The 68714-nt window shown below is 46.0% G+C and overlaps 5 protein-coding genes across 8 annotated transcripts; 3 read left to right on the top strand and 2 right to left on the bottom strand.

The window, feature by feature from the left end:
* Nucleotides 1-1270: 1270 nt before the first annotated feature.
* Nucleotides 1271-4277, bottom strand: gpd1c (glycerol-3-phosphate dehydrogenase 1c). The gene is made up of 8 exons (XM_080519599.1): nucleotides 4168-4277; nucleotides 3329-3506; nucleotides 2997-3137; nucleotides 2767-2905; nucleotides 2564-2676; nucleotides 2244-2477; nucleotides 1980-2086; nucleotides 1271-1757 (listed from the first exon to the last, which is right to left on the bottom strand). The coding sequence occupies exons 1-8, from the start codon at nucleotides 4206-4208 to the stop codon at nucleotides 1661-1663; spliced, it is 1050 nt and encodes a 349-aa protein (XP_080375725.1). The 5' UTR covers nucleotides 4209-4277; the 3' UTR covers nucleotides 1271-1660.
* Nucleotides 4278-5633: 1356 nt separating this feature from the next.
* Nucleotides 5634-11392, top strand: LOC308147828 (SLAIN motif-containing protein 1-like; the record flags this gene model as incomplete). The annotated part of the gene is given in 12 exon segments (XM_080520161.1): nucleotides 5634-5931; nucleotides 5962-6055; nucleotides 6958-7094; nucleotides 8096-8233; nucleotides 8330-8449; nucleotides 9098-9247; nucleotides 9442-9484; nucleotides 9604-9688; nucleotides 9690-9963; nucleotides 10355-10504; nucleotides 10874-11192; nucleotides 11302-11392. Coding segments are annotated over 12 exon segments (1884 nt in total). The 3' UTR covers nucleotides 11378-11392.
* A 3158-nt stretch (nucleotides 11393-14550) lies between these two features.
* On the top strand, nucleotides 14551-21258 carry fam171b (family with sequence similarity 171 member B). Its single transcript, XM_080520162.1, has 8 exons — nucleotides 14551-14794; nucleotides 15896-16132; nucleotides 16537-16629; nucleotides 16706-16864; nucleotides 17288-17458; nucleotides 17649-17783; nucleotides 17859-17982; nucleotides 18064-21258. The coding sequence occupies exons 1-8, from the start codon at nucleotides 14578-14580 to the stop codon at nucleotides 19367-19369; spliced, it is 2442 nt and encodes an 813-aa protein (XP_080376288.1). The 5' UTR covers nucleotides 14551-14577; the 3' UTR covers nucleotides 19370-21258.
* A 1272-nt stretch (nucleotides 21259-22530) lies between these two features.
* LOC308147728 (calcitonin gene-related peptide type 1 receptor-like) lies at nucleotides 22531-28138 on the top strand. Of its 3 annotated transcripts, XM_080520047.1 has the most exons (13): nucleotides 22531-22648; nucleotides 23561-23636; nucleotides 23958-24108; nucleotides 24431-24538; nucleotides 24610-24722; nucleotides 24813-24907; nucleotides 24986-25112; nucleotides 25187-25340; nucleotides 25433-25493; nucleotides 25577-25643; nucleotides 25789-26007; nucleotides 26152-26193; nucleotides 26306-28138. In XM_080520047.1, exons 2-13 carry the CDS (start codon nucleotides 23586-23588, stop codon nucleotides 26510-26512), a joined length of 1395 nt encoding a protein of 464 aa, XP_080376173.1. In that variant the 5' UTR covers nucleotides 22531-22648; nucleotides 23561-23585; the 3' UTR covers nucleotides 26513-28138. The 3 variants fall into 3 exon arrangements, with proteins under 3 accessions (XP_080376173.1, XP_080376171.1, XP_080376172.1); XM_080520045.1 differs by having other exon boundaries at nucleotides 24610-24907; XM_080520046.1 differs by lacking the exon at nucleotides 22531-22648 and having other exon boundaries at nucleotides 23549-23636; nucleotides 24610-24907.
* A 6315-nt stretch (nucleotides 28139-34453) lies between these two features.
* LOC308147568 (uncharacterized protein) lies at nucleotides 34454-51264 on the bottom strand. Of its 2 annotated transcripts, none has more exons than XM_080519796.1 (55): nucleotides 51069-51264; nucleotides 47248-47370; nucleotides 46844-47065; nucleotides 46735-46751; nucleotides 46611-46643; nucleotides 45650-45682; nucleotides 45518-45571; nucleotides 45331-45423; nucleotides 44946-45020; nucleotides 44821-44865; nucleotides 44688-44741; nucleotides 44557-44610; nucleotides 44333-44386; nucleotides 44177-44230; nucleotides 44045-44098; nucleotides 43916-43960; nucleotides 43784-43837; nucleotides 43648-43692; nucleotides 43511-43564; nucleotides 43337-43435; nucleotides 42819-42863; nucleotides 42609-42707; nucleotides 42479-42532; nucleotides 42169-42276; nucleotides 41685-41738; nucleotides 41484-41582; nucleotides 41315-41368; nucleotides 41141-41239; nucleotides 41016-41069; nucleotides 40892-40945; nucleotides 40756-40809; nucleotides 40621-40674; nucleotides 40492-40536; nucleotides 40306-40404; nucleotides 40113-40220; nucleotides 39972-40025; nucleotides 39829-39882; nucleotides 39688-39741; nucleotides 39546-39599; nucleotides 39362-39469; nucleotides 39213-39266; nucleotides 39083-39136; nucleotides 38813-38974; nucleotides 38626-38733; nucleotides 38435-38542; nucleotides 37886-37939; nucleotides 37696-37803; nucleotides 37545-37598; nucleotides 37345-37452; nucleotides 37197-37250; nucleotides 36657-36764; nucleotides 35979-36336; nucleotides 35703-35893; nucleotides 35275-35517; nucleotides 34454-35093 (listed from the first exon to the last, which is right to left on the bottom strand). In XM_080519796.1, the coding sequence occupies exons 1-55, from the start codon at nucleotides 51160-51162 to the stop codon at nucleotides 34947-34949; spliced, it is 4671 nt and encodes a 1556-aa protein (XP_080375922.1). In that variant the 5' UTR covers nucleotides 51163-51264; the 3' UTR covers nucleotides 34454-34946. The 2 variants fall into 2 exon arrangements, with proteins under 2 accessions (XP_080375922.1, XP_080375921.1); XM_080519795.1 differs by having other exon boundaries at nucleotides 47248-47373.
* Between the last annotated feature and the right edge of the window lie 17450 nt (nucleotides 51265-68714).

A 68714-nucleotide genomic window follows, 5' to 3' on the forward strand; every position in this document is an offset into this window, starting at 1 on the left:
TCTGGAGCACCAAGGCCTCAACAGAACAACTTTTTTTCAGGTCTGAAACACATAAACTGAATTTTTAATTACATGTTAGCTATTAGTCCAGGAGGGGAATGTATGTTATCGTCGTACGTATCCTCAAGCCACCTTCTACTAAAACTGTACAGCATAACTTTGATAATTGAAGGGAAATAGCCATGAAAATAATACAAGTTCATTAAAAATGTGAAGAAAGCTTACCAAAGAGTGCTGCTCTCGTCATTTTAGTCTTTATTTGGGATACGAAACGTGCAACTGAAAAAACGCTATCGTTTGCGTCCGCAGTCATTTCCGTGTTTCTGGAGCTCAACCAATCAGATTAAAGGGTCAATATCAATTTGCATTTTGATTGGATAACTTGGTAAAGAGGCGGTGATGAACGGTATAATAGAGAAATAGAGGTTTCTGATTAGTAATTAATTTTTTCCTCGAGAAATTGAGTTAGTTAATTTTTTTTAATTGATTTAATTATAACATACTTTATTAAATTCCCTTGGAGAAACTTTTTTTTATGGAACTGACCCATCGGTGTACAGCCACAGTATGGTGCTCGGGGAAGCTGGTGGGGGCCGAGTGTCTCGCTCCGACACAGAAATGCCCCAGCCAGTATTTAAACCACAAGGCATGCCACTGGACCACTACACGCCCATTTGAATGAACTTATTCCAAGCTAAATCCAGGCTGACATCAGGGGCGGGTCTTCATTCTTACCTGTTTTCCATGTGGATCCCTGATGGAACCACTTGTAATTTGGCTCCAGCCTCAACCACTTCTCACCCAAGAACCTGGCTGTTATTGTTTTCTCGTTAATCGTGTTAACCACAGTGTTTTTGAAGTGAGGAGAGGTGTGTTTGTTTGGAGTACTCGTTCATGGTGGACCGTAGTTCATTTGATGAGATGTTTCTTTGTACCGAGGCTCATTTTACATTTTATGGTTCACAGCTCAAAAAGTTCACAAACAATCCATCCTGTGCTGTTTCAAGGGCCCCTCAGTGTGTGTGTGTGTTACCCTGGTGATTAAGCTCCCCTTTCATATGAAGGTGGGTCCTCTCTTTGAATCAGGCAATCTCTGGGGCCGGACTGCTAAAAGGCCCCGATGACAGTGTGAGCTTGGAGAAGAGACCTGAGGGACGCTGCATTCTCATGGGAACCTGTGGCGGTCTCTCCGGACCACCCCCCCCTACCCGATGACACCGGGGCCTTTGTGTCCAGGGGTCCGCAGGGGGAGAAGCGATGTGAAGTAAACAATGTTTAAACTTTTTATTTTTCACCACACTTAAACATATATACAAACACGCACACATCATTTGCACCTCAATGAAGCCACTTTAATTATAAATCAAAACTCACAAAACAAAAAGAGGATTCTTGGTTTGAAGATCAACAGCATACAAGGACACTTTAGGTAAGAAGTGTTTTTAAACCGTTTTTAAACAACAGACAAAACGTAGTAAAATACTGAAAAATTGTGCAGCTTTGGGTTTGAAATGTCACGAATTAAAAACTGAGGAGTCAGAACTGCTCCTGACGGTTTCTCCGTCTCCCAGGACGAGGGGCTCTCTCTCCCCCTGCTGGTGGTGGACTGCGGGTGCAGCCCTGGTGCGTTCAGGTGCGGCCGTGTTGCGTTCACGTGCTTTCAAATGTGCTCCGGATGGTTCTGCAGACAGGTGATGAACTCCTCCACCGCTCTGCCCTCAAAACAGATCTGATACACGGCTACAAACAGAGGAAACCTGCACACACACACACACACACACACACACACACACACACACACACACACACACACACACACACACACACACACACACACACACACACACACACACACACACACACACACACACACACACACACACACACACACACACACACACACACACACACACACACACACACAGATATTGCAAACAGTGTGTCACACAGAATGTGTGTGTGTGATGTTGAAGACTCACTTGTCAATCATGTTCTTCTTCTTCAAGATCTTGAAGACTTCAGCTGATGTTTGTGGACCCTGCAGTTTCTGACCGTTCAACATCTCAGCCTCTAACTCCGAGATCGACTAAACACACACACAGATAACAAAAACAACCAACAGATCTGTATTTTTATAGAAATAAATGAGAAATAAGATGGAAACGGTGTCCCGGACTACATAAATGGAAGAGAGACGTAGATGCCTCTCCTAGTGTATATACATAATGTATATTTATCTGGACCTTGGCGGTCTTGACGAAGGCCTCGGCCACGCGGCGGTTCCTCCCCCCGTAGCAGGTGGTGATGAGGTCAGCCACGCCGCAGCTCTCCAGAAAGGTTCCCGAGCTGACGACGCCGCTGCAGAAGAGCCGGGCGAAGGCCACCATCTCCATCAGACCCAGACGGATCACCGCCGCCTTGGTGTTATCGCCGAAGCCCAGCCCGTCACAGAAGCCGGCGCCCACCGCCACGATGTTCTGGAAACGGACAGCGCCTCTCCTCCGTCAGGAGGTCACGCTCACAAACCATTGTTGAAAGATGAAGCCTCGGTGGAATGTTTTACCTTCAGGGCGCCGCACAGCTCCACCGTGTCGCTCTCTGGGACCACCGTGATCCGGAAGTTTGGCGTCTGAAGAAGCTCTTTGAAGATCTGCCCGTTTGCTTCGTTTTTAGCGCCTGCTCTTACACACACAAACACACACACAGGTATTGAACTGGCTCACGCACACACATATTTTATGACGGTCGGGGAATCGGGGGTCTGACCGATGGTGGTCTCGCAGAACTTCTCGTCGGCCACCTCGTTGGCGATGTTGGCGCCCATCAGGACGCTGACCTCCACCTCCAGTTTCTCCCTGATGATGTCGGAGATGAGCTTCAGTCCGTCCGGCCCCTCGTCCACGCCCTGAGCCACAAACAGGAAGTTCCCCCGTTAGACTTCCCCTCCGGGTCACGGGACTCCTCGTGATGTCTGAAGGAGCGTGGCGGGCTCGTACTTTGATGAGCGAGATGCCGATGGTTCCCTCCGTGATGTGAGGTTTCATCTGGTCGCACAGCTTGCCGATGAACTGGTGCGGCACGACGAAGATGAGGATGGTTGATCCCTTCACAGCTTCCGTGATGTCAGGAACAGCAACCTGTGGTTTTAAATCGACTCTGAGTCCTTTACAGTTTAAATTCACTGTTTGTTTTTTTTTTGTTTCCGTGTCTTTTAGCTCCGTTATTGAGATGCACCTTCACTGCAACATGTTTTGGCTTCCGACCTCAAGCTAAACTTTACAATTCAAATTAGCCGACTAAAACTGGCATTTCTGGATCAGTCTCTCACCACATTCTTGGGCAGCTTGTGTCCGGGCAGATATTTGACGTTTTCGTGCTCCGTGTTGATGATCTCTGTCAGCTTCCTGCCCTCGATCATCTCCTCGTACACCCACATGTTGACCATGGGGTTGAAGCGGTTCGAGCCCTTCACATTGTGCCCGATGATCTTGGCAATGGACGACCCCCTGCAGAGAGAAACCAGCCATCGTGGTCCGGATCAGAGAAACTGCAGGTTTGAGGATTTAAGAGGCTGTCTGAGGTCCAAAACAAATGTAAAAAGTCTGACTGCAGGGCATGTGAAAATAAACTGAACATCTCTTCGTCAGCAGGTTTCACTGATTTCCAACTGCTCTTAACCAAGAGTCAAGACGTGGCTTGACTGCTTCTATGCCTCATTGTCCATTGGTTTAACAAGATCATTTCCATCTATTGAGGATCCTTTAAAATGCAGTTGGACTGGTTTCAGATTGGCCTATAAGTTTTTTTCTTTCAGCTTTCGCACTGATCCGTATCCAAACAGAGGGCGTCACTGACATTTCTTTCCACAACGAAAACAACATCTGGAGTCTATTTCAGGACAATTCTTATTAAAGATGTAAGGTTGAAAATGTGAGAATCAGAGAATCCACGAGAGACACAGCGAGTCTGATTCAGACGCAGACCGAGAAAAGAAAGAGGGAGGAGAGAAATCTGTGTGCAAGTTGCTGCATGCAGCTTCAATCCTGTGAGAAGACGAGGAAAAGTCCTGCAGCAGCAGCAGCAGCAGCAAACATGCAGGAAAACCCACAGGCTGAAAGGCTGGAGGGTCAGCTTCAGGTTCACATCGCGGAAGAAAGTCACAGTTACCAGTTTCCAGACCCCACGATGCAGACCTTCTTGGCAGGCATGTTGACAGTGGAAAAGGCTGCTGAAACTGCTCCTGTTGTTCTCAGGACCACTTCCTTACACGCCCTGTACATCTCCTCCGCACCCTCTTCCTCCTCCTCCTCTTCCTCCGCCTCTTGCTCCTCCCGCTCCTGACACTATAAACGTGCAACAAAATATTTTAAGAATTCAGAGCTCGTTTATACATCAACGAAATATATCCAAACTATTAGCTTTTAAATTAAATAAAATAAAATAAAATTGTAATGATAGTTAAACTGCCCCGTTGGCGTTTGTTGCGTTGGAAGCGTTTTGACCCGCCCCTTCTCGCCTCTGATTGGCTACCACACACCAGCTTCATGACTTCCGTTCCTCGCGGGACGTAATGATTGGTTAACGTCAGAAGAGCGTTGAGCTGAGCCAATCAGATGTTGCGAAAAGCGGGATTTTCCGTCGCCATGGTAAATCCGCAACTTGACGAGAATAGAATAGAATAGAATAGAATAGAATAGAATAGAATAGAATAGAATAGAATAGAATAGAATAGAATAGAATGCGTCCATCAATCCGAGTACATATTTTAATTAAACTCTTAATTTAAAATACTGATGACACTGTGAAGAGGGATTAACAGAAAGATGAGCGTGAGTTGCTGTGATGTTTGAATTGTTTACAGCCAAATATGTAACTTTTTGTTGTATTACTTTTGGGGTTTTTAAAAAAATATATTTTTTGTTGTTGATCTTGTTTAAAAAATACATATCAGAATAACTGAAAAAAGTTCACGTCTGCTCATCCAAGAGTTTTCATATAATAACAATAATTATTATTATTATTATTATAACGTTTATTTCTGGTTTTTAATGTTTTATTCATTCTGCCTTCTATTTACCTGTTAAAATAATATTATTTTTCATATACATTTGGAATGTTATTAAATAACGAATTTTGTTTTTCCAATTACATTTTTAAAATTTTGTTTTGGTGTGTTTTTGTTGATTTTTAAATTTTTACATGTTTATGGTTGTTTCACCTGCTGCTTGCTGTGACCACATTTGACCACCAGGTGTCACCAGATGTGCGTCCATAACGAACAGGTGCGCGTCGCCGTTATTTAATTAACGCACCTTGATCTATTCACAATCACTAAATACGCTAATTATCATTGTGAAAAGGTTGAAAAAGCACCTGGATATATAGAAAAGAAAAGAGTATTTCCACGGGGATATAAACGGTGTGTGAAGTTTTGAGCGTTTCAAAGTGACAGTGTGGCATCTTTAAGAAACCACGTGTGTCGGGGTGGAGTCACGTGTTCTCCGGTGGGGTGGGTGAGCATCCACACGGTACCAGGCGGAGGAGGAGTAGCAGCAGAACCCGGACTGAGGGCACAGCGGTCGGCCGTGCACAGCTCGTCGTACCGCCTGGATCTGCTCGGGGGTGGCGGTGTGATGGAGGCGGCCGTGCTGCTCATGCCGGAGGTGGACTGTAAGAGCCTGAGCGCGGAGCTGGAGGTGAAGAAGCTGCAGGAACTGGTCCGGAGGCTGGAGCGGCAGAACGAGCAGCTGCGGAACCGGAGCTCCGGACCGGTGCTGGGCTCCGCCGCCGGCCTCTGCCTGCCCGGTCCTCTGCCCGGCTCGCTGCCCGCGCTGCTGTGCCAGGCGTCCCGGGGGTCATTTGCTCCTCCGGAGGAGCCCTTCGACTACTTCCAGCCGCACGGAATGACTGGGAACCAGGAGGAGGAGGAGGAGGAGGAGGGGGAGGAGGAGGAGGAGGAGGAGGAAGAGGACGGACCCGGGCCGTCGGTTCTGGACGAGCTGGAGCTCCTGGACCTGGACTGTGTGGACGGAGCGGCATCCTCGGATGAGACCTGGTGAGTTCAACCATTTGTTGCTGCTGAAGCCTGGATGCTGCTTGTTATCGGAGGGGGCTTTGTTTCTGGGGTTCCACAATCCTGCAGGGCCCCGGGAGGAGGAGGAGGAGGATGTGAAGAGGAGGAGGATGTGAAGATGATGAGGAGGAGGAGGAGGAGGATGTGAAGATGATGATGAGGAGGAGGAGGATGTGAAGATGATGAGGAGGAGGAGGAGGTTGTGAAGATGTGGAGGAGGAGGATGATGTGAAGAGGAGGAGGAGGAGGATGTGAAGATGATGATTGGGAGGAGAAGGTGATGATGATGATGAGGATGGAGAGGAGAAGGTGAAGATGTTAGGAGGATTTGAAGATGAGGAAGAGGTGGAGTAGGAGAGGAGGAGGATGAGGAGGAGGTGAAGCCTCTGATTTCAGGTTCACCTCTGGGCTCTAAAAATCAGGACTTGATTGAATTAATCATCACCTGATTACTGAATATAAAGGTTCACTTTTAACTTGAATAGAAAAGTAACTCGTCACTTAATTTTAATCTTAATGACATCAGTTACTGGAAATTACTTACTAATTACTGTAAATAAGTAACTAGTTGCATAGAATATGCAGTTACTTGGAGTAGTTACTGAACTGAAAATGAGTACTTGGTTAGTTACTTCTCAGAAGGAAAAGTGACTTGTTGTGTTACTTCAATGTAACACAAGATGTGCACTAGTAACTAGCTGATATATTTGAAACTCATGTTTACTTGTTGTTTCTTTTAGTTTGACAGCAGGAGAATTAATTAACGTCTCACTCTGGTTATAAACTGAAGTGATCCGTCAGCAGAGGTTTTCAGGATCAATTCTGACTCTTTCAGCAGAAGGTTTGATTGTTTCCACTCAGACGTCTCCCTCCTGACCTTCCAGGTTATATGTGGCCCCCCGGGGCCGAGAGCCCCACCGGGACTGTCTGTCTCCTCTACAGTGGTGCCGGCAGGTCCTGGACAGCCCCAAATCTGAGGTGGAGGCAGCCAGACGCTCACTGTCTCTACGACTGGAACAAGGTGTGTGTCTGTGTCTGTGTCTGTGTCTGTGTCTGTGTCTGTGTCTGTGTCTGTGTCTGTGTGTGTGTGTGTGTGTGTGTGTGTGTGTGTGTGTGTGTGTGTGTGTGTGTGTGTGTGTGTGTGTGTGTGTGTGTGTGTGTCTGAGGTCCAACCATTGTCTCAATGGGACTTACCAATGAAGTGGAGGTTCAATAAGCAGATGAAAAAATAAAGGAAAGATGTCAACCGAACAGAACCAGTAAAACACACACACACACTGTTGCAGAGGTTACCTCACCAGCAGTGTCTGTCACTAACAGCTCACCCAGACGAACACAATGCCCCATTCAAAGCCTCCAAGCTACACACACACACACACATACACACACACCTCTGTCAGTATTCAGGTTTATTAGAGGAAATTTGTTTTGAAAAGGATTTACTCTGTTACATTGTCAGTCGATGAAACAAGAGGTGTGTGTGTGTGTGTGTGGGGGGGGGGGGGGGGGTTGTCTTTCATGTAAGTGGTTACTATGGAAACGGCTCTCCATCTTGCTGTAACCAGCCGCAGACAGAAAGAGAAAGAGACTGCAGGCCGGGCGTCTGATACTGATGCAACACGGCGCACAGCTGGGGAAACTTCCTCTGGCCGCCGCTCGCCAGCGTCTGCGAGGTGGGAGCAGAAACGTCTCCGTCCATGTTCAGACGTCCTCAGCTTCCTTTAAGTCATGGAGCTGTTAGATAACGAGCTGTGGAAGGATTACAGTCTGACGGCTCCCACGCACCTCCGAGGTGATCCACAGGAAAAGACTGTTACTTAACCTGTTTACTGGGTAATCGTGTGGCGAGCGTCCAGGGATCAGTGCCGGCTGCAGAGCGCTGCGAGAGAGGGACATGTCCACGTCTAACAGTTACTGGGGCTGCTTCGTCGCCAGCATCAGCTTTAGCACTTTTTTACACTTGGAAGAATTAAAAAAGATTTGAGTGGGCGTGCTCTTCACCTTGTGCTCCTCCCTCCCCAGTCTCTAGGTGGCGCAGCTCCCTGTCCAGCCCCTCTCCCTCCTCCTGCTCCTCCCCCGGACCTCCTCTGAGCCGAGTGTCTCCCATCCCGGCGTCTCCGTCCACCAAACCCTGCTCCACCCCTCAGTCCGAGAGACATGGTACATCAGCGTCACGCCAGTCCTCCGTCCGTCCCACACTACCGCCATCCTCCCTGACCTACTATGTCCATCCGTCTGTGTGTTTGTGGTCCCCAGCTCCATCCTTCTCCTCCCCGCTCCACCCGTCCCTCCACCAGACCCTGAGCCCCATCGGGAAGGAGCTCTCCCCTGTCGCTGAGAGGACTCCCACCTTCTTCCCCCACCCGCTGGCTCGCAGTAAGAATCCTTTCTCTGGACCCTGGGAGAGAAGTGGGTCACGCCGGGGCTCCTCTCTCCAGATTATTGGGCCGTCTTTCATGTGAGGCGTGGGAGTGAGGATGGATTCACTGCAGCTTGTTGCTCATTAGCTCGAGGATGAAACATGTTGGAGGCTGAGTGGGCGGCAGATTGCAGTGCATTATTACTGAGGGGAAAAAAGCCGTTGTTGGCATCAAACTGCCCCAGGGGCCACACTTGTAGAGGCCTTTTACCACAAGCAGTGCAAAATAGGTCCTCGCGTGTGCTTGAGGCTAAAAAGCTCTGAAATGTGCCGATCTTTTAGCCCGAGTGAGCAGAGTGATTAAAATAATAGCGAGGCGTTATTGTTGGCCTTGTAAAGGTTTTTCTAACCTTTGACATCTCATCTGTATGGAATGATTCATGCAATCACCACTAATGGCTCTTTTGGACTTATTGTACTTCATAGAATCGTACACTTTTGAGCTGCAAATTAGAGGAAGGACTTCAGGAAGACTTCCTGTGAGGAGAGTTGGTCTTTGTGGTGGATTCAAGAGACTGTGTTACACTGTGGCCTCGGCACTCTTCACTTCTCCATCGTCACTGCCAGCAGAGACTGACTGTCTGTGTGTGTGTGTGTGTGTGTAGGCCGCAGCCTGCGTGGAACTGCCTTCAGCCCGCAGTCGTCCGTGGACAGCGACCTGGGAGCGTCGGAGGTGGAGGACGACTCCATCTGTCTGGGATACAAACTGCAGGACCTGACGGACGTCCAGGTGATGGCCCGGCTGCAGGAGGAGAGTAAGTCCCGTCAGCAGGCGCAAAAACCGGCAACTGGGAATTCCCACTTGTTTCCAGGGAGCTCGGGAGTGTGGCGCCGTCTCCTCACTGAGCGAACTGTTACCGTTAGCTGAAGCCGTTCTTTGGTTTTTCTCAGTCACTGATTCACATCTGTGTGTCTCTTTGGTTTCCTCCTCTCTAATAACGTAACCCAGACCTCAGAGCTCACCGCTACTTCAGCTTCATTAACCCCAGGAGGTGACGTGTGTGTGTGTGTGTGTGTGTGTGTGTGTGTGTGTGTGTGTGTGTGTGTGTGTGTGTGTGTGTGTGTGTGTGTGTGTGTTTTGCCTCCTGGTCCTCATGTCTCGCTCCTGCAGGTCTCAGGCAGGACTTGGCCAGCGTGTCGTCCGTCCTGGCCGGCCGCCGCAGTCAGAGCTTCACCTTCCAGCTCAGCCAGCTCAGCGCCGGCCCCGGCCTGGAGGAGGAAGACGAGGAGGAGGACGACGAAGACTACGGCCTCCTGCCTCCGCCGCAGCCACGCCTCACCCGCCTGCCGCACTCCCACACCTTCTCCAGCATGCGAGACTGGCGAAGAAGCAGCAGCTCCCTGTACACCCCTCCTTCCACCCCCTCAACTCCGCCCTGCCCTTCCGCTGGGTTCGGCTTTCAGGCGGTGGTCGCGGCGGCGGGCAGCCCGTGTCTGTCCGAGCAGCAGCCGGCCTTCAGACCAGGATCAGGTGAGGAGTGGTGAAGCTACCGAGCAGCCGGTCGAGCCGGCAGTAGGAGTTTGTCACTGATGTGCTCCCTCTCCGTGTTCCTCTCTATATTTCACGATGGCGCCCAGCCGGTTGTGACAGTAAGTCTGCACACGGATCATTTCCCATCTGCCCATGTAAGAATAACTGCGTAAGCCTCTTGAACGCCGAGGCGGCAAGTGGAGAGAGTTTGATGAGATCACAGCGAGCAGTTTATATCTGACTGGCGGCCTTGTGCGACCTGCGACAAAGGAGCCGATTAACTTCTTCCTCTATCAACTTTATTGTTCAGGACTCGGCGGCGGGCCGGCGCAGTAAAATCTGACCTGCTTTAATCTCCTTATCTTCACCCTTCCTGTGTCTCTCCTGTTAGATAAGCTGCGGAGGAGCATGCCTAACCTTGTGCGAGCTCCCAGCATGCCGAGTGTGCCCGTCCCCACCAATCCGAGCGCTTCCCCTTCACTGCTTCGTAACAGCCAGAGCTTCGACTCGTGCAGCGGGCTGGCTCGACTGCAGTCCTCCAGTAAGACGCCTCTTTTCTTTGTTGGTGGGAAAAAAAAGACGTCGGTCAACCAGTTCAGGTTGAAGAAAGGTGGAAATTAAGCAAATGAAGCCTAAATAATAGATTACCTGTGTAAAGTCTGTGAGGAAAAACTGGAAATGCTGCAACAGCATGAAGACTTTCTATCCAAAATACACATTTTATCTCATTTCTGTTGAATATTTTTTTTTTCCTCATTTACTAAACGGGTTTATTCGAACACAAGTGAGGCGGTTTATTGTCGAGTTTCTGTCCAAATTCCCGCCACCAAATTTTCTTTTGTATTTTCTAAAGTAGAGTCTATAATGTGATTTGTGTCCAATGGTGTGTGTTCCTCTGCCTCCCCTGCAGTTCCCTCCCCAGGCCAGCTCCAGCACCGGGTCCAGAGCGTGGGGAACTTCTCCTCGTTGTCACGGCAGCCGCTGAAAGCCACGGCGTACGTCAGCCCGACCATCAAGGGCTCGTCTTGCCTGTCCTCCTCCACCAGTCTGCAGGCGCTGAGCGCTGCTGGGGGGGCCAACAGTGGGATCCCCCTCCTCAGCAAACCTGCCGGGGCAGCGGGGACACTGGCATCCGCCACCGCGCCTCGCAGCGGCCTCCCGCGACCCGCCTCCTTTGTGGCCACCACAAGCTCCACCCCCCGCAGCAAGGTGGTCCAATCAACACGAAGGTAAACGCAATATCAAGAATCTGTCGGTACTGATCTTTGTTTTTCGACCCAAAACAATCTAGACATTGCAGATAAATACTCTGGAGTTAACCAGCTTCTCTGCTCTCAGTTTACTGACGCCTCCAAAGAGCCTGTCCACCCTCAGTGCCCTGCGAGACAGCGCCTGGAGGGACGGCTGCTACTGATGGAGCAGTGGTGCAGTGGCGCGCCCTGCTGGCTGGGGCTCCCCCGCTGCACTCTGACCCGGAGCTTCACTCGCTGGGAGGATGAGACCAAATATAAAGAGACTGTGACCGTGCCAATAGGAAGCTGCTCTGTGCAATAAACTGACTCTTTTTACTGATTTTAAACTAAGGACTCCGACTAATCAGGGATTCCTCCTGCTGCCAACATGCTGCTAAAAGTCAATCCCACCCTGTCAGTTTGGGCTCATTTGGTCTGCGAACGAAGGTAACTGTTATTTTGACCAATATTAAATCTAATTGATGCAATATTTATTAGTTTTTAATGTTCTCTGAATGTGTCTCACTCACACTTTAAAACTCTTCATGTTGCACTTTGTATCGGATCTGTTTGTTTTCTAAAGTTTGCACTCCTGTGATTAATAAAGGTAACGTTTTGGTGATGTTTCACAGCAAAATGTAGCACACATGCATACACACACACACTTCTGTTTGTGTTTGTCACTCTGTCTACACTTTGGATCAATCATTTTAATAAAAGCTGATTAAATATGAGGTTTCCTTTAATTTTTCCGTGCATGAGGTCGCCCTATAGGCTAAAATACTGAGCCTGTAAATCAGTTTGGGATTTGGTGAAACATTTATAGCCTGAGATAAGTTAATATATGGCCGAAGCCAATGGTTATAGATCAACCGCTTTCACACAATCTCATTCCCTGCAACAGGGCTGCTCACCCAGAAATGGAGGGAATAAAGGTAAAAGGCATAAAAATTATCATTAGCCTAGATGCAGATGCCAGAAGGCCCAATAACACAACAAAAGCCACAATGTAAAGGCGCAGCAGTCGGAGAGCAGTCGCTGTTTCCAGGGGACCATATTTTCTGACGGACTTGGGACCGGAGTGGACAACCATTTCTGACATTAAGGAGAGTTTAATGAGACGTAAGTAAAGTGCTGTTGCATGATTAATGTCATTATGTGTTTTCAGATATCAGCAATGTTGATCACTGTGTTGAAATTGTCATAACGTTGTGTGTGTGCTCTTTTGTTGTTTGTGCTGCTTTGTTTCCGTCAGAAAATATTGTCCCCAAGAAACAAAGCCTGTTCTTCCTGATGGAGTATTGGGAGAATTTAATGAAGTGTAAGTAAATTGATTTGAATTGAAATATTGTATTTGTCACTGTTAGAAAAACAATCCATATTTAAAGTCTTTGATTCCAACATCAAAAATAAATAATTATTCAGCAGCAACGCTCTCTCACTTTACATTATACTTCCTCCAGGAAGAACAGGCCTTGTTTCTGGGGGACAATATTTTTTGACGGGAACAAAGCGGAAACCAAATGATGGAACAAAAGAGAGCGCACACAACGTTATGACAATTTCAACACAGTGATCAACATTGCTGATATCTGAAAACACAATGACATTAATCATGCAACAGTACTTTATTTACGTCTCATTAAACTCTCCTTAATGTCAGAAACTGTTGTCCCCTCCGGTCCCAAGTCCGTCAGAAAATATGGTCCCCTCTCATTTTACATTATAACCAAATAATTCAACTACATTACTTTCACTGACCATAAAGTATGGATGGCAGAACAGATATATAACAATATCAACACAGTGATCAACATTGCTGATATCTGAAAACACATAACGACATTAATCATGCAATATTACTAGTACTAGTACTTTATGGGCAATGAAAGTAATGTAGTTGAATGATTTGGTTAAAACGTAAAGTGAGAGAGCATTGCTCCTGAATAATTATTTAAATCATTATGTTGGAGTCAAAGACTTTTAATATGGATTGTTTTTCTAACAGTGACAAATAAAATATTTCAATTCAACTCAATTTACTTGCGCTTAATTAAATACTCCGTTCTGAAGAACAGGCTTTGTTTCCGGGGGACCATACTTTCAAACGGACTCGGGACCGGAGGGGACAACAGTTTCTGACATTAAGGAGAGTTTAATGAGAGGTAAGTAAAGTACTGTTGCATGATTAATGTCATTATGTGTTTTCAGATATCAGCAATATTGATCACTATGTTGACATTGTCAAAACGTTGTGTGTGTGTGTGCTCTTTCGTTCCATCATTTGGTTCCGCTTTGGTTCCGTCAGAAAATATGGCCCCCTGGAAACAAGGCCTGTTCTTCAGGATGGAGTATTGGGAGAATTTAAAGAAGTGTAAGTAAATTGAGTTGAATTTAAATATTTTATTTGTCACTGTTAGAAAAACAATCCATATTAAAGTTTACCATTTAAACTACATACAGATCATCTCAGCTTGACCATACCACTATATATATATATATATATATATATATATATATATATATATATATATACATACACACACGTATACATATACATATACATATATATGTACACACATACTGTATACACACACACACACACACACACACACACACACACACACACACATATATATATATATATATATATAAACAAAGCACCCCTTGGTGGTCACATTTATCTGAAGGAGCACAACAAAGGCTGAATTTCTCAAAATAAAGCAGCACAGCGCCACCTGCTGACACAGTTGTGAAGGCAGCTGCAGGATACATGACAATGAGAGACTGAGAAACTCCTAAACTCCTAAATTATTATAATATAATGAGCTTCATGCAGGACAGCTTATTATTAAGTTAAGTGATTTCATTCAAGTTATGTAAAAGTTCACCAAATGTGACATGCAGAACTCAATTTGTTCTGTCTTTATTAATTATCTTTTGATTCAAAATTATATTATTTTACTATTAACAATAAATACTTTAATAATATTAGTTGTCATTATTTTATTTTCTTATTTTAAACCAATTCCCCCTAGTTATTGATGTATTGCTCTCCATTGATCACCTCATTGTGTACATTCTGTGTTTTCATAGTGGCTCATCTTCACTGGATAAAGGATCCTCGGTGACACACGCCCAGCCTCAGCACCAGCATCTTCCATCATCCCGTGTGTGCGTGTGTGTGTGTGCGTGCGCGCACCTCCTCCCTCCCTTCCTCCCTCCCTCCCTCCCTCCTCGGGGTCTTCCCCTCAGTCTGCTCCGCCATCACCACGCTCCATGCCTCCATGATCGGGCCGAGTCCCGGGTTGTGAGCTCTCTGCGCCCCGGAGCTTTTCCTCCGGTGCTCCGGTATGTCTTTGGGCCGTGTCCCCGCCTCGCCATGCCCGCCGCCGTGCGCTCCTCTCCGCCGCTGCTCGTCCTGCTGCTGCTGCTGATCCCGCGGCCCGATGGAGCGGTGAGAGCCGCGGAGGAGGAGGGCGGCGGCCCGGCCTCCTCCTCTTCCTCCTCCTCCTCTTCCTCTTCCCCGGCCGGGGACAATGGTGCGACGGTCGGTACCGACGGGACGGCTCCGGACCGGGCCGCCGGATCCTCCGCAGGTAAACACGAGGAGCTGCGCTCATTGTCCGCAGGCCCGCAGGCTGCAGAGATCCAGGCTAATTAAAAGTCATTATGCAGGATTATATTGATCCGTCTTCACTGCGAATGTTAAAGCAAACATGAGGCACCAAACTGTGACACAATCTGCTGTTTACACTCTAATAATGTGGACCAATGGACACATTTCCACCAGCCGTGGCCACAGATGACGTGTTTACCTTGTTCTGGTTTATTTTTGTTTACATGCTGAGTCCTCTGAATACAGAGTCTCTGAAATATTGCAAGTGACGACACGTCTCCTCACCGTTTATTTCTCAAGAAAAGCAAACGTGACTTCACTTCAATCTGAGGCCTATTTTCACCATAATGGTTTTGGGGAAATTGGAACATTTTCATCCAAATTGGTGATAAATTACACTTTTATTTGCTTTCTAAAGGAAGCCGATTTGAAGACAAATCGCCCACTTTGAGCTTCACAGAAAATTGTCAAATTTGCACCAAAAAAATGATAATAAATGACATGTTTACCTCGGGTATTAAATGGGGTCACTCTTTGTTTTGCAGAGACCTAAAATAATGACAAAAACCTCATGTCACTTTCTGGCCTCTTCTCTCTGTATTTTGATTTATTTGTGCGTTACCATGTTGAACCTCATAAACAAAGTCTGTTTACATACAACCAGTGATCAAATACTATTAAAAAATGGGAGAACAGACAATAATGATGACTTTAAAGAGGAAAAGTTTCACAGAAAAGAGCTCAAATAAATGAAATTATTGCTGTTTTATGAATCTTGGCTGGTCTATGAAGAGAGGCAGGCCAATTTTGATATGAATACCCATCAGTAAGACAATAGAACAAAGCTCTTATAATTTGTTAGATAATAATAGATTTATATTCTGCCAGTGATTTCTGTGTACGGTGAAAAGAGTAGATGTGGAGCTCCTGTCTGCTGTCACTTGGTTTGTGATCTATTATTTATCCTGCTCAGAGCCTCATCACATCTTCATGTCGTGAGGTTACAGTCTCCCTCCTCCCCTCCTCCTCTTCCTCCTCCTCCTCCTCCTCCTCCTCCTCCTCCTCCTCTTCCTCCCCACAGAGGCCCTGTTTGCTCTGAAGGTTCTGGTGAAGGACGCCGTGACCCGTCAGCCCCTGTCGGGGGCCCGGGTGGACGTGTACCAGAACCACAGCGTGAGCAGCTCGGCCCGGACGGGGGAGACGGGGGAGGTCCTGCTGTGGGTGGCGTACAGCCCGGGGGGGCCCGGTCTGATCCTGCTGGGCCGCATGGAGGGCTACGTGCCCGGACCGCTGCCATGGAGCACCTCCAAGAGACCAAGTAAGAAGCAGAGAGGAGGTGTACGACTCCTCTTTGTCCTCAGTCACATGTTAGTGGAGGAGGAGGATGAGGAGGGAGGGAGGGAGGTAGAAGGGGGGGGTAATGTTTGGGGGTGGTTTGCCTCCATTGTGTGTGTTACGCTCCTCCAGCTGGTGATTCAGAGGGAGGATGCAGGGAGAGAAGCAGCCGCCTCCTTTGTGCTGCTCACACAGATGAAGGATGCGTCACACAGTGGCGCCACCTGCTGGAGGCTGCACACACCTGAGCCCCACCACTCTGGCAGCAGCAGTGTTTTTTTTATTGCTTCAGCTGCTTTTGTCGAAACACACACACGTCATCGTCTTCTGAGTAACGTCTGGGGTCAGAGCTTTGACTGGGATGTGTGACCTCCATGTTTCTGTTAGTCTTCTCTGCAGTGACGCTGCTGCTGCTCCCTCACAGTCAGGGAAACATCTGGCTGTTCGACGACTCTGTGCTCATCGCTGCAAAGTTACCTGGTGAGTCCACACACACACACACACACACACATGCACACGCACACACCCTCTGAGTAACTTCCACTTCCTCCCACAGACAGCGCCGCTCAGCCCAAAGTCAAGTTCCCAAAAGCCCTCCTCACCATGCCTGACGGCAGCAATGTGTCATCAGTGAGTGCGTATCTGACCGTGCCACAGCGCCACCTGGCCAAGGACTGCAGCAACTGCACTCCGGGCATCATCAGCAACAAATCAGGTAAACAAGGAAACTTTAACTCGACGTGTTTGTGGTTGAGATTGAACATTTAATTTGGTTATGTTAAGGACCTTGAAGGAGTGATTTGTGTGGACCCCTAAAGGATTTGCATGATCCACCTTTACTCTTTGCAGCTGAGACCTTGTTGTAAACAAATGGTACGAGTGTAAACCAGGTCCTGGCATGCTCCCAGGAAAAATACAATTTGCTAAAGTAACTGAGTACAAATCCAGACATTGCTTTAATTGAGTAATTATTTCAGGTTATTGCGGTTATATTTTTCAAGCAGCGGGCCTTTTTCTTGGATCATCACTTTTTTTTACCACGGAATAGTGTTTTGAATCCCCTCGGTCCATAATCTCTTTGCGATGTAATGAAGAAATAAAGCAGCAGCAGGAGACGTCACATGTCTGACCTCTGCAGTGCTGAGGACCGTCGAGCTGAAGGCGGTGGCGGCCGTCTGCGTGCTGCTGCACTCCGGAGCCGAGGAGCTCCAGGTCCGGGGGCCCATCCAGATCAGCCTGCCGCTGGGGCACAACGCACACCTGAGGGCCGCAGACACGGTGCCGGCCTGGGCCTTCAACCTGAAGACAGGTGGGAAGCTCACTAAAAGTTGGAATCATGATTAACAGGATGTAATCACCTAAAAGTCCCATTTACTCACTGCTATGTATGGTTTTATTGAAGTGTGAGGGTCTGATTTGATTAACAGGGAGCATGATTGGGTATAAAAGGTACATGTGACGCTCAGATGTTGGTTAACTCTCCTGTCTCCCGTGGGAAGGCGCCTGGGAGAATCAGGGACTGGGAATAGTCAAAACAGTCGGAGGCGAGCTGGTCTGGACCTACACTGCGTCCCACCTGGGTTACTGGATCGCTGCTCCCATGCCTTCATCATCATCATCATTATCATCGAACGGTAGATCCCTCACACACCTGCACCTTCACCTCTGACTGCTGCCCGACCAGTACTGACCCCCACCTAACCTTCCAGATTACCTGGCGCATGTGACCTCCTTCGATTTCATGTCGTACCACAACTATCTGCTGACGGGAATACTCGCAGGGACTCTGGCCATCGTCATCGCCTTTCTCTGCCTGCTGCTGTGCCACTGCGGGTAAGAAACCCGTCTTTTGTGTAGTTCAGAGGTAGAAATGGTCTCGTAGTTTGAAGCTGTTCTTCTCGTTCCTGCGCACAGGGGTTCACGTCGAGAGCCCCGGCGGAGGAGAGCTCGCTTCTCCAAACTCACGGTGGTGAAAAAAGACCAGACCACCTCCACAGACCTGGAGGAGGGGCTGCTGTTCCGGTCCGGAGACAACAGCCTGGCCTCCTGCAGCATCCAGTGCGAGCCGCTGTCCACGCCGAGGCACAAGGCCAACTACAACATCTACGTGGAGGACCCGGGGGGCCGCCCCTCCGCCGCCCTGTACCAGAACATCTCTGCAGACCGGCTGAAGGGCTCCCAGCCGCCTCACTACATCAACAGCGAGGAGCTGGCCCGCCTGCGGGAGCAGTCGGAGAAGGCCAACATGGACTTCTTCCCAGACAAGCTGGTTCACCTCTACAACCAGCCGGTGGCCATCATTCAGGCCCCGGAGCTGTTCGGGGGTCCGGAGCAGCAGCTGTCGGGATGTAAGTCCGCCACTTTCCCCCGTAACGGCATGGAGTACGACGCCCACTCGGAGCCCGCGAGCAAAGACGGCTACACCCAGACACTACCCAAAGTCCAGCACCACCACTCCCAGGGGGGCGGAAGTCCACAGCAGAGCAGCCAGGATGACCCACAGCCTCTGGAGACTCCCCCACAGGGTCAGGGTCCCATCGCCGGGGTGTGGGGGCGCTACAGTAACCTCCTGGAGTCCTCCGTGTCTGTGCCGGGGACGCTGAATGAGGCGGCCGGTATGGAGGCCTTCAGCAGTGGACATGGGGTGCCCAGCGAGCTCCAGGGGATTTCAGAGCGCACCTTACTGGAGCTGACCCGTGGCAAGTCCTCGTCCTGCCACCCCAGAGCCTGGTTCGTCTCCCTGGACGGGAAGCCGGCCGCACAGGTGCGCCACTCCATCATTGAGCTGCAGAGCCGCCACCGCCCGCCCAGCAGCAACGACACCAGCCTGGACTCGGGCGTGGACATGAACGAGCCTCAGCACAGCATCCGGGAGACGGAGCGGGACAGGCCGTCCATCAGGGCCTCGTCCCTGTCCCACCACAGCCGAATGGGGCGGTGCGGCGAAGAGCAGGACCTGAGCAGCAGCGAGAGCGGCACCACGGCCACCTGCACGCCCGAAGACCCGTACCTCAGGAACATTTTAGACGGGAGCAGCGGGGCCATTCCCAATATTCCCGAGGAGCGGGACGGGATGGACACGTCCAGCGCTCAGGAGGACAGCGAGTCCAGAGGGACGCCGCCGCCACGGCGCCTGAGGAAGGTGAGGGAGAAGGTCAAGGCGGAGAAGAGGGGCGCCAAGCACGTCCGAGAGGCCAGATCTCTGACCAAGAGAAGCTAGAGCGCCACAAGCTTTTGTCCCACATCTGTTTTCCAGTTCAATGTCCCATCATGCACTTCACTGCCACGGCGGTGGCGCAGGAGGAGGAGCGCAGCACAGCATGCGAACGATACGTGATAACGCCACACTGCGCAGACTCCTCTCTCGGCCGCCGTACTCCACCCGTACTGAGTGACTGGGTGAGTTTGTGTCCACCCAGGCATTGTTGTTGTTGATTTCCGTGATTGTACAACCTTGCCAAAGAATGCATAAGCTAGCTAAAGACACAGGGCGGCGCCCGCGTGCCGCCCGTCCCGTTTCTGCAGCGCGTTAATGTCACTCTCCCCAACCTGACGATCACCAGCGAGACCCCCCCCCCCTCACAGCAAACGTCCGTGTGAACACGATGTCCCACAATCCCCCGGCGCTAGCGTTAAAGAGGGTGCCTTCCCACTGCCGGTGGTCTCGGACTCCGACCACGTGGAGGCGCAGGTGGAGCTCAATCGGGTGAGACGGGTGGATGTGTAGTGCACTTATCCTCACCGTGAATGCCTGCTCTAAATTCAGAGGCTTTCCCAATTTGCAGTTTTGATAACAGAAGCCTTGTTCCACTTTTTAGAAGAAGAAGAAGAAGATAAAAGAAACGCCTCTGGGATTTGTTGACGATTAATAATCTGATTGTGACACAAAGCAGTCCAGCTGGACTCTGGTGGTTCGGTTTCGGAGCAGAAACGTTGATGTACATTGTAAAGCTAAGCTGCCGTTATTTAAAGTGTTTCTGAATGCATGAAAATGAATGTTTCTTTGTGTGTGAGAACATATTTTGCATTTTACTGTAGAGCTACATGGTCATAGCTGTTAGACGACTCGGTAACAGTAGCTACGTGACTTGTACAAAGGCCCCAACAATACATATGAACAATACACATTCCTGGGTACAACCACAGCTGATAGCTGGCAGGACTTTTAACGCATTTCCTCCTGCCGTTATTTTCTTGATGCTCCACATTTGGTGCCTTGTAGATCTGCCGTACCTGTGTGCCCGGACCCCTCCCATTAAACAGGCCTTATGGTGCGTTCATGACCAACTGGGACGGGGGAAATGTCACTCATTAGTCAAATAAAAGCCTCTCATGAGGAAGAAAACAGTGAATGTCATCAACACGGAAATGTGAGAGTATCTGAGAAATGGGAAAGTACCACACTTTTAAAAGAGAGGAATAAATGATTCGGGAAAGTTCATGATACACTTGGAAGTGGAAAAAGTTAAAGTGTCATGAACCCACCATCAGGTACTGATCAGCCTAAATTTGGAATTTTACTATTTTCAGACCTGACAAAGCAAAATTGATGCTCGCCAACTTGTCTTAACACAACAGCAACTGTTGGTAGTTATTGATTTAGATTTCATCCAAATGAATTAAATAACTTGTTCCTCTCAGGATAAAATGTCATGACGCCTTTGACCTTTTAACTTCTCATCCTTATATCAGCGGTAAGCTTTTATTTTTTAACTTAAAGGTGTATGGAAGATTTAAGCAAAGCCACACATGTTCATTTGGTGGCCGCAGTGATTCAGTCAGTTCGGGTTGGATAATGTGACATACTGTACATTTAAACAGCTGTTTTAAAGCCATTAAGCTACAATCAGATATCCACAAACAAAGCACATCCCACTTTATACATGAGATGTTTAGATGCTTCCCACACACCACTGGAAACTGAATGACCACCAGTCACGCCACAGAGAAGCAATATTTGCAGCAAATTCACTCTTAAAGTCCATTTTTATCAATCATGAGTTGATGTTGGATTTATGACGCCTCATTCACAAGTCTTTTCCATGTGTAAATAGTAAAAATCTCATGTACTAGGTGACTAGGTTTGTTTTGTGTGTGTGTGTGTGTCATCGTCCGCGGGCTTCTGTTTCCTGTGTTTTCTTCTGTAATAATAGTCGTGTTATTAGTCTCGCCTTTTTTGTGCACTAAATAAATTTACTTGATACCAGAGAACTATGCACAGTGTTTTAAATGGCTGTAAACACAATCATATCTACATGTTTTTGGTTAAGATTGTGATTGTTGTGAGGGAGTGACGTCAGCAGGGGGTGCTGTTGTCAAGGAAGTGAAAGCTCTCCGCCGATTGGCCCGTTTTTCTGCGGCCTTATTAAAATAAACAAGAATAAATAAACAATTTATTAACTATTAAACAGAAAAGATTACGTGAAATACAAATAATTAGAGATAGCTATCAAGAAATATCAATTAGATTATAAATGTGCATGTACTATATAATTTAATATCAAAGTAAGTCAAACAATATCAAACGAGCAGTTAAAACAAATTAAATATGAGTATTTTTTTTAAATTAAAGATCAAATAAAGTAATACAAAATTAGAAATACACAATAGACAACAGAAAATAATTGTGGGCTCAAATGAAAAAATATTAAGTATTAAAAAAATAACATTAATCTGAAAGATTACATATAAAATCAACATGTTATTATATGAAATGAATGTTGAAGTGCATAAAACAAAATTAAAACCATAAACGATTCCAATAAAATATAGTCAAACTTCAATGTTTGCCTTTAACTTTCACAGTGAAAATTAAACTGTAAACTGATTAAATAACACAATAATTACTTGATATAATATAATACATAACTAAAGTTTAAATTAAAAAAAGTTGAAATACAAGATATACATAACAACGAAATTCTGTTTATGAATATAAAATATCCATTTACTTAAAAATGAAATTACATTTAAAAAAAGTAACCCCTAAAATGACAATAAAACAATGAATACCCTTAAATTAGAAACGTGACAGAAGCTTCCATCAAAATAAAAAGGACAAACACAAACACATATTTTTACTTAAAACAGAGTGTTGAATAATAGACGTTTAACGTAAGAAGCTTGTTTTCACGTGTGTTTCTAACATAAAAACAGCATACATTAACCTCTAGTAAAATGTAGATCTTTAAAGCAGTTAGTTAGTTTGTGTGTCAGTGATTTGATCTCCAGTGTGTCATGTTTCGCCTCTGAAGGGATGTAAAAGAGTGACGGAATGTTTCATGATGCCTGCTGCAGAGCAGAGCCCACCGTGACTCTCCAGGGACGCCTCTGCACAAAAGGAGAACATGGGAGGTCACCACAGTCACATCTCCACAGACACTCACATGTCTGAGCCGCTTCCACCAGTCCTCCTCTGCAGACGCACTCAGAAAGGATTACTCTGGGAAAAAAACCAAACAAAACATCACTGAGTTACTTTTGTCCCACCTGCGCAAAGGTAAGCAGCTTTAATTGTTTTACTGGCACAGAGGCAGGGAAGTGTTACTGCTGCACACTCAGGACTCAGGTTGTGAACATATCATGACTGAAAATGTAAGATCGAAGTATGAATACGTGTGAAAGTCTGCTTTGGGGTGAGAGGATCTGTGCTAAAGCAGTGTTAATTCTCAAGGAGTTACACTTTTGAAAAAAGAGAAATCATGAAAGTTTAATTTGCCAAATACATGTATTTAAATGAGTATCAAAGAAAAAGCAGTGAGAGTCAGTTCACCTTCGAATGTGTTTATTTATCTAAAAATTCAAAGCTTCATGTAGACTTTATTTGTTGTTTCGTGGTGCGTTTGAGCCACAAACTGCTCACAGGATGAGAATGATTAGCAGTAGGATGTGTGTGATGGAGAACTTCTTGAATTGTGATGCTCTGACACATCGGAGTCGGAGCAGCTGCCCGTCTTTGTTCGGTCATCAGGAAGAGATCCTGTGCTGGGGTGTGTTACAGGACACATTCCTCATAAGTACGGCCTCATTTTTAGTGACTGAGTCTTCAGAGGAGCTCGACTTTTGATAACAATGAAGTGTCAACTGATTACTATTGCAAAACTAGTGATTCAGACACACTGAAGTGTTGTTACTTTAGTCATATAAACTGAAATGCTGCAGAGCTGCTGTTTTTCTTTCTGGGATGTCACTGAACCCATGCTCTTAAATAAACATGCAAATTACAGAGCATCTTCCTCCCACTAACTGATGGAACTGGATGAGCAGTAATTGACTCACTGAAGGTGGTGGTGAATTACATTTTTTTTCTTACACAAAAGCTGCAGGGAAGTCGTTCCTTCGTGTCGTTTGTTTCGCTGCTCAGAAACAGACTGAGTGACGACGCATTCAGAGACACGTGTTGGCTCCACAGCCCCTCGCCGAAGTTCGGAGTACAGATGGATCTGAACTGCTTGGCTCTTCTCCTGGTGCTCGGCTCGCTCCACAAGGTAACTGCATGATGCGCCACACCGTCACTTCCCTGCACATCTGTTTGAGGCGCTTTCAAGCTGGTTTCATGACACATAAATACACAAAAGTCAGTCTCAAATTTCACAAATTTGTGCAAGATGTGAAATATCGGTTTGCTGATCATTTGGAGAATAAGGAGAACAACATGGGACCGTAAACCACACCCTGTGGAACACCGCACGTCAATATAAATTGATGTAAAAGCAGTTACTCACAAGAATATGTCCACCTCCACTTTAATTCTGCTTTGTAACATTTCCTGTCGTTTCTCATGCCTCCGTGTCTGTTTACACCCTCAGCTGGCGGTGTCGGCCACCTCTGAAGACAACTACAAGGACCACCTGAATTACCTGGCCGAGCACCAGTCCACCAGAAACCTGATCGCAGTGGCACAGTACGAATGTTTCCAGAGGATTACGAAGGAATCACATCGCAACTCAAGACCAAACGGTGAACAGTCCAGCCTAACCCTAACCCTAGCCCAAAGAAGGTTATTTACAATCTGAAAATTTCACTTCCACATGAATTATTCAACAAAATGTAGCAGTTTCAGTCCTCTTTCATTCATGGTTTTGTTTGAAACAAACTCTGAGTGCAACTTAGTCCCTGCACTGTCTGGCTAATTGTCGCTTTTGTGGAAGAAACTGAACAAAACTGTTTATTATTCATCGTAGCTTCTTTGCTGAAATAAGACCAAAAGCAGAGTGAAATAAACGATGAACCGCATTGGCATCAGCAGGCCTCCTGACCCGTGCACGTGGTGTGCTTGCAGGGCCGGTGTGCAACACAACGTGGGACGGCTGGCTGTGCTGGGATGAGAGTGAAGCCGGACTGACGGAGCAGAGCTGTCCAGACTACTACAAGGACTTTGACCCTCGCGGTGAGGAAAAAACATCCCGCCTTTTAAATTCCAGCAGCGTGCTGCTTCTAATAGTGACGTCCTGCGTCCAGCCATGGCGGCCAAAATCTGCACAGAGACGGGCGAATGGGGACGCCACCCGGAGAGCAACAGAACCTGGACCAACTTCACCAACTGTAAAGCCAACATGACGCATCAGGGGGCGGTAGGAGTGCCACAGCACAGCCGGTGTCGTGTACGCCGTAGAGGTCGGGAGCGGCTCGATCATAAACCTGCGTGTTTCTGCCTCCTGCAGCAGGCGGCCATGACGCACTTCTACCTGGTGATGATCGGTCACGGACTGTCGCTGGTGTCGTTACTCATATCGCTGGGGATATTCTTCCATTTCAAGTGGGTTCCGCTGTGTTTGCTCATGTCTGGACCACCACCTGCACGGCCTCATTAAATCTCTCCTCGTGGTGCCTTCAGGAGCCTGAGCTGCCAGAGGATCACGCTCCATAAGAACCTCTTCCTGTCGTTCGTGCTGAACTCCATCATCACGGTTGTGTGGTTGACCACGGTGGCCATGAAGCGGGGACACACGTACAACGATTCAGTGAGTGTCCCAGCGGAAACAGCGTGAATGCTGGGAGACCTGTGTGTGTGTAGCGCGTGTTTCTGTGCCTCCAGGGGAGCTGCAAGCTGGTCATGTTCGTGCACCTGTACCTGCTGAGCTGTAACTACTTCTGGATGCTCTGTGAGGGCATCTACCTGCACACACTCATCGTGGTGGCCGTGTTTGCAGAGAAGCAGCACCTGGTGTGGTATTACCTGCTGGGCTGGGGTAAGAGATTTTTATTATTTTGTTTTTTTCCTGCACGCGTTAACATGCCGCCTCAGTCTGGAGACACGAGCGTCACTGACTTGACTTTGCAGGTTTCCCACTTGTCCCGGCGGTGATACACTCCATAGCTCGTCACTGCTACCACAACGACAAGTGAGTCCTTGTCACCCCGCCAAATGTTTCTGATGACTTGAGGCGTTTTTCCGCTGGTGTGAATCTGGTCGATACTTTTGCAGATGCTGGGTCAGCTCCAACACCTCCCTGCTGTACATCATCCACGGGCCCATCTGTGCTGCACTGGTGGTGGGCATTGTCTCTCACACACACACACACATAAGCACATCTGACACAGTTCAAGAAACTGATCTTGGGTCAGGAGAATGATCGTTGTTTAAAAATTCTACCTGCAACAGCCTGCATCTCTGATGTCTACTGATGTGTCACACAGGTGAACCTTTTTTTCTTGCTGAACATCGTCCGGGTTCTGATCACGAAGCTGCGAGTGACCCACCAGGCCGAGTCCAGCCTGTACATGCGTGCGGTGCGGGCCACCCTCATCCTCATCCCCCTGCTGGGCATCCAGTTCGTCCTGCTCCCCTACAAGCCCCACGACCACTGGGTGTCCGAGATCTACCTGTACATCATGGACATCCTCATGCACTACCAGGTAGCAGAACGGCACAGCGAAGCCAAACATTTTTCAATTCTCACGCCAACAAGAGGATCCTGAGCCAAATGTTGAGAACCATAATGTTAGGAGAGATTTTCTTTATTCAGATTTATTTTTTAATTTTGTTTGTTTTCATTGCAGGGTCTCCTGGTTTCCACAATATTCTGCTTCTTCAATGGCGAAGTGCGTAATGAGTCTTTTTTTTTCTTCACAATGTTGTGGGTGGATTGATCCAAATTTGTGAATTCCCTGCATACGTTACCTGAACAGACCTCCCTGCTCTTCCACCTCACAGGTGCAGACTGTTCTCCGGAGACACTGGAACCTCCAGCGCATGCAGTTCGCCGGCACCTTCACCAACGCCGACTTCTTCCGCTCGGCGTCCTACGTGGCGTCGTCGCTGACCGAGGTGCACCGCTGCTACAGCATCGAGAGCCACACCGAGCACATGAACGGGAAGAGCTACTCGGACATTTTCCGCTCGGACAGCCCCTTCGTGTGAAGGAGGACTTTTCACAAAGACCGAGCACAGACTTTTTCCAATGTTCCTCCCAACCAGCCTGGTCAAACAGCCCGACAATGTGGCGCAAACACGAGGAGACAACTGTGGATTAAACCTGAAGACTGAGGGGCACTTTGAGGTCACCGGGGCAGTTCGGGAATGTCTAAATTACTAAATAGATGGACACTGGTTGGCTGGTCTGTTCTGACTAACCCTTGCAGAGGAACACTGGAAACATGCAGGAACTTTTTAAAGCCCCCGTAGAATTTGTGTGACTAAAGTCGGTTTGGAGAAAAAAGGCTTGCTTCAGCACCACATGCAGTAGTTTCACCTGGGTGTGTTTAATTGTGAGGTTCACCGTCATCCTACCCAAGGGTGGTATTGACTTGGGGGCAGTAATTGTTGATTAATGCACATTTAGTGGGTGGAGTCACAGACGAAGATCCAGGTTTTGCTTGCTGGAATAGAAATGAACCCATTGCAGGTTCAAACCTTAGGAATGACTATCATGTGAAAATACAACAAAATGGTCCTTTCAAAACATAAAAACAGAGTTAATACATAATTAGCTAAATGCCATTAGCTTGAGTTAATGGTATGCTGAAACGAATGTAAAATATTACGTCGATTAATATTTATGTCCTCGAGGTGGGAAAGTAGGAGGGAAAAGTCGCCTCACAGTTAAATACACTTCATATAAATACCAGCTTATTTTGCTAAATGCTATTCGCTCCCTTAGAATAAGACGGATGCTTTAAACAAGCTGAACTCTTCTTTCATGTAAATTCTCTATTTTCTCCTGTTTATAAGTTAAAAGAAATTGTCAGGAATATATAAGGTCGCGATTCCTGTTTTCATGCTTTTTTGTAAAACACTTACATTTTTGAAGCCCTCTTTTCTGGAGAGAATCTTTTTTTTAAGCACTTCTTCCCTTTTGTTCAAGCTGAAGAAAAGAAAACCGTGACCTGATTTCACTCTCCACAACCTCGCTCTCTAAATGCTATTGGCTCCTTTTGACTTCAAGGTATGAGGGGCAGGTCGAGAGCTGAACTCTTCTCAGACGCAAATTATTTATGTTAGAAATATAACATATGTAAAATGCTGTATTTATGTTATATTTCCTGTTTACTAAGTTAAAGGAAAACAAAATGAGTTGACATTCACTGGTTTTACACTTCTTATCTGATCATTCCAAAATGCTGGAGAGTATTTGTACATATTTAGTACAGCTGGTTAAATCTTAGAAAAACGAAGGGAATAATGTCATTTTAGTGCTTTTTTTCACTTGAATTGTGACTGAGTCTGACTTCACACTGATTATCACCATCACATGCTATGAATTGGTCTTTAATGTGTAGATGAGTATTGTGGCCCTTAAAGTGGAGGTTTTCCTGTCAGGAGTGAAGAGCTGCTGGTTTCAGCCTCCGGAAACAGGAATTACAAGGAGTTTTAGTCCATTCTCGACCAAAAAAGAAAGAGTTCACTTTGGCTTAACGAAACAAGAAAAGAATGAGTTTGAGCGAACAAAGTGAATGGTGTGGTTTCCTCAGTATTTCTGTTTCATAGTTGTGTGATATAGATCCCCACTGCTTTGTAAATAAAAAGAAGCTGTTTGGTTCCAGAGAACGAGTGGGCTCATTTCCCCGAAAGACAAACAGAAGAAACCGTCTGAGTGTCTCTCGCTCCGTCACATATGGTTAATGAAGGGTGGGATTTCCTTGTATGACCTTTCCCACTCCAGTGAATATTGTTTCCAGACAAAGCCGGGCGTGTCGCTGTCTGCCCCTCCACTCAAGCATGTGTAGATGTGAACAGGTACGAGGAGGAAATCCCAAAGGAAAAGAGCCCTATCTGCCCCTCTGAGGGCAGCATCCATCAAAGCGAGCCGGCTGTAAATGCCCCGAGCTGATCTGCAACCACAATACCAGAACTTTCTGGTCACATCCAGATCGTAGAGCATCTTCCTCCATTAAAATGTAGATTACAGTTCATCTTCCTGGCGCTGATGAGCTTAATGAGCAAATCAGCCATCGTCAGACAAGTAACTTATTACTTTTATACAGCATTGAAGGGTAATGTGATTTAGAAATGTTTTAAAGAAGTAACTATTAGCTGAACAAGTTTCTCACAAACCATCTGCTCATGTAAACAGTTTTTGGGTGCTGTTGACTGAACCATGCGGTGGTTTTGCTGAGGAGGAAAACAGCAGTGAAAACATGTAACCGATCTGAGCAGAGGTGTTTGTGTTGTTTACTGATCACAGCAGCAGCGGGGAGCTGCTGTTTACCTCGGTGGGAATCGGAGCGGTGGATGTGTTGCAGGCTTCCTGTTTCTAAGAATACTTTTCCATTGAACTCTTGATCCATGTGCTTCGGCGTGCTGCGAGCAAAAAACACTTCCTCGCACTCATGACTAACTTGTTTACTGCCTCCACTTCCGCATGCTTCCACTGGAAGCTGCAGCATCCAGCCGCTGAGGGCTGTGCAGACGGAGACCGCTCTGGGAGTCTTTCAAGGACATTTTCACAGGGCAGGAGACAGCAGCTCTGCAGCCATGTGCAGGGAAGTGAATGTCACAGCAAACACAGAACAAGATCTACTGAGTGCATGACACTGCTGTAGGACAGATAGTATGCGGGGATCAGTGCAGACTAAAGTGTCCTGCAAGACAAAGAAAGTGTTATGAGGGTTTAGGGACGGCAGATTCTCGTCTGATGGTGGGGCTCAGACTTATTAAGTGTCAAACCAAAGACTTTTCCTCTCCCAAAGCTTGAAAGTCTCTACTCCTCATTATAGGAGGAGGAATGTGGGGAACACATACAGGAAGGAGGCATCACGCCTCCGCTGTGATTGGCTGAGAGTAGCGCAGTGATGGAGCAGATGGTTCAAGGAAGAGTGTGTGACTGGTTACCAGACGACAAACTCCTCTCTAATCCAAAACATGCAGCAATTGTTTACTGTTGTTAAAGAAGAAGAGTGAGTCACATTTAAAAGAAACACACATTAGCATTATACACAAACACACACGCACGTATAGTATATACGAGTACACACATTCTGAGTGCTTCTCTCTTGAGGAGAACAATAAATGGAGTTCTTGGCTGCGTTTTCTCCCTGTCTCTATTTCTGTGTGTGAGTGTGTGCTAGGTTTGCCCAACCATGTGGACGTGACCCAGGTGTGGGTGGGACAGCAGGAAGCCCACTGATGAATAGCAGGGTCACGAATCATCGCAGTGATGTCACCGTTGGGTGTCTACTGCTGCCCATGCACCCCCCTCCTCCTCCACACACACACACACACACACACACACACACACACACACACACACACACACACACACACACACACACACACACACACACATTCCTCTGTTCTCCTGTAGAACAGCTGTGAACCGTTCAGTGGAACATCGGTGGATCTTCATATTTTTGTCCACTATTATTAACTGGGAAGTAACAACAAAGTCACAAGCCAAGTTTCTATCTCCACTCAATGTGAGCAGTAACAGAGCCTATTCAGGTCACACATGCAGGCCCGCCCCTCCCTACACGCAGAACACGCGCTGTGCGTTGGGCCCCGCGATCCATGGGGGGCCCCATTTTGCGCAAGTGAATTGAATTTCCCTCGGGATCAATAAAGTATCATCATACTCTGCAAATGCGCAAAGGATGCGCATGCATTTTGCCGAGAGGCGTGCGTAGAGCACCGCCACCAAGTCAGCCTGAGGCAGGAGAGAGAGAGAGAGAGAGAGAGAGAGAAAAAAAGAGACGAAAGCACGAAGCATCACCATCTGACCAATCAGCGGTCAGATGGGCCGGCAGGCAGTTGTTTACAGGTAGAGAGTGGAGAGAGAGAGAGAGATGGCTTCCAAACGTCAATACAATAATAATAGTAATAATAATAATTATTATTATTATTATTATGTTATTGGAAGGGGGCCCCCAAAATAAAATCCTGCTTAGGGCCCCCACTTGGCCAGGGGCGGCCCTGCACACATGGGTTAAACATACAGGAGTTATCAAAACAAAACACATATTTTCATTTAGAAGACTAATTTTGGACTAACATTGGACTTTGGTTAAAGGCTATATATTTTCTTTATTTTGGGTATTTATAAATGAAATCTGGGCTTGATTTAGGACTAGATTAAAGCTTGTTTTCGACTGGTTACAGGCTAGTTTTTAACTAGTTTTTACCCACTTCACGTTAATTCTTGCCCCCCCTCCTTGGCCCCTAAGCAACATGATTCCACAGTCGCGGTAGAAGTGAGCGTGGTCTTGGTAGGAACTTTCGTACACTGTCACGGCAGCACTGCCGGACACTTTACCTGGAGCACCACCTGCGGCAATGTGTTAAAAATTAACAATTAATTACTGGTAAGTGATAATATCATAACACTTCCACACATTTATTAATGACAAGTATCTCTAGTCTGTATAATTGCATACGTTTAATATGTATAACTGAGTTTATATCGCGAAGTATGAACGTTAGCGTCAGCTATGTTTTTAGCAAACATGTTAAGCTTCGCTAAAGTTTTACCCAATTATTGAAGCCTTTATTGTGTTCTGTATTATTAGATAAAGCAATTTAATTGAAGCTTGTAATCATTTAACTTGTCTTAAACGACCGTAATGTTTTTATGTGATGCATATTGTGTGTTTCGATTTAACGGGACGCAGAGCATTGCGCTGGTGTTACGGATTAACTGGTGTCCCTGTTGACTGGTGACCAACTTCCTTTAGTTTCCGGTGTCGTTGCTTGTAAATAGAAAATTATCATTGTATAAATTCACTTGGGAAAATAAAGATAATGTGAGAGCACGCAAGAATTAGATTGTTTCTAGTTTTTAAACAAATGAATGACATGAAGCCCAGTTGACTCTCCAGGTAAATTAATTCATAACTTTGCAGAATCTGATGCACATTATCACTGAACATGTCTGATATTTCATCAATATGTTTGTTTTACTTCACCTTTATAAACATCTTTTTCAGCTTTGGCATGAGTGGTCAGAAGTGTCATTTTTTTTAAGCATATTGTCATTCTTGATCATTAAATTCGATTATTATAAGGACAACTGTTTTAACTAAATTACTCTGCTTGAAGACTTTGATCAACATTTATGTTTTATTCTTTTAAACAGACAAAATCAAGACAATGATGGACCATCCAGCCAGAGAATACATCTTTGCCCAAGAACACTCCAGGCCGACAGTCAGAGAAGCTTTGAATCCTACATGCAGGTATTTGGACTCTAAAGCACAGAGACTATGTTCTCATAACTTTTGAGTATTTGTAATCTGTGTATAGTAAATCTGTATTTATAGTAATTGTTGTCTGTGCTGTTTATATAGATGATTGTTTTTTAATGTGACACACATTGTTCTTATAATAGTGATTTATGTGTCACCTCAAGAGAAGTACACACAGTATTTCATCCTGTTCACCCCGCTGAAATGCTTCTGGCTCTCCCAGTGTCACTCAAAACCTGTTTTTCACTAGTTTTGCTTTGTGTCCATATGGAGAGTCGACACCTTTGGTCTTCTACTAACTATGTCCCATAATGGTACCACCACGAGTCGAAATGAAGTATTCTACGTTTTCATATTAAAGTGTGATGGCCAGTTGGAGCAGATTGAAGCGAACTGGTCCGTGTGATCCAGGTTGTTTCACTTCCTGTCGCGCTCATCTCGCGTTAGAAGAACAAGATGTCATTGTTAATCTCTTGAAGTGTTTGAGCTCATGTCCACTGGGTAAACCCTTGAGGGTCTCCTCCCCTCTCAGAGCTCGCCTCTCCGAGCCTGCTGGAGTCTGCGACCCCATGATGACTTTGCAGCGACGCCCAGATCCGGACTTGGGTGTCTCTCGCTCACTGAGGAGCCTCCATGAGATTTCCCAGCTACACCTTTTCCTTCCTCTGCACCCTCCAACCTCACCACACCCTCACCGACGCCCCCTCTGAAAACACTTAAGAAGACCGGGAAGAGACCCTGAGAAAGGTTCAAACTTCTCCCACAGTTGGCAGATCAGAATCGTTTTTTTTCTCTGTAAACAAAGAGATAAAGGTTGCCGGTGGGAACCGGCCGAAAGAATCCACCCAGTGGATGCTAATCTCTTTCTTCATGTCACGTCTTTACACCTTCCAAAACCCAACCTGTTGGAAACCAGTGTCACCACATTCTGAAGACTGGGTTTAAAACAGCATCATTAACAACTCAAGTCTAAATACTGCAGAAGCAATGTACAATTATTGGAGAGTCACACACAAAAAAGAGCAAAGAATCAGATATTTGAGTTAAAAACTGGACTCAAACTATTTGTACTGAATTGCTCCCCCCTGTGAGGACAATTAATATTGAGTATTTGCAGCCTCCCCCCTCCCTCACCCTCTCTCCTCCCCCGGGTGAGGTCGGAGTTGATCAAAGGGGAAACTTTAACTTCCCACCTTTCCCAGATCCTGGGAGGAGTCAGCGCCTGCTGCAGGCTGCACAACAATGGCAGGAAATGGGCAGAGGAGTGAGGGACTTCCTGTTCGCTGAAGAGGAGCGCCGCTGTGGTTTGGGGAGGGGGGGGGGGGTATTTCTCGTATGGGCCGAGGAACAGGACTCTTTAAAACTAAGAAACAGGCGCCTTATTGGAAAGGTTTTTTTGTGTACAGAAAAATGTTCTTTGAAACTTTCCATCTCTTTCAGCACACTTTAGTCTGCACTGATCCCAGGATGTTCTCTAATACTGAACAGTTCCTGTAGGAACCCCCTCTGTTCTGCTCCTGCTATCTGTGGAAGACCTTGAACACTTAAATCTTTATACTTGTTGCCTCATGACTCGACGTTGCAGCCAAAAGCAGCACAGTGGGACATTGATATTTATTACAATATTCAGTGGGAAGTCAGGCAACAAGCTTCCGTTCTCTCCTCATGTCTTTAGAGCACTTATATCACTCACAATAATCTATTCTGGTCTGTAGTTTTCAGAAAGAAAGTGACAATTCCGCACTGTTGCATCTTCACTAGGTTCTTCTCTTCATACCTGGAGAACAGCTGTAAATACTTACAGCCCAAATCAGAGCAACATTATAGCCTCTTAGATAAGTAATGAAGTCATCTGCATAGCATGTGCTGTGATGATGCCTCCTGGTGGTCAAACATGTTGTAAACATGCAGTATATAACAGTATTTTAACGTTAGTACATATAGAGCTTTGATGAATCACCTTGAGCAGCTTCAGCTTCAGCAACGAGTTTCTAATTCAGTTTTTCAATCTCTTTTCAAACTACAGCAAACCCGTGTAGTTTAGGTTCCCTTCACCTTTATTTTAACCTTTTTATGTGTTGAACTTTCCACAGTGGATATGAAAATAGCAGCCCCGGCTAAAAATGACCCAGCCGACAGATGTGGAACGGGCCCGGGCTGCAGGAAACGGTGAGAGTGTCACGTCTTTCAGCGGGCGAGGACATGAGAGGTCGAGCCACGAACATGTGCTGCATGATCTTTGGCTCTTTTTCTTCCTGTCAGGACGCCTTTTCGCTCCCTCTCTCTGCACAGTCTCACACCCACAAACACACAGGGGCCATATTTCCAATCTCCAACTAGAGATTTCTGCTGCTTTTAATGGTTCCCGTCTCTCAAGTTAATATTAATACCCAGTGCTTGCATTTGTAATGTCATTATCTGGCTCAGTTGCAGGTTTTAACCCTCAAACATTATCCTAATCGGGGGAAATATTGATATAGTTATGAAATTTGATCAGGGCTTGTTTAAAAGTCACCCAGACTTTTAAATCCAGCCATGAAGCTGAATCATTTGAACTTCTCAAAAGCTTTTGCTAAAACAGCAACACAAAACTGCTGCTGAAGGCTGGATGTCTGAAATAAAAACTTTTGTCTCCCCCTACTGGAGGAAGTTGGTTTCTCATGTTAATCTGAAAATTTCATTAAACTCCAAAGAATTAACATTTATTCCACATCCAAAGTCAACAATCAGCAATTTACAGTCATATTTTCCATTTACAGCTTTAAAAATGAGGAAAAAAAAGAGTAAATATAAAGGTGTTCCTGCACAGAACTTTAAATAATTTAGGTTCAACCACCATTTGCATGTTTCATTTTATTAAAATTAAACTTTTTTTTTCTCTCTGCACGTGCATTTACTGGATAAAAGTTCTCACTTGTAAAGAATAAAAAGGTTTTTAAATCTTCACTTCTCAGCTAAATTATTCCCTCCAAATCCCGCATTTTTCCAGTTCATGCCTCCTGTCAGTGACCTTCAGGCTTCATGCTTCACTTCTTGCAGCTTCAGATCATGATGTGACGGTGAAGTGAATAAGTTATCTTCAGCTGCTCACACACACACACACAGAGATCCACATCTTCTCTGGGCTGTGTGTGTGTGTGTGTGTGTGTCCATGCTCCACTGGGAAAGAGTGTGTGTTTTCATGAGAAGCACACGGGGCCGATGTCCAGTCCAAACTCCTGATCGGCTCTTCCAATGTCCAGAGGAGCCACGTCCACGACGGGCAGCCGGGCCGGGGTCTGAGTCCTGTACTCCATCACCGTCTTACTCCACTCCCCGTTTGATTTCTGAGCACAAACACAGCGTCACACTTTTCTGTCTTTTTTTAAAAGCAGTGCAGCGATTTTATTCGTTGCTAAATGTAAAAAGCTGGTAAAGTGGAAGTAGAAGATTCTCTGTAATGTGGAGGTGAACTGAAGTTACGTTTCGGTTTCGGCATGTTTCTAAAGACTTTTGTGAGTGACTCACCGAGCAGCCGTCCTCGGTGACGGTGTAGCGCAGCCGCGGGTTTCCCTGCGCTCGTACCTCCTGGCCGTTGGAGCCTCGGAGGACGAGCGCCTTCTTCATGTTGCCACTCTTGTCGTCCTTGTAGGCCACGCTGTTCCTGCAGTGGTAGGTGATGCTCTGGTGCGCCTCCTTGGACAGAAGCTGCAGCAGCTTCAGCTGCACCGACACGGCGTTGGGCTGCTCGTCCTTGTTTCCGTATCGCAGCTGCAATCACACGTGGTTCCACACAGGACGTGCACATTTTTAAAGATTTGTGTCTTTCAACTCTATGGAGGTTTGAGCTGTGCTACAGTGTTTGGTTAGGCTGGCTAACACGTTAACAGGTTAGTGCTCTATCTTCAGCCGTTCCTCTGAACCAATGTTGCCCCAGACTTTGAGTGGTCTCTTACTTTGGTTCCAGCGTTCATGTCGGCGCCGAACCACACCAGCTTGTTGGCCGAGGGGCTGGATTTGGTCCACCAGGCTTTGCGGGGAACGTTGGCTGGATTGGCGGCCACGCAGGTCTCGCCAGTCTCCATATTGCAGAAGACCTTGATGGCGTCTTTGGTGCTTCCCTGGTTGGGGTCGATCCAGTACTCTCCTGCATCAGAGGGACAAGTGTTATTGTGAAGTTGCTGGGACAGCGAGGTGCTGAGAACACGCTGGAAATGAGTTGTGAGGCTGACCGCTCTTCTTCTGAGGGTAGCACTGCTGGATATCTTGGCAGGTTTTGGCCGGGTTCATCTTGCTGCCGTCGGGGCTTCGCAGGTTCTGCAAGTGTCCGCTGAGGGTCTTCAGCGTGGCGTGTACGCCGGTGTCGGCGCGCAGGACTGCCTCCTTCTTGTTGGGAAGAGCCTCGTCCTTGTTAAACTCTGGGAGAGGAGGAGCGGCGGCCGCAGCGTCATACTCTGTGAACTCCTCAGCTTCTGGGACGCCACCTTTGAAGTCATAATCCATCAACCCGGCGAACAGGTCTTCTACTGCAGCAGTAGGAGGCCCTGGAGAGCCTGGAAGACCTGGAGGTCCAGGTTCTCCAGGGGGACCCTGATGGAAACAGATTCACCCATTAGAAGAGCACAAATTGCATTAAAAGAGTTGGACTATACTACAAGTTCAAAAATCTCATGTCCCACCAGCTGGACAGTCACATTGACTGAAAGAGGACGTATCTTCGAACATAATTTGTACATTATCAGCTGTGGACTAGATTTATGCTTGAAATTGCTTTGGAAAACATTTTAATCCACCCACTGTAAACTTAAATATGCCAGAAATATTCCTTGATTTTGGAGAAGGTGTGTTTTGCTTGTGTAAATAATCCTGTAATGTTTTCGTGACCCCCAGCAGAAGACTCCTCCTCCTACCTGAGCTCCGATGTCTCCGCCGGCTCCTCTGCTGCCCGGAGCGCCCATCGGTCCAGGCTGCCCCATGTTCCCCTCCTTCCCTGGAGGGCCCACTACTCCTGGAGGTCCCTGTTACACAGATGAGATGACCAGCGCTTCAGAGGGAGCCTCAGTGGAGGGTCAGTGTTTGACATTAATCTTGACCTATATATGATAACGAACCCTACGTCTGTGAATTTTCTAAGCACTTACAAGGAAAGAGGAAGTTGTTTTTGTAGATTTGACTCTTTAAAAGCCTCTACATTAAAAAAAAACAAACAAACAAAACACTTTCCTATTTACAGATAACATTTTTGCGACAATTGCAACAAATTGGGAACCAGTTTGAGGGTCGGTGGATGAATGTCTGTTATCAGCCTTCTGACATCACTTCATCCATAATTTTGGCCAGAATAGCTTCCAAACTATATGAAACTGAGCCTCTAAGCAAAGGAGGACACCCTGTTCTTTCTTCTTTGTTCTGGAGGCCAACAAACTCCCTGCAGACTGGTGGTCACTCACCCTCGGTCCAGCTGGTCCAGAAAATCCTGTGGCTCCAACGTCTCCTGTTGCCCCCTGAAACACAAAACACCCGTCAGACGTTGGTATCGCCGCCCAAAGAGGACCATCGGGCGAGAAGTTCCTCGGGAAGCTTTAACCTGGTTCTTACAGTGATTCCTGGCATGCCGTGCAGTCCGGTGAAGCCTTGGTGGCCTTTCTGACCCCTCTCTCCTGCATCTCCAGCAACTCCTTTCTCTCCCTGTGGTCCTTGAGGGCCCTGAGATAAGACACAGGGGGACGCTATGGACCCTGGAAAATGTTTTGTTTGTGTCGTGATGCTGATCGTGAACGAGGAAGCCCTTGACTTACCACTTTTCCTCGAACTCCAGCTCCTCCTGGAACTCCAGGTGAACCTTTATCCCCCTGACGGACAAACACAGCCACAAACACGTTCATCATGAAAATGTAGCAGATGCGCCATTAACTTTAAAATAGCTGTGATTCTATTTGTTTGACTCACTTTTTCGCCTTCTGGTCCGGGACTGCCTGTCATTCCCACTGGACCCTCTGTCCCTGGAGACCCTGAAACACCAGCCAGACCCTCTGGACCGCTATTTCCTCGGTCTCCCTGCAGTTACACAAAATACAAGCAATCAGTGGCCATCAAAAGCTTTACTGACCTCAAAGATGCGTGTTGAATTCATTCATACCCTCTGCCCCACAAGACCATCTTTGCCAGGAGGCCCCTCTGCTCCAGTGATGCCCTGCAGAGTCACATCAAGACCTCAGTGAAACTGTACATCTGACGACAGTAAGTAGGAGATAGGAAGTAATAGAAATGACAACTTACATTAAATCATCTACAAATAAATCACCAACATCACTAAGATTTCTTACATTTGCTTCTTCGGGGGAGAAAATCAGGACAACTGTCAACCTAATATCACAAACTGAACAAATGTAAAGAGACAAAAAGTCTCTTGTGTGAAGATCTGAGTGAAAATTGTTCAGTCTTCTGAAAAATGAGTTGCAAAACAGAATAAACTACTGAAAACATTGTGCATCAGTTGCAGAGAATCAAACACGAACATTTGTTGATTTTTGATCATTACTTTGTTGGTGATACTGAAAGTAGCAGGACATTTCTACAAAAGGCCTTGATACCCACTGTGTTGAAAGAATCTCTTTCTCTTCTGTGACAAATAATCCAGGCAGCTTTGTGAATCGCAGCTTTAAATTGAAATCTGAGGAGGACAAACCTCGGGCCCAGCCTCTCCTCTGGGGCCTGTGGCTCCGGGTAAACCGACCCCACCGTCTGGACCTTTGCCCCCCTGAGTCCCAGCAGATCCCGACTTTCCTGGTGGGCCCTGAGGAACACACAAACTCCGTTAAGTTACACCGAACCGGCCTTGTGAGGCCAACAGTGAACTGGAAACATTAGAATACACACAGCAGGACCAGGAAGTCCCAGCATGCCGCTCTCTCCTCTGAGTCCAGGCTGTCCCACCACACCTCGCTGTCCTGCCGTGCCAGCCGGTCCTGGAGGTCCATCAGGACCCTGATGGAGGTGCACCAGAGCTCATCAGCAGCTGAAATATCTCAGGATTTATTCACTGACAGATTATCAAATCACCCACCGGAGGCCCGTCCTCGCCGGAGTCTCCTGTCTCTCCGGGACCGCCCGCGGGACCCCGATGTCCACTTTCACCCTGACGTCCCACACCTCCGTTTTCTCCTCGGACCCCGGGGGGACCACGCTTTCCTGGAAGACCTATAGGCCCGTCAGCCCCGACAGCGCCCTGTGACAGACGGTGTCATTTAGGAGCAGTCAGCCTTCCTCACAACACCAACAGTTGGATCCACAAGAACAGTCTGCAATGATCCAAATATAAGTTGTTGTAACTCACGAGAGACCCAGGTGTGCCCACTCCTCCAGGTAACCCAGGGAACCCAGCAGAGCCCTACAGGAAGAGAGACGGCGTCCTGCTGAGAGCTGCTTTGATTAAAAGCACAGAGGTGATGTGGAGAAAGACTCACCGTCGGACCCTGAGTGCCTCTTCCACCTTTCAGTCCGGTCACTCCAACTGGACCCTGGAAACACAGGCACAGGCTGATCCTCTAAAACAGAGGATGTGGACTCCTGGTGGACCCACCGACTCTGAACAAGCTTCATTCAAACCTCCTACCTGTCCACCAGATATCCCGGCCGTCCCCTGTGGTCCGGGCGGTCCCCCTTCCCCCTTCATTCCGGGCTCACCAGCTTCTCCTTTGGCCCCGGGCTGCCCATCCAGACCCTGTAAAGGACCGGATAAGATGAAGCCTCCGGTCTGGGAGAGTAAAGGTGTACTGGTGCTTATTGTTGAGTCTTACTGGAGATCCGGCGAAACCAGCAGCACCGGTAGAACCCAGTTCTCCTGTAGAACCCTGTTGGTGTCACAACAGATTTAAAGATTTTATTCATGAGCAGCGTTCAGGAGAATGTCACCTCCCTTCATAGAAACCTGGTACGCACAGCGATTCCTCTGGTGCCTCTGCGTCCTGTGGGCCCCGGGGGGCCGGTCTCACCCTAAAAACAACAAGAGAGGCGCTCACTTACTGATGATAACATCTTGACCTCCGCATTCAAAAAGGTTTAAATCAGTTCTGAGCTCACCTTGTCACCATTAGGCCCACCAGGACCGACTGGGCCAACAGAACCAGGAAGTCCCTTGTTAAAGCAATCAGAAAATAGAAAAAATATAATTAATTTAGACATGGAATACAAGTGTGAGCAGTAAAAGTGTTTGTGTGACTCACCCTCGCACCGTCTGCTCCGGCTTTGCCTTCAGATCCTTTATCTCCAACCGACCCCTGAAGGAGGAAATTACAGTCATATGATAAAGCTCCAGAGTGGCGAGTCGGTGGGAGGAAGATGCTCTATAACCTGGAGGAACTCACAGTGTCTCCTTTGGGTCCTGACGGTCCTGGTATCCCCCTCTCTCCTGGCATCCCCTGAAGTCCTGGACCACCCAGTTCTCCGACTCCACCGGCTGGACCCGAGCTCCCCTGTGAGACGCAAACAGAGCCTGGTTCAGGATGCAGAGTCCTGAATGCACAGGACCGCTCTGACTGGAGGGGACGGTGACGGTACCTTGGCTCCATCTGGTCCGGGTCCACCTGGACTCCCTTTAGGTCCCTGCAGCCCATTGGGTCCAATTTCACCTCTCGCTCCAGGAGGGCCTCGTTCTCCCTGTCAGGACAACCACATGCACACGTCGGTATAAATGGACGTCGATGTAAAGCGGGAGGAACAGGAGGATGTGCTGAATGAACTCACTCTGGGACCCGTCGCTCCGTCATCACCCACTTCTCCAGCCAGACCCTGAAACGTGACGTTGTTTGTAGAGTGTAAACAGCTTCGCAAGTCTCCTCATCAACAATCTCTTACTGCATTTCACTGTCGTACCTCATTTCCTGGTTTCCCCGACTCTCCAGGTGGGCCAGGGGTTCCAGGCAAACCCTGAAAACACAACATTATATTCTTGTCTCATTGCGTGTCCACACTGGGTGGAGACGTCACATGAAGACAGCGGTACTGTACCTGGAAGCCGCTCACTCCCTGAGGCCCCTGCTCTCCTCTTTTACCAGCAAGACCCTGACGAACACCAGACATCAAACATGAGCAGCAGAAACATCTTCAAGCTGAGTGTGTTTCTCTGGGGAGGGTGGGTGCTCACCGGTGGTCCGGGGGGGCCGGCGGCTCCTCCCTCTCCGTCCTTCCCGTTGGCTCCCTGAAACACAGTGAGGGCAGGTGAGGACGAGGCCCAGCCAACTGGTTCTCACCGAGGGACCTGGACTCACCCTGGGACCGGGAGCTCCTCCGCTGCCGGCCTCCCCCATCTTCCCCGCGTCGCCCTGGAACACACCACACCGGGTCACACGCTGCCCCTCACACCCCTCCTCTCCTCACACACCCCGGGACTCACAGTGAAGCCCTTGGGCCCCGGCAGACCCATGGACCCCGCGGAGCCTCTGGTGCCCGTCGATCCGGCCGAACCCTGTTTGCCGTCGTCTCCCGCTGAGCCCTGAAAGACACGTCCGCTTCGTCACGACACAGAGCGGTCAGAGTTGATCTCTGTGGGAGGAAGGAGGTGACCCACCATCGGTCCCAGCTTCCCCTCCGGACCCTGGGCACCGATCAGTCCAGTGAGACCCTGTCAGACAAAAACACATCAACAATCGTTTACCTGCAGCTCTTCTACAGCCGTGGAGCCAAAGTTCTGTTTCAGCTGGTTACAGATGAAGTGAAACATGGCAGGAGAGACGTACCCGAGCTCCTGTGAGGCCCGGCTCTCCGGCCCGTCCCGGGTCTCCCTCCAAGCCTTTAGCTCCGGGCGACCCAGACAGCCCTCTCTCACCCTGAGCGCCCTGCTCATGTTAAAAAACAAAACAAAAACAAAAACAAAAAACAAGTTTCAGACATAAGCGAAGTGACGCAGACGAAGCTGGTTGATAAATCGAGAGGTTCACCTTCTGTCCAGGTAATCCATCACCTCCGGGGAACCCTCGGTTTCCTGGAGTTCCCTGCACACACACACACACACACACACACACACACACACACACACACACACACACACACACACACACACACACACACACACACACACACACACACACACACACAGAAAAAGTGAATTTATTTCATTAAATATCGCCTTTTATTTCACTCAATTCTGTTTTATTGCAGTACCCTCCTCCAGCCACCAGAGGCTGATGCCTCAGTCCTCCCCTTTAAGCAGCGCCGGACACGAACCATCTTACTTTGGTTCATTTTAGGTCAGTTGCCCACCAAACTACTTGTACGTGGCCTTAAATGCATGTGAATGAGCTGAGCTTACTGCGCGTGACCCAGAAGGACATGTTTGTTTGGACAGTTGACAAAGTGTGTGTCCTGAGAAAACTGTGTTTCTCTGTGTTGTCAACTGACATGTTGGAGGCGTTACAGACTCACCATCTCGCCCGTTGGTCCTGGATTCCCCACCGACCCGGCATCACCCCGGGGCCCCCTCTTCCCCTCCTCTCCCATGGGACCCAGCGGACCCTGAAGACCGTGATCGCCCTGCCAGCCGGACACACAGCATGTAAATATTCACAAAGACAGAAAACACACAGGACACACTTGTTTTCTTTTGGTGAAAAGGTTTTTTTTTGGGAGTGCCACTGGCTAAAGTTCACCACCAGGGGGTTTGCTCACAAAGCTTTGAGGTTAATTGATGCTGGTCAGTTGAGTGTGTATAGGTGTGTGTGTGTGTGTCACTCACTCTCTCTCCCTTCAGTCCACCATCTCCTTTCAGTCCAGCAGCTCCTCCTTCGCCCTGAAAACACACACAGGTCAACACAGTGTAGTCTCTCTCACACACACACACACACACACAGGAAGTCACACTCTACCACTTGGCCTTTGGCTCCCGTTGCTCCGGTGGTCCCCTGAGGGCCGGGGGGTCCTGGCTGCCCTGTCTGCCCCAGGGGGCCCTGGATCCCTGCGAGTCCCTGAAAAGGTTGAATAAAGAGTTGAGAGGCTTTATGAACAGTAGAGGGTTAGAGAGAGAGAGCGAGAGAGAGAGAGAGAGAGAGAGAGAGAGAGACTGGCTGAGGACGTACCGACTGTCCACGACTACCTGGAGCTCCATCAGGCCCCTCTGCCCCCTGCACACACACACACACACACACACACACACACACACACACACACACAGATCACATCAATGCTGTGACGCGAAATAAATCTGACAGGAATATCAATAAATAAATCATAAATGGATTCTAGGGACATTAATAAATGAACAAATTACAGTTCTAATAAAAAAAACAAATAATCAGTTTACATCAATCAACTAAATGATATGTCACCAATCAGTGGATAAAAAAGAACAGAGCAATATAATGTGGTTGCGAGTCTGAAAAGGAAGAAGTATATCTTCATTTATGAAAGGTGAAATCTTTCAAATTCAAATTGAAGCTAAATGAAAATAAAATTAAACTAAACGTTGATCAAACTAAATAAAATCAATCAAAATGAAAAGATTTTGTGACAAAAACTCTAAACTCTCAACAGAAGGAAGTGAGTTCTTCTGTGAGGACAAAGAAGTGAGAGGATGGTGAGTGCACCAGGATCCCACCTGCAGCCCGGTTTTCCCTGGAGGTCCCGCATGCCCGGCGTCTCCTCTCCCTCCCTGTTGTCCTGGACTTCCTCGGACCCCCGTGGGCCCGGCTTCCCCCTGCACACACACGCAGGTGAGACTTCAGCACCTTCCACAGCTCTGCAGGCGACACCGAACCTCCTCCCAGCTCACCTTCATGCCTGGACTTCCTGGGAATCCTGGAACTCCGGGAATTCCCAAAGGACCCTGAAGAGGAAGAACCGCGTTTTTATCTGCAGGAAGTCACTTCCTAGAGCTACAAAACTCAAATAGGGTGGAGGACTTCTCACCAGAGGACCTGGTTTACCAGCATCGCCCGGCGGCCCACGTTTCCCCTGAAGAAGAAAACCAAACAAAAACAAACACAAGAGACGTTTGTGTCCTGAGATCTACAGGTTTGGTGGATCTGTTGTGTTGGGGTCGTACCACAGGGCCAGTCGATCCAATTCGGCCTCTCTCCCCCTGCAGGCCTGGCGGACCCTGGAACAGAACGCACGTTAGCATGAGCGTGAGTGGAGCTGCCTCATGGGGGTGTCCTTCACACCGTGTGCTACCTACCAGCGGACCAGGAGCCCCCATCGCACCAGAAGAACCAGATTTACCCTGAAAAACAGCCAAACATCAACCGGGTAAGTACAAACAGATGTACCACTGCAGGGGTCACGGGGTCGGGTTGCTCACTCCTACCTTTCCCCCAGCTGGTCCCAGTTCACCTCTTGATCCCAGCGGTCCAGCGTGTCCCTGGTGAGGATTTCAGAATGAGCCCAGAGGACAGACTGCAGCTGTTTGCCCCGTGTGATCCTCTCTGAGAGACTTTACCTTGTGTCCTTTCAGTCCAGGGTGACCTGGAAGTCCAGGGAATCCTCTGGAACCCTGCAGGACAACAGCCAACGTCATCATCATCATCATCATCATGATGAAGGTGGTCATGAAGGCTCACTGAGCGAGTGACAGTCTAAACTATGGGACAGTTACCACTGATCCTGGAAATCCTGGTTCTCCTGTCGCACCTGAAGGTCCAGGTAGTCCCTGGAGGAAGACACACACACACACACACACACACACACACACACACACACACACACACACACACACACACACACACACACACACACACACACACACACACACACACACACAGCTCTTACAGGAGTCATAGCAGGGCGCTCCACATTAGCCGTTAGCTGGCTATGACTCACATCAGCCCCGTTCTTCCCTGCAGGTCCATCAGGACCCCTGAGACCAGACTCCCCCTGAAAGCAAGGCACACCGTCAGCTTCACCCTCCACCCTCCACCCTCTCTGACCTTCTGCAGCAGGAGCGTTCCTACCATCTGTCCGGGCTCTCCAGCCTCGCCGGGGATCCCCTGACCGCCGTGTGGACCCTGGACAAGAACACCAGGACTTCACGTTCCAGCCTGCGTCTGCTCAACATGCTGCTTTAGATGTGGGTGAGAGACGTACCTGTGATCCCAGAGACCCCGGCGGTCCTCGAGCTCCTGCCTCACCCTGAAACCACATCAGGTCACGCACAGTTTGAACAAACGTGGCCCGAAGCTGTTTTCCCTTTCCGCTCTGCACAAACTCACCCTGGTTTGAGAAATCATGCCGGCCAGACCGGACTTCTCACTGAAGCCTGACGCCATCTGGGACACCAGGTTCACCTTCCAAGGTAAAAAGACACACGTTCAGCAGGGTGATGGTTCACTGTCTGACCTGCAGGAGGCGCCACCACCGCTCACAGCGAGTCAAGATATTAGATTAGCTCTGGGATTGTTTAGCTTTAACTTTGGGGAGCAAAAGTAACATTTCCACTGTAAGTTGAGCTGGAGAGTCGCAGCCTCACATGCAATTACTGTGAGCAGTGATGTCGCCACCTGCAGGTCAAACATGGCGTGAACAGAGGAGTGACGAGCAGAGGACGTTGTGTTTGCAGCAGGTGGATTCTAACGGGGAGGTTTAAAGAGCTCTCACCCCGGGAGGAGACGGGTTTCCTGGGGGTCCGGCTTGTCCGGGATTTCCTGGAATACCGGGCTCACCATCGAAACCTGGAGGTCCTTGAAAGCCCTGCAGTGTGTGAGGGGACACATCATCATCATCATCATCATTATCCTTCATCAGTAAGTCCTCATCGCCCCGTTGGAGTCATGAATGAAATTACCCGTCTGCCTTTAAATCCTCTGGGTCCCCTGTGGCCCAGAGCTCCTGGAGGACCCTTCAACATAAACACATGACATGATCAGCCCCCGATCCCTCCTCAGAGAGCTGCAAAGGTCCTGGAAGAGACACCCACCGCTGGCCCTGAAGGTCCTGGAAGCCCCACAATCTGAGGAAGACGTCCCAACGTTCAGGTTAGTCAAACAGGAAAGTCACCAAGATGAAGACAAAAAAACTGACATCAATAAAAACAAAGGCTTCCGTTGATAAAATCAAATACTAAAGAATGAATTATGACCTTTCTATTTGTATTTATTCATATATTTCTGCCACATTTATATTTAATAATTAATTTTGTGGAACTGGAAAGAATTTGTAAGTAAATAAATATGGAAATAAATTCATGAAAAATGACTAATCTCAAAAGTTAAATTCCCAAATACATTTATGTCTAATTGAATATCAGTGTCGTGAAGTGAGAATGTAAATAATGTAAATAATGCATACATTTAAAAAGCTGATATGACATAAATTGTCATGACAAATATAAAAGGAATTTATGGATCTGTACATTAGTTAATATATCATCTATCATTAAATGTTCTTAAATTAATGTATGAATCCATAAAAGTCTCATTAAGTCACAAAATTGATAAATGCAGAGATACATAAACAAAACTATATCATTATTATGAACACATTGCTACAGTCATATAATTGTATTCATCAAACTTTCTGATATAAGTATTTTTAATATTTTTGAATAACAAATGGGAATAAAAAACAGATACAAAAATGTAAATATACACAGAAATATTTCAATTTAGAAAAAAATCAAAAGATAACAGGAAAAATAAATGTAAACAGGAACAACTAATGTTTAATTTATTAAGAAATAGATGTGGATATTAAATAATATAAGTATATGGAGCTAATCTTATTTATCAAAAAGATAATTATTTGTCCATCCCTGCATTAATTTATTAATGTATTGATGAATAAATGTGTTGATCAATTAACATATGAAAATGTAAGCGTGGATAATTTACTAAAGTTTTTGTAGTTTGTGTGCGTTTCTGTGTAATTGTGTCACTCACGTGTGGGACGTCTCCCGGTTCACCTTTCTGCCCCTGTCACACACACAAACACACACACATGGTACAATCATTTGCTATCATGATGATGATGATGATGATGAGTGAGAGAAGACGAAGGCTCTACCTTGAAGCTCATCATAGCTGAGGGGAATCAAACGTCAGAGTCGTGAGTTAATTTCTGCTCAAACTTCCCAAACTGAAGGTAAGGAGTGTGTGAAGTAAACCCCTCGTACCTACGGCCCTGCTGGCGCTGGCGAAGGTGTCGCACACGGGGCAACACTCGCCGTCCGGGGTGTGTGTGTGTGAGTTCTCACAGTGCGAGAGGGCGGGACAGACCACCTCCTCACACAGCGACACTCCGTTGTCACACACACAAAGTCGACACGGCTCCGGCTTCCACACGGCGTTGTGGAGGTGCAGCTCGCCGTCCATGCTGCAGCTTCCTGTTCCATTACCTGACACACACACACACACACACACACACACACACACACACACACACACACACACACACACACACACACACACACACACACACACACGGTATTCACATCAACAGCCGTAGTAGTGATAATATACTAGTGTTGTGTTAAAAGTGTGTGTGTGTGTGTGTGTGTGTGTGTGTGTGTGTGTATACCTGTGCTGGGGGAGGAGGAGGGGGGCGGTGCGTTCAGGCACACGGGGCAGCACGCTCCCTCAGGGGTGTGTGCCTCTTGACAGTTTGTGAGCGCTTCACACAGCACGCCATCACATACTACTACTACTACACACACACACACACACACACACACACACACACACACACACGAGGCTTCATGAGGTGACTGTAAATATGCCGGATTTAGCACAATGCCAATTTCCAGCCGTTGTCCCACAATTATCTGGATGTGACTCTTCTTGAAAGAAACAGATTCATGAAGACACTGAACGAGATAAACCACTGACAGGGAAGCTAACTGCTATTTAGACATGCCAATGCTAATGGTGATGGTCTATCTGCTGTTAGGATTCCTGGTTTTCACCGAGGCAGCCTGGGTTCGACTCCCAGAATATGAACGTTTACATTCAAGAATTTGATATTATTATATTTTAAATATTAATCCAAACTGCTGTGGATTCAGGATAATGCTAATCCCACTGTCACCTTTATCAGGAGGTCTGAGTTAGTTCAGTATCATTATCAGGTGCTTTTGCTAACATTTGGCTTCATGAATACAAATAGAGAAAGCAGGTCTTGACATTGCTAATGGAAAAGCTAACAGCACTAATAACAACAACAGCTGTGAGACAGGGAAGCTAACTGATATTCTGCAGTATTTATATTACTTTTCAATGTTAAAATAAGGAATAGTTTCTCTCCAGCCCCTCCATTTAATTGGGTTAGTTGTAGTTTCTTCATCCGGGCACTAGGTGGCACTACTCGGCACCAGCAGCCTGCCTCATAAAGGATGAGTATTCTCAAAGCTTGTTGATGAGTTTGTGGAGAAAAGCAGTGAAAGCAGCATTTATGTCACATTCCTGCACTGATAGCTGAAATTACCTGGAATCACAGAGCCATAAATCGCAGTCAAGTTAAATAAAAGTCACAGTTTAGAGGGAAATTCCCCCCGTCTGCGTGTCACAGTTCATTATCTGTGTAAAACTTAATGTGTGATGCGCCGGCGACGTCTGCATGCAAGATCACCGTGAATCAAACCCCAGACCAGACGGAAACACGTTGCTTTAAGTCGTAATTTGGTTATTTTCTGTATGCTTTCTGTACATTCCGTTCTCATATGCACTTACAGAATGCTTTTCTTATTGTTCCTCGGGGTATAAAGATGATAACGGTGGCATAACTGGAGGAGCCTGGTGGCTCCTGCTGCGTGTGCGTCGAGCAGCGTAAGTGGCAGTAAGTGCAGGTTTGCCGAGTCTATTTCAGGCTGTTTCTGCCCTCCTGCCCCCTCCCACACCGTGAAACTCTCTGGAACCGGCGCAGAAGTTTAAAAACAGCAAACATGGCCACCTGCTGCGGCGCTCAGTCGTCCTGAAGCACTGATTATGTGGTGGGCCGCTCCCACGCTGCAGTCATTTCAGTTATTTCAGGGAAACCGCGAGCAGCCTGGATTACATGTTAGTTTGTGGTGGAGGAGCCACACCCGGAGAAACCTGCCTCGGGCCGCAGCATGGATCATTAGCATCTCTTCCTTTGTTTCACTCTCAGGTGCACATGAGGAACGAAAGAGAGCTTTTAATAACCTGCAGACCTCAGCCTTGAATCAGCCCACCTCAGGACCACACTATTAGAAATCACCTTTTACATAAAGGAATACAAATTCCTTTTCCTTTCCGGCTGCATTTTTCTCACTGAAAGTCTAAAGATGGACAAGTTCAAGTGACTTTTTATGAAAACAAGGTGATTAAATCATGAATACATCCTGTGTAACTGCAGGTATTAAAAAAAAAAGTCATCTTTAAGTAAAACATTTTCAGAATATACATTTTTTTACTCTGAACAATAACATTAGTTTCTTCCACCAAATCGCTCTACCTTTAGATATTTGTATCATTCATACTTCATCTCAGCTCTAATAAACACGTTTGACTTATAATTAAAACAGATAGCTATTTTATAATAGTAACAGTAATGATGTCCATGTAGTTTCAGGCTTAAAAACACAGAAGACCCTTTAGATTGTACTCTTTTTATTGTATGTTTTGCATTCTAAACTCTATAAAATCTTCCAAATTAAACAAATGAGGAGAAGAAATTACTTAATTACAAAATTAGGTCGTTTCTGTGTTTCTTTGTAAATCACTGTGAATTGCCTTGCCATTAGAGTAATGATTTTTTATTTTTTTTATTGTGCAGAAACTGCAGTCGTTATTCTACAAATTGGCCTTTAAATTCAAATGAGAGGTTAATAAAAAACTCTTTAACAGAGTCACAAGTCATAAAAAACTATTTTAACAGAAAAACCACCTCACAACCTAAACCTGAATCTTCTGCGGCTCTCTTTCTCTTTCAGTCACGTGTGACGTGCTGGTTTCAGCTTTCGCTGCGTTTTAGAGGATCACAGAGTCCAGGTTTGTGTTTTTGTAGACTTTTCCTCAGTTTGTGCTGCTGATGCTGTGACTTTGCTGCAGGCTGTTTGGATGGAGTCTCCTCTGGGTGTGTCCACGCTGCCTCTGGACTCCAGTCTGACCAAAATTAGTGGCCTGCTTTTGTCCGTCCCGTCCACGCGGCCACACCACTGCAGCCCCGACCTCGCTCTGAAACGGAGCCACAGGCCAGCCTGCGCCCTGCGCCGGGTATTTTTAACCCTGCAGCACAGATCTGCCCCCAGCTGGAGGCACTTCGCTCCTCTTTGACCCTCACATCCCCCATCGCAGCCGCTTTCCCTTCACTCTCTCGCAGGAACGTTGGAACACGCACAGGAAACGCCAGTAATCACATTACTTCTGGCAGAGACCCCCGAGGAACAGATTACAGTTATTGTTGGTGAAAACTGTTGCACAGCTGCTGTCTCTCTGTTAGCATTAGCATGAGCGTTGTCTTTATCGTTGTGGTGAAAACATCAAAATAATCATCCGTTTTGACAGTAATCCACTACGTGTCTCAGTAATGAGTTTGTAACTGATTACTGTTGTGTAATGAGTAATTCAGCCACTGAAGTATTTCTCTCTCTGTTAGCTTTAGCATTAGCCGCATATCAGCTTAATTGTTGTGATAAAATATCCACAATATGAGCAGTGAGTAACAGTAATCCCACTACTTTTATCAGTAACACACTAGTAACTAATTACTTTCATTGAATTAGTTACGGTTACCTGCGATTCTTTGGGCTCGATACTTTTGTTCTCCATGAAAACAGTTGTAATTGTCTTTCTTTGCTAGCATTATCCAAAACCACTGTCCTTCCAGTTACTATTCCTCTAAACTCCTGTTTGCTGGAGGAGAGGACTCGTTAATCCTGAACGAAGTCCCACTGTAATCTGGTTACTTTTTCACTTCATTGTGCCTCCTTTTGATCGGATGAGATTTACATTTTGCTGTAATCTGATTACATTCATACCAGATTATAATCTGGTATTAGGAGTAGCCCAAACTCCGATTCCCTCTGATTACTCTAACTTGAATCTATTCACATAGCATGTGCCATTATGGTTAATTGCAGCTGTAATCTGATTACAGGACGAAGGCCCTTCACACGTTCACCCCTGACGAGCGACTGTGTCACTGTTTCTCCAAACTCCTGTTTACTGAGGAGGAGCCACTTCACACACGTCTCACTGTGAGTAGCAGCAGCATTAGCTGTGATTAGCATTAGCCTGCTTAAATGGCCGTTAGCCTGTCGAAGGCTCAAATATTCCTCAATGAGCTCATCGACGATTTAAAGTAAAAGTAAGAGAGTTACTTTTCCTGGATACATTTTTCAAGTGGTAACTGTAACTGCCAAGAGGACTGCTCGCGCTCACCGTTGCTGTCCTGGTCCTGGCAAACGACGGCGATGACCCGGAGCAGGGTGAGGGCGGCGCAGACGCAGAGGCTGCCGCTCACGGAGGGGCCCATGTCTGCTTCCAGGGGCCACAGCAGTCAGAGAGACGAGTCCACAGCTACAGCATCCACAGACGGAGAGATCCCTGAGAGCAACAGACCACTGCAGCGCTGCTCCTCCTCTCACACTCCTCATCTCCACTCGCTGCATCTCGCTGCTCCTCCTCCTCCTGCCTCCAAAGATGGCGGTAATTAAAGGCTGCATCAAAAATCCCTTCATAGAACAAGAAGTGGATGATGATGCAGCTGAAAAGGACTTGAAAGAGAAGTGGGAACACGGAGGAGCCACACCCAAATACAGCCTCAGTGAGCATCAGCATGGCTCATTAACCTCTTGCTCACTTTCCCTGCTTCACGACCTTCATTTTGATCCACAACCCCTTCAGACTCTTTTGTGCCACATACTTGCTCTGCTTTCGTCCAGACTGCCTGAATCGGGGTTATTTTTAACAGCGTTCAAACCACAATCGCTGAACCTCGGGACAGTGCGAGGCTCAGACCATGTAACCATCATTTATGTCATAAAAATAGATATTTTAACTGTTGAACTTACAAGCGAAGGTTCAATGTTGAAATGTATTGCACTTTTCTAGGTTTTCCTTCATTAAAATGGCAAGATATTTAAAATTGAAAGAGAAAACTATTTCCTTTATGAGAGCAAATTAGAGCCATTATAACTAAAATCAGTTAAGGCAAAAAAAAACACAAAACAAAAAAAAACCTGACGTCTGCCATCCGGACGGCCTCGGCTTTCCAGCTGCAGGAAGCTTCATGTTCACGTTGAAGCAGTTTGTTGTCTGTCTCAATGTGCTGACCTACATGTGTTCCCCAGCGCGCTCCACACTGAGCTCCCTGCATCCACCTGATGGCTTTTCCAGAGCAACGCCTTGCCAAGTCGGTATGTCAAGCGGACCGTCGCTCCCCGGGGGGCCGTCCCCGGAGGTGGACGGCCAAACAAACATCACATTGAGCCGTCTGGCATCGTGCGGTACCGCAGACGGCCGTCTCCCGCCGCTTGACGGTTTGATCTTTGGGTTTTCAGGTACAACAAGCAAATGAAAGAGGAGGAACCCCCCCCCGGGGAGGGGAGCCCAGACGGCCGTGTGCAGTCACGGTAATGTGTGCTACATGTGGAAGATTGTCGGGTTGTTAGTATGTTTATCGTTTCTGCAGACGCCGCCAGGCTGAGCTCCTCCTGCCGGATCAGACTGCAGCTCTTCACCAACATGTCTCCCACAAACATACGTCACTGAGTACAGGTATTAGATTTAATGTGCTACAACGGCCCTCTCACTCTGAGACGCTTACAAAAAAAAACAGTTTGTGTTTCTGCATGTTTAATACAAATTTGACCTCACGGTGGCGCCCAGTGATACAAAATCACCGAAAAGACCAAGTCTGAAGCTCGTCTAAAAAAAAAGGGTTAATTGTGTTTACTATTAATTTGATAATAATTAATGGTAAAGATAATTTGCTGTATTGAAGTGTTTTTATTCAGTTTTAAAACCTCTCAGGCTGAAAGCCAGTGGACGATCGCCATCTGACGGCAGAATTATGTCACTGTATTTATTGACCTTTTTCCAGATTTCTTTGTTCCCTTTTGACGACATGTCATCCAATACAGATTTCTAGTCACTTAGATAATTGTATTTAGAAAATTCATTCGTCACAATTCTACTTTAATTATTCTTTCCTTCATTCTCAATGTATAGAAACATTTATCAAAGGTTTTGTAACCTTTAAATCATAAAGAGCAGCATCAGTTTTTTGCATTTTTTGTTGTGGTTTTTGTGCTTTTTACACTTTATCATAATTGTCGCTCTTTTTGTTCACAGCTGCTGTGGCAGAGGAGGAAACTCTGGTTTCTGTATTTAGTTTAAAAAAAGGTACAAACCACATATTATGTAAATACTGTGAATTATTTGAAATACTCAATTTTGGATTTAAATATGTATAGATCTGAATGTACACTTGTATATAACTGAAATCCATTCAATATCTTTCCTCATGGAGGTTTACGTGTTTTTAAAATATTACTAAATAATTTTCAATGTCATTGGTCGCCAAAACCCCTCCTTTCTCAACATCCATCCAGGGAAGGGCTGGTTTTCCACTTTGGATCCACCGTTGGTTTCAGTTTTGCCAACCCGAAGTCCTATGAGGAGTGTTTCATGCGTCAACCTTCACATGCAGGTAAATAAATCAAACCAACAAATTGGTCCAATCAGGACAGGAGGGACTGAACCAAAACCTCAGGGGTGTTTGAGACTCACAAACTGAACATTCAACAAACATTCAGAATAAAACTGGATATGATTAAAAAGGTAAAGACAATATTGTAAGTAACTACAATAATTTATTTTGTTTACAAAACTAGAGTCTTTCTTAAACAAATATTTACAAACCAAACATCCCCGCCCCCCTGCAGACACTGGACTGGTCCACTTCCTGCCAGCAGGTGGGTCGTTCCTGTAGCCCCGCCCCCTTCAGGTACAGACCGGAGCAGAGCAGGAAGTGTGTGAGGTGAGTTGTTGGAGTTTTAGCGCTTCAACTCCACCCGACGACAAACGACAAACTCTCAACGTCCAGAAACTTCCTCAAACTCCAGGTTTCACTCTGGAAACACCACAACATTCACATTAAGTCCGCTACTCGATAAGATACGTGTGTCTTGATGTGAAAGTGTCTGCAGGTGTGTCAGGAAGTGTCCACCCCGCCCGCTCCTGCTGACACAGTGAGGAAAACAAACACTGAAACACTATTTCACATTAAAACGTTTTCACCTTCTGTCTGTCATCAAGTTATTCTGAGGCTCAAACCAAACATGAAACCAGTTTAAAACTGAGTGTCAAACTTGTCTGAACTCCAACATGCAGCTCAGCTACGATCCAGTCTGAAAAAGTTTGTGGTCAACTTGACAATAATTATTGCTGAATATAATTAGATGTTAACTATTTGTTTAACTTTTTAACTACAACACCAATACTCCACATTTGACCTTTTTAAAGTTTAATTCTTTTTAAACCTCTCAGACTGAAAAACAGTAGACTGTTTGTACTTCTAATTGAAGTAAAGATGATTTGCTGTTAACCTTATTTTTCTATTTTCTTTTAAACTCCAGTTAGCGAAACGTCTCCTGATGCACAACCTAGAACACGTCGTCACTGCTGAGCCTGCAAAGTACGTAAGTCCAGTCATTGATAAAGTAAAGAAAGATGATTTTCTGCTCCACATTCTCACTCATGATGACTTGGAAGATATTTAGTCAAAGTCTGAGACTTTCATTTGAATCTCTCTGCACTGTGAGGAGTGTGAATCCATCTATGGAGTAAAACTATGGAATGAATGAGGTGTGGAAATTAAACAAGTATTAAACTTAATTCAGTCAAAAAATATGAGTTTGACAAAGTTTGGGAGGGTGATGGAAATTGGTCTGAAAAAAACGTAAGGCAAAATAAGTGAAAATATGAAAAATTGGGAAAGTGATGGAAATTGGTCAGAAATGATGGTAATACTATATTACGGCTATTAAAAGGCTTATTGGGGTGAAAATGACAAAGTTTGGGAGGGTGATGGAAATTGGTCATTAAAAAAAAAGGTAAGGTAAGACTATAGTAAGGCTATTAAAAGGACAAATGAGGTGAAAATAACAAAGTTTGGGAAGGTGATGGAAGTGGGTGCAAAAAAAAAAAACGTAAGGCAAAATAAGTGAAAATATGAAAAATTGGGAAAGTGCAGGAAATTGGTCAGAAATGATGGTAATACTATATTACGGCTATTAAAAGGCTTATTGGGGTGAAAATGACAAAGTTTGGGAGGGTGATGGAAATTGGTCATTAAAAAAAAGGTAAGGTAAGACTATAGTAAGGCTATTAAAAGGACAAATGAGGTGAAAATAACAAAGTTTGGGAAGGTGATGGAAGTGGGTGCAAAAAAAAAAAACGTAAGGCAAAATAAGTGAAAATATGAAAAATTGGGAAAGTGCAGGAAATTGGTCAGAAATGATGGTAATACTATATTACGGCTATTAAAAGGCTTATTGGGGTGAAAATGACAAAGTTTGGGAAGGTGATGCAAATTGGTCATAAAAAAAAACAAGGCTAAAGTAAGGCAAAATAAGTTAAAGATGGGACTAATATTAAATCAAGTCTGAGACTAAAGTGTAAAATCAGCCTTCAGCTGGTCTAAAACAAGTATTTCATTGTGTTTACTTGTACTTGACAATATGAAAGGTGAAGATTTGAGGCTGTAACTAATTTCTTTGTTCTTTTTGAACCTCCAGCTGCTGAAACGTCTCCTGATGGACGACCTTGGACACTCCATCAGTGCTGAGCCTACAAAGTCAATAATGAAGTAAGGAAATAAGCTTTTTCTTCTCACATTCTCACTGATGGAGGCATCGACGTCATTCACACTTTAAATGTGACACTTGAAGGTGAATCTCGACTCACAAGCGTGAAATGAGTCTAAAATCAAGCCTAAAGTGTGAAGCAAGTGGTTCATTGTTTCACTTGTTGACCTTGATAATAATCAAGGTTAAAGATCATTGGCTGCAACTATTGATCTTCCTTTTTCAAAGTACAACACCAAGACTCCACATTTGACCTTTTTAAAGTGTTTTTATCTTGTTTTTCAACCTCTGACCTAAAGAAAGTGGGCTGTCGCCATCTTGTGACAGAATTATGTAACTGCATACAAACATGTGGTCTTTGAAAATAACGTGAACTTATCAATTAATACTTTGATACCTTGATAAATACATGTGGAAATGTGGAATAAAGCAAAAACTAAAGAAAAGGTGCATCAATGAAGACAAAATATCCTTATTCCCAACATATTTGAAATCTTTCCTTTATTTTGAAAGTATTGAAGGATTCATAAAACATATCAGCATTAATTCTCCTTTGCAGCCTTTAAAACAAACAGAACAGCAATTTGATCAGTTTAGCATTTGAACTTTTTCTTGTGGTTTTGTCAGTTTTTTTCTCTTTCGCCTTTTTAGTAATTGTATTTCTTTTTTCTTCACAGCTGCTGTGACAGAGGAGAAACTCTGGTTTCAGTTTAAAAAGGTAAGAACTGAATATATTGTAAATAAGTTTTTCTTTCTCCTGCAGCTTATTGTGTTGTTATGTTTGTAACGAGCCACCAGGTGGCGCCACATAAGATCTGTTTCTGAAAGTGTTGTCTGAGACTTTCATTTGAATCTCTATGCACTGTGAGGAGTGGAAATTAAACTTAATTCAATATGTGAATAAAGAGTTGATACTGACAAGGTACATGGTTTTGGTCGTGACACTGAGGGCTGCTGTTGCATTAATTGATGGATCTGCTGTAACTCTAGTATAAATTGGACCTGGATATTTGAGTGTATGAATGTATTGACCTTGATGATAATTTAAGTAAAAAGACTTAAATATGAAGTTCATGATAAAGATTCAAAGGGGTAGGATTTAACAGGTTTACACTTCTTACCTTCTTTCTAACATGTAAACCAGACTGAGACATGAAAACAGATTTTCTCTTCTACATTTGGTTAAATAACCATCAGAGTACTGCTTTTTAGTGTTTTCATTCTTTTTAAACGTCAGACTGAAAGAGTGGACTCTGTTTCTATCTTGTGGCAGAATTATGTCACAGCATTTATTGACCATTTTCCAGATGTCATTGTTCTCTTTTGACATTGTTATTTAAATATTTCTGTCCACATTTCTTGATTACTTAACAGTAAAAGTATTTGGCTGTACAAAAAAAGACGGTGGACTGTGTCTCCGTCTTGTGGCGCATTTATGTTACTGCATTTATTGACCCGTTTCCACATTTATTTTGGAGGAAACTTTGTTTTTTGTATTTAAATATAATGTAAATGCTGTTAATTGTTATTGGAAATACTCTATTTTGACTTTAGGAATTAAATAATGTGAAAGTAAACTATATAATTGACTGAAGTGATTATTTCTTTGTCATACAGCTTCTTGTGTTGTTATGTTTGTACTGAGCCACCAGATGGCGCCACAGAAAATCTGTGACGAAACCTGAGTGTTTTCTGAAAGTGTTGTTTGTGTGTCCAGGTTCCTGAGTGGCGCCACCATGTGGTGTGACGGTGGAGCAGCAAACAACGTCCAGCCTTCCCTCCAGAGTGGAACATGTGGTGATGAACTGCAGTCTTCTGTCTTGACTCCTCCCACTGTTCCACTTCCCTCCAGAGGGCGAGTGGAACAGTGGGAGGAGTCAAGACAGAAGACTGCAGTTCATGACCACACCCACTGAAGAGCTGCACTTTTTGGGGGTTAATTTAATAAAAAAATTCATAACTTTGTTCAGCATAACCCTCTGTCCTCCCTGGGGAAGGGCTGGACGGGAACCGCCACACCCACCGAAGTGTTTTGCCAGCCCTTCCCCCTCCACCCCTCCTTCTCTACCTACCTGCCTCCATCTCTCCTCCCTCCCTACCCCCCCCAGAAGACTTTTCCCACCCTGCCCCCCCCAACCTGACCCTCCTGACCTCAGCCTGTAGTCTGAACCCCTCTAGTGAAGTGAACTGGTGTGAGGAGGACTTGAACCTCCGTCAGTCTGCAGCACCAAAGTGTGTCTGACAGACTGAACCACTGCTCCACCATGTGTTCTACTTCTCCTGCTTCTTCTTCAGCTTCTGTCTCTACTTTTTTTTTTTAAGCCTCGTTTGTGGCGAATGTAAGGATAAATGGAACCCGAGCAGAATGTCCAGTGTGGCTGGTTGGCTCAGTGAGGAGGACCAGTGCCTTGCATGTGGGAGACCTGGGTTCAAGTCCCAGAGAGGGTGAAACTCCACGGAGACATAAAAGTTCCCGCAGGTGAGAAAGAGAGTTATATTAACTCTAAATTCAACTTATGTGAAAAGTTTCAATAAAAGCCCCGGACCGGACAACTCCTAATCTCCCTACTCTTCTTTTATTAGTCCCTCTTTCTTCCACCTTGACATTCCTACGGATTATTTTTAGACTATTTTAGACTCCGCCTCTTCTTAATTATCAGTCCCTCCCTCAAGATTGAGTGTCCTTAACTTATACGATCTAAAGGGGACCTACCCCGCCTCTCCTCAACACTTGATTTTGATGTCAAGGCTCTCTGTTCTCCTGACGGTTCCCTGACCAGGATTTGAACCTTGTCTAGTTGGTACCTAAGCACTCCACGTGCGAAGGTTTATCATGTGAGCTGTCCGGCCACCTGGGATCCTGCAGTCGTTCTCACCTTTATACTCACTGCTTCTACTGAAACACTCAAGCAATAAGTTAAAGAGACACAAGCCCTTGAGGAGGAATTGAACCCACGTCTGCTGCACCAAGAGCAGCTTTGTTCCTCACTGAGCTAAAGACCCTGAAGTCAAGTCTTGGACTCCTTCACCTTTATACTGACATGTATTGAAAACTGTTCTACAAAGAGACGAGAAGAATGAATTAAGTACAAGTTCCAATGTCAGATTCCACTTAATACACACTTTAATGGAGAAAGAAACACATAACATATAGAAGTAAGGTCTCCACTGACCAGGACTAGAACCACCAACCTTCTACTCCAATGACAGTGGTTCTTCTCACTGAGCTAAACAACTTGGAGGTCTGGACCTCGACGGTTCAGCCTTTGTGCTCAAGGGTTGAAGAAACAAGACCAAACACCTTGGTGTGGAAGACTTCACCTTAACGCACCCCACCTCACCTCACCCCACCCCACCTCACCTCACCACACATCACCTCACCCCCCACACCTCACCACCACCTCACCCCACCTCACCACACCACACCCCACCTCACCTCACCACCCCCCCCCCACACCCCACCTCACCACCCCCCCCCCCCTCCACACACCCCCCCCCCACCTGGTGAGGTGGGGCCACCACCCCCCCACACCTCACCCCCCCACCCCACCTCACCTCCCCCCACCCCCACCTCACCAGGTGGTGAGGTGGGGTGTGGGGGGGGGTGGTGAGGTGAGGTGGGGTGTGGGGGGGTGAGGTGGGGTGGGGGCTGGGGGGGGTGGTGGTGAGGTGTGGTGAGGTGGGGGTGGGAGGTGGGGGCTGGGGGGGGAGGTGAGGTGGGGGCTGGGGGGGGTGGTGTGGGGGGGTGGTGGTGAGGTGTGGTGAGGTGGGGGTGGGAGGTGGGGGCTGGGGGGGTGGTGGGGTGGGGGGGTGAGGTGTGGGGGGTGGTGAGGTGGGGGCCCCACCTCACCAGGTGGGGGGTGAGGTGGGGTGGGGGCTGGGGGGGGAGGTGAGGTGAGGTGTGGGGGGTGAGGTGATGTGTGGTGAGGTGAGGTGGGGTGGGGTGAGGTGAGGTGGGGTGCGTTAAGGTGAAGTCTTCCACACCAAGGTGTTTGGTCTTGTTTCTTCAACCCTTGAGCACAAAGGCTGAACCGTCGAGGTCCAGACCTCCAAGTTGTTTAGCTCAGTGAGAAGAACCACTGTCATTGGAGTAGAAGGTTGGTGGTTCTAGTCCTGGTCAGTGGAGACCTTACTTCTATATGTTATGTGTTTCTTTCTCCATTAAAGTGTGTATTAAGTGGAATCTGACATTGGAACTTGTACTTAATTCATTCTTCTCGTCTCTTTGTAGAACAGTTTTCAATACATGTCAGTATAAAGGTGAAGGAGTCCAAGACTTGACTTCAGGGTCTTTAGCTCAGTGAGGAACAAAGCTGCTCTTGGTGCAGCAGACGTGGGTTCAATTCCTCCCCAAGGGCTTGTGTCTCTTTAACTTATTGCTTGAGTGTTTCAGTAGAAGCAGTGAGTATAAAGGTGAGAACGACTGCAGGATCCCAGGTGGCCGGACAGCTCACATGATAAACCTTCGCACGTGGAGTGCTTAGGTACCAACTAGACAAGGTTCAAATCCTGGTCAGGGAACCGTCAGGAGAACAGAGAGCCTTGACATCAAAATCAAGTGTTGAGGAGAGGCGGGGTAGGTCCCCTTTAGATCGTATAAGTTAAGGACACTCAATCTTGAGGGAGGGACTGATAATTAAGAAGAGGCGGAGTCTAAAATAGTCTAAAAATAATCCGTAGGAATGTCAAGGTGGAAGAAAGAGGGACTAATAAAAGAAGAGTAGGGAGATTAGGAGTTGTCCGGTCCGGGGCTTTTATTGAAACTTTTCACATAAGTTGAATTTAGAGTTAATATAACTCTCTTTCTCACCTGCGGGAACTTTTATGTCTCCGTGGAGTTTCACCCTCACTGGGACTTGAACCCAGGTCTCCCACATGCAAGGCACTGGTCCTCCTCACTGAGCCAACCAGCCACACTGGACATTCTGCTCGGGTTCCATTTATCCTTACATTCGCCACAAACGAGGCTTAAAAAAAAAAAGTAGAGACAGAAGCTGAAGAAGAAGCAGGAGAAGTAGAACACATGGTGGAGCAGTGGTTCAGTCTGTCAGACACACTTTGGTGCTGCAGACTGACGGAGGTTCAAGTCCTCCTCACACCAGTTCACTTCACTAGAGGGGTTCAGACTACAGGCTGAGGTCAGGAGGGTCAGGTTGGGGGGGGCAGGGTGGGAAAAGTCTTCTGGGGGGGGTAGGGAGGGAGGAGAGATGGAGGCAGGTAGGTAGAGAAGGAGGGGTGGAGGGGGAAGGGCTGGCAAAACACTTCGGTGGGTGTGGCGGTTCCCGTCCAGCCCTTCCCCAGGGAGGACAGAGGGTTATGCTGAACAAAGTTATGAATTTTTTTATTAAATTAACCCCCAAAAAGTGCAGCTCTTCAGTGGGTGTGGTCATGAACTGCAGTCTTCTGTCTTGACTCCTCCCACTGTTCCACTCGCCCTCTGGAGGGAAGTGGAACAGTGGGAGGAGTCAAGACAGAAGACTGCAGTTCATCACCACATGTTCCACTCTGGAGGGAAGGCTGGACGTTGTTTGCTGCTCCACCGTCACACCACATGGTGGCGCCACTCAGGAACCTGGACACACAAACAACACTTTCAGAAAACACTCAGGTTTCGTCACAGATTTTCTGTGGCGCCATCTGGTGGCTCAGTACAAACATAACAACACAAGAAGCTGTATGACAAAGAAATAATCACTTCAGTCAATTATATAGTTTACTTTCACATTATTTAATTCCTAAAGTCAAAATAGAGTATTTCCAATAACAATTAACAGCATTTACATTATATTTAAATACAAAAAACAAAGTTTCCTCCAAAATAAATGTGGAAACGGGTCAATAAATGCAGTAACATAAATGCGCCACAAGACGGAGACACAGTCCACCGTCTTTTTTTGTACAGCCAAATACTTTTACTGTTAAGTAATCAAGAAATGTGGACAGAAATATTTAAATAACAATGTCAAAAGAGAACAATGACATCTGGAAAATGGTCAATAAATGCTGTGACATAATTCTGCCACAAGATAGAAACAGAGTCCACTCTTTCAGTCCGACGTTTAAAAAGAATGAAAACACTAAAAAGCAGTACTCTGATGGTTATTTAACCAAATGTAGAAGAGAAAATCTGTTTTCATGTCTCAGTCTGGTTTACATGTTAGAAAGAAGGTAAGAAGTGTAAACCTGTTAAATCCTACCCCTTTGAATCTTTATCATGAACTTCATATTTAAGTCTTTTTACTTAAATTATCATCAAGGTCAATACATTCATACACTCAAATATCCAGGTCCAATTTATACTAGAGTTACAGCAGATCCATCAATTAATGCAACAGCAGCCCTCAGTGTCACGACCAAAACCATGTACCTTGTCAGTATCAACTCTTTATTCACATATTGAATTAAGTTTAATTTCCACTCCTCACAGTGCATAGAGATTCAAATGAAAGTCTCAGACAACACTTTCAGAAACAGATCTTATGTGGCGCCACCTGGTGGCTCGTTACAAACATAACAACACAATAAGCTGCAGGAGAAAGAAAAACTTATTTACAATATATTCAGTTCTTACCTTTTTAAACTGAAACCAGAGTTTCTCCTCTGTCACAGCAGCTGTGAAGAAAAAAGAAATACAATTACTAAAAAGGCGAAAGAGAAAAAAACTGACAAAACCACAAGAAAAAGTTCAAATGCTAAACTGATCAAATTGCTGTTCTGTTTGTTTTAAAGGCTGCAAAGGAGAATTAATGCTGATATGTTTTATGAATCCTTCAATACTTTCAAAATAAAGGAAAGATTTCAAATATGTTGGGAATAAGGATATTTTGTCTTCATTGATGCACCTTTTCTTTAGTTTTTGCTTTATTCCACATTTCCACATGTATTTATCAAGGTATCAAAGTATTAATTGATAAGTTCACGTTATTTTCAAAGACCACATGTTTGTATGCAGTTACATAATTCTGTCACAAGATGGCGACAGCCCACTTTCTTTAGGTCAGAGGTTGAAAAACAAGATAAAAACACTTTAAAAAGGTCAAATGTGGAGTCTTGGTGTTGTACTTTGAAAAAGGAAGATCAATAGTTGCAGCCAATGATCTTTAACCTTGATTATTATCAAGGTCAACAAGTGAAACAATGAACCACTTGCTTCACACTTTAGGCTTGATTTTAGACTCATTTCACGCTTGTGAGTCGAGATTCACCTTCAAGTGTCACATTTAAAGTGTGAATGACGTCGATGCCTCCATCAGTGAGAATGTGAGAAGAAAAAGCTTATTTCCTTACTTCATTATTGACTTTGTAGGCTCAGCACTGATGGAGTGTCCAAGGTCGTCCATCAGGAGACGTTTCAGCAGCTGGAGGTTCAAAAAGAACAAAGAAATTAGTTACAGCCTCAAATCTTCACCTTTCATATTGTCAAGTACAAGTAAACACAATGAAATACTTGTTTTAGACCAGCTGAAGGCTGATTTTACACTTTAGTCTCAGACTTGATTTAATATTAGTCCCATCTTTAACTTATTTTGCCTTACTTTAGCCTTGTTTTTTTTTATGACCAATTTGCATCACCTTCCCAAACTTTGTCATTTTCACCCCAATAAGCCTTTTAATAGCCGTAATATAGTATTACCATCATTTCTGACCAATTTCCTGCACTTTCCCAATTTTTCATATTTTCACTTATTTTGCCTTACGTTTTTTTTTTTTGCACCCACTTCCATCACCTTCCCAAACTTTGTTATTTTCACCTCATTTGTCCTTTTAATAGCCTTACTATAGTCTTACCTTACCTTTTTTTTTAATGACCAATTTCCATCACCCTCCCAAACTTTGTCATTTTCACCCCAATAAGCCTTTTAATAGCCGTAATATAGTATTACCATCATTTCTGACCAATTTCCATCACTTTCCCAATTTTTCATATTTTCACTTATTTTGCCTTACGTTTTTTTCAGACCAATTTCCATCACCCTCCCAAACTTTGTCAAACTCATATTTTTTGACTGAATTAAGTTTAATACTTGTTTAATTTCCACACCTCATTCATTCCATAGTTTTACTCCATAGATGGATTCACACTCCTCACAGTGCAGAGAGATTCAAATGAAAGTCTCAGACTTTGACTAAATATCTTCCAAGTCATCATGAGTGAGAATGTGGAGCAGAAAATCATCTTTCTTTACTTTATCAATGACTGGACTTACGTACTTTGCAGGCTCAGCAGTGACGACGTGTTCTAGGTTGTGCATCAGGAGACGTTTCGCTAACTGGAGTTTAAAAGAAAATAGAAAAATAAGGTTAACAGCAAATCATCTTTACTTCAATTAGAAGTACAAACAGTCTACTGTTTTTCAGTCTGAGAGGTTTAAAAAGAATTAAAGCTGCAAGCAGCATTGGTCGGGACCTCGAGACTGCCCGTCGGGGGGGTGGCTATGAACGGTTCAAAATATTTGCTTAAATATAAAAAAAAAAAAAATAAAAATTTTGTATGACTTTTATTTTGAAAAAACTGCATCAAAACCAGCTAATTAGCTAATGATTTGTGATCGCAGCAACCCCATTAGGCTACCTACCAAATTTCGGCTCAATCAGACAATGTTTGCTCGCATGCTAACAGGCATGCTAAGCCGCAAGCTAGCCGAGCTGCCTGAAAATGTCTCTTGGGTACTCCCCAGATGGCCCCGATCCTGAATGTGGTCTTACTTCAATTCTAGTGTAAAAGACACAGCACTTATGGCACAATGAAGGTTTTTCAAAAACTTCCACCGACATGAATTATATGGCCTCAGGCCAGGCCTCCTACGGAGGTCAGTGTGTGACATGAGAGTGACCTGGTGGAGTGCCGGGCCTAGGAGGCCCGGCCTTTGTCGGCGGTGTGCGAAGGTGTGAATGATGCCATAAAGGTTTTTCAAAAACTTCCACCTACATGAATTATATGGCCTTAGGCCAGGCCTCCTACGGAGGTCAGTGTGTGACATGAGAGTGACCTGGTGGAGTGCCGGGCCTAGGAGGCCCGGCCTTTGTCGGCAGTGTGCGAAGGTGTGAATGATGCAATAAAGGTTTTTCACAAACTTCCACCGACATGAATTACATGTCTCAGGCCAGACCTCGTACAGGTTTTGCATGTCCTCATGACAGGAGAACATGAGACATGAGAGTGAGGTCAGGTCACATAAGAGTAACCTGACCTGAGAATGACTGCTGAGGTCACTCTCAGGTCAAACTGCAGGATATGACAGGCTGTCAATCACACAGCAGTGATGAGCCTGAAGCTACAGGAAGCTGCCCATATATGGAGTGATGCACTGACCAATCACAGTGGAGAATTTCACAGCTGCGCCGAGCGCGGACACTCTGACGTCAGAGTGTGAGACAGGGAGGATTATATTAGAAGATTTTGCGAACAACTGCTCTTAATCTATACTTATCGGGGGAGTATGTGGATAAAAATACCATACTTTTGTAGGAATTTTTGTCCTCTTTAAGACGGTGTACGCTTGGAAGCAGTCGGAGGTAAACTTTGGACACCAGGGTGCGCTGTTTGGCGACAACGCCGGATATCTCCCATCAGGATTCAATGTAAAAATGTAGAATGAAAAAAATGTTACTGTGTCGCTTTAACTCATCATTCTGGGGACTTGTTGTGGAATTTTCCCCACATATGCTACATCCTCTTGTTCGGCAGGGTCTCGCGGTAGTGGCGATGCCCTCGGTTTGTGGCTGAGAGTCACGGTTTGCAAACAGTTAGGAGTAGTTCGGGGAGTTTAAAATCGTTGATTTTGAGGGAGAATTTTCGGTTTCCCCATGTTAATGGATGACAGGAGCCAAAAAGCCGATTAGGGGGTGGGGAGCTTGGACGGCTAATAAAAATTAAACTGGACTAGGTAAGAAAAATTCCCTCTAAATTATTGTAGTAAACAATCTCCTCTATTTTTGTATATCTCAATTTAACCGATACGACCTTCGCCCTATGATGGTTTAGATTTTCCGTTTCGGCCTTTTTCTCCCTTTTTTGGGCGAACACCTTACTTTGAAAGGCAAATAGCCGGCTTCCTGTTGAAGTTAGGTCAAAAGTTAGAGCGCGTGAGTCGTAGGGCTCGAGTAGACGAAGAAGTTTCGTATTCGCGACATTTCTGTACGACATTCGTACGGACCGTGGCGGACGATTAAACGTGTCTAGGTGGCGCTAGAGAGCCATTTTTGGATTTTCTCTGAATTTTTTGACGTGATAATATAGATTGCCACACTTTTGACGAGTCTTCCAAATTTGGTCACGTAGTTTTCGTGTTTAGGGGGTCAAATATGGGATTTAGTCCGTGAAAAAAAATAAAATAATAATAATAAGAAAAAACATTCGAAATACAATATATAATTTCGCCACCAGGTAGTGGCCGCGCCCCCTTTGGGGGCGCGGCCACTCTGAGGGGGTCAGGAGAGTAACCGGATGAGTGCGGGCCCTCCTTCGGAGGGCCCGCACTTTTGGCGACGACGAATTCCAAAAGAGACCTGCCGTTGGCTGGGGCCTAGGGCCCAGCCGTTGGCGAGGTCCCTAATTAAACTTTAAAAAGGTCAAATGTGGAGTATTGGTGTTGTAGTTAAAAAGTTAAACAAATAGTTAACATCTAATTATATTCAGCAATAATTATTGTCAAGTTGACCACAAACTTTTTCAGACTGGATCGTAGCTGAGCTGCATGTTGGAGTTCAGACAAGTTTGACACTCAGTTTTAAACTGGTTTCATGTTTGGTTTGAGCCTCAGAATAACTTGATGACAGACAGAAGGTGAAAACGTTTTAATGTGAAATAGTGTTTCAGTGTTTGTTTTCCTCACTGTGTCAGCAGGAGCGGGCGGGGTGGACACTTCCTGACACACCTGCAGACACTTTCACATCAAGACACACGTATCTTATCGAGTAGCGGACTTAATGTGAATGTTGTGGTGTTTCCAGAGTGAAACCTGGAGTTTGAGGAAGTTTCTGGACGTTGAGAGTTTGTCGTTTGTCGTCGGGTGGAGTTGAAGCGCTAAAACTCCAACAACTCACCTCACACACTTCCTGCTCTGCTCCGGTCTGTACCTGAAGGGGGCGGGGCTACAGGAACGACCCACCTGCTGGCAGGAAGTGGACCAGTCCAGTGTCTGCAGGGGGGCGGGGATGTTTGGTTTGTAAAAATTTGTTTAAGAAAGACTCTAGTTTTGTAAACAAAATAAGTTACTGTAGTTACTTACAATATTGTCTTTGCCTTTTTAATCATATCCAGTTTTATTCTGAATGTTTGTTGAATGTTAATTTAGTGACACCCCCCCCCCCCCCCCCCCCGATGTTTTGGTTCAGCCTGCCATGTCCTGATTGGACCAATTAGTGGGTTTGGGGTCTTCACCTGCAGATGCAGAGGTTCCTCTCTCACCTCCTCTGGTGACGCTTGACACATGAAACTCTTCATCACGGTGAAGAAGCAGAAGATTCAGACAATCTTCTCTGCACTTAGCTGGTGACAGTTTGGACCACTGTTGTAATTCCCATGTCTGTCCATAAGATGGCGCCAAAACAGGAACTGCCCTCTGGTGGCCAAGAGTAGTAACTACTACCACCGTGTCACCCTAGAAAGAAACGAATTACAATCAAACTTCCTTGATTAAACTTACATTCTGCTTCATGGTGATACATCAGAGATTTAAAATCAACTTTCCATCAACATCACTGCTTTTTGCAGATGCCGTCGTGACCAGAGCTCTCGGCATTCTGTGGTTCGGTGATGAGAGCTCAGTGGTTTCTCCGTCGTCCAGCGGGTAAGTCCTCAGCACACTGGTTGATCTATTGATCATGTGAGTTTTTCTCCCACTGTTTCTAACAAATGAAAGTGTAAATGTGAACCTGCCTCCAGGTGAGACGGTGAGTGTTGAGCTCAGTGGGTAACACCACGGAGAGACTCCAGTTTAAAGTTCAAACCTTTTTAGGGGCGAGACAGGGAGAGGGAGAATGGGGAGCCTAGAGAGAGAGAGATGGGGAGACAGGAAGAGAGAGACACAGGAAGGATGGGGGCTCGAGAGGGAGGTAACTCTTCTCTCCTCCACCCAGGAACGGACTTGACTCCACCCATCATGAGGACATGGAGGCGATCAGGTCAGTACCAATGGCACAACATGAGTCTTTGAAAACAACCAGAAGAGTCCAATCAACATAACTGCGTGCTTTATTGATATACAGTAAAGCATTTTATAATACAGTAGTAAGGCATATATTTGGTGGAATCTGATATGTTGTGAAGTACCGACGACGCGTTATTGGGAACAAATGAAACCAACGTTAGAAATGAAAACAAAACAAAATCAAATTCAGTGTCTGGATGGCCAAAAACAAACCATGTTTGCGGTTAACGCCTTAAATAAAGATGGAGCTCACTTTGTCGCACACGCTAATATGAGAAAAACACTTCAAACTGCTTGGTAACACTCAGCGAGGATAAACCCATCAGATACTCCAGTGAAGGCCTTGTGCAGCCATGTAGCCAGTGATCGTCTACTGAAGCAGTGAGAGCAGCCGGGGGGTTCAAAGTGGGCGGAGTCCGGGACTTTTATAAGCTTTTCCTCACTTAAATTGATTGTTTGCGCCAAAAAAAAGAAATTTTTCCTGACCCCCATGTTGAAAACCCCTACAGTCCTCTCTGGGCGGTGAATCTTCATTAAAAGCTCAGAATTCCTGTGAACCTGACAGGCCCATGAACGCAGCACGGTATCATATCCTAATGACACTCAGCCGATTCAAGAATTTACTTTGCAATGTTGTTTAGCTCACGATTGGCGCCAACTTTCGTAGATTAGCTTTCTTCAGTCAAGCTCGGTACTAATCGCCCATTCTTGTCTGATTACATGGAGGACAGACCGGGACTCGCTGGACACCCCTCTCCGTCTCCGTCTTCATCCTGGGAAAAGGAATCGCTCGAAGTGGGACTTCTGAGATGCTAAAGGTTCGTTCATTTCTATCAAATTACTTTAATCTCAAGTGTGGAGTGTCTCATATGAAACGGAAGGGGGTGTCCTATATAAGCCCCGCCCCCCAACATTTTAAGAAATGGGGTGGAGCTTCCAATATAAACTTGAACTGTAGAAATGCATGATGGGAAATGTAGGATGTGGGTCTAACCCCCCCCAGTTTTCTGGCGCCCCCTGGTGTCTGACACACACACTCACTGAAAACATGGATGTACGAATAG

The sequence above is a fragment of the Blennius ocellaris genome (genome assembly GCF_963422515.1).
Source record: "Blennius ocellaris genome assembly, chromosome: 24".
In the NCBI taxonomy this organism is placed as follows: Eukaryota; Metazoa; Chordata; class Actinopteri; order Blenniiformes; family Blenniidae; genus Blennius; species Blennius ocellaris.

Coding starts and splice junctions, on each gene's coding strand:
- gpd1c (XM_080519599.1), bottom strand. CDS start 4,208: ATGCCTGCCAAGAAGGTCTGCATCGTGGGGTCTGGAAACTG. Junction 3,507..4,167: donor ATCGTGGGGTCTGGAAACTG/GTAACTGTGACT, acceptor TTCTCTCTGCAG/GGGGTCGTCCATTGCCAAGA. Junction 2,087..2,243: donor CCTTCGTCAAGACCGCCAAG/GTCCAGATAAAT, acceptor GTGTGTGTTTAG/TCGATCTCGGAGTTAGAGGC.
- fam171b (XM_080520162.1), top strand. CDS start 14,578: ATGCCCGCCGCCGTGCGCTCCTCTCCGCCGCTGCTCGTCCTGCTGCTG. Junction 16,630..16,705: donor CATCGCTGCAAAGTTACCTG/GTGAGTCCACAC, acceptor TTCCTCCCACAG/ACAGCGCCGCTCAGCCCAAA. Junction 16,865..17,287: donor CATCATCAGCAACAAATCAG/GTAAACAAGGAA, acceptor TGACCTCTGCAG/TGCTGAGGACCGTCGAGCTG.
- LOC308147728 (XM_080520045.1), top strand. CDS start 23,586: ATGGATCTGAACTGCTTGGCTCTTCTCCTGGTGCTCGGCTCGCTCCAC. Junction 24,109..24,430: donor TCGCAACTCAAGACCAAACG/GTGAACAGTCCA, acceptor GTGTGCTTGCAG/GGCCGGTGTGCAACACAACG. Junction 24,908..24,985: donor GGGATATTCTTCCATTTCAA/GTGGGTTCCGCT, acceptor TGGTGCCTTCAG/GAGCCTGAGCTGCCAGAGGA.
- LOC308147568 (XM_080519795.1), bottom strand. CDS start 51,162: ATGGGCCCCTCCGTGAGCGGCAGCCTCTGCGTCTGCGCCGCCCTCACC. Junction 43,693..43,783: donor TTGGATCGACTGGCCCTGTG/GTACGACCCCAA, acceptor TTTCTTCTTCAG/GGGAAACGTGGGCCGCCGGG. Junction 38,543..38,625: donor TGGGACTTCCTGGTCCTGCT/GTGTGTATTCTA, acceptor TGTGTTCCTCAG/GGCCCACCAGGAAAGTCGGG.